The sequence below is a fragment of the Urtica dioica genome, chromosome 9, assembly GCF_054948205.1.
Source record: "Urtica dioica subsp. dioica isolate 48M chromosome 9, U.dioica_male_clone48M_v1_H2, whole genome shotgun sequence".
Classification (NCBI taxonomy): domain Eukaryota; kingdom Viridiplantae; phylum Streptophyta; class Magnoliopsida; order Rosales; family Urticaceae; genus Urtica; species Urtica dioica.
In genome coordinates this window covers 11,430,624-11,502,712 of record NC_142764.1, presented here as the reverse complement: position 1 = coordinate 11,502,712, position 72,089 = coordinate 11,430,624, and the positions used below count along the sequence as shown (strand labels likewise).

At 40.6% G+C, this 72,089-nt stretch overlaps 4 protein-coding genes and 1 non-coding gene across 5 annotated transcripts; 2 read left to right on the top strand and 3 right to left on the bottom strand.

Moving 5' to 3' along the window:
- Positions 1-3,543: 3,543 nt before the first annotated feature.
- Positions 3,544-4,290, bottom strand: LOC149384931 (uncharacterized). Its single transcript, XM_089626206.1, has one exon. It carries the CDS (start codon positions 4,288-4,290, stop codon positions 3,544-3,546), a length of 747 nt encoding a protein of 248 aa, XP_089482332.1.
- Positions 4,291-31,328: 27,038 nt separating this feature from the next.
- Positions 31,329-35,670, bottom strand: LOC149384930 (uncharacterized). The gene is made up of 2 exons (XM_089626205.1): positions 34,600-35,670; positions 31,329-33,245 (listed from the first exon to the last, which is right to left on the bottom strand). The coding sequence occupies exons 1-2, from the start codon at positions 35,668-35,670 to the stop codon at positions 31,329-31,331; spliced, it is 2,988 nt and encodes a 995-aa protein (XP_089482331.1).
- Positions 35,671-36,247: 577 nt separating this feature from the next.
- On the top strand, positions 36,248-36,339 carry LOC149384929 (small nucleolar RNA SNORD96 family). Its single transcript, XR_016301526.1, has one exon. It is a non-coding gene; the product is annotated as a small nucleolar RNA SNORD96 family (small nucleolar RNA).
- Positions 36,340-42,637: 6,298 nt separating this feature from the next.
- LOC149384928 (uncharacterized) lies at positions 42,638-43,987 on the top strand. The gene has a single exon (XM_089626204.1). It carries the CDS (start codon positions 42,638-42,640, stop codon positions 43,985-43,987), a length of 1,350 nt encoding a protein of 449 aa, XP_089482330.1.
- Positions 43,988-58,031: 14,044 nt separating this feature from the next.
- On the bottom strand, positions 58,032-59,596 carry LOC149384927 (uncharacterized). Its single transcript, XM_089626203.1, has 2 exons — positions 58,987-59,596; positions 58,032-58,891 (listed from the first exon to the last, which is right to left on the bottom strand). Exons 1-2 carry the CDS (start codon positions 59,594-59,596, stop codon positions 58,032-58,034), a joined length of 1,470 nt encoding a protein of 489 aa, XP_089482329.1.
- Positions 59,597-72,089: the final 12,493 nt, after the last annotated feature.

Here is a 72,089-nt window from a genome sequence, read left to right as displayed (position 1 = left end):
TGTATATATGAGATCTGGTTAGAGAAATGTAGGCTAAGATTTCCTATCCACCCTCTCCTAATCGACTTCGCCCAGACTCTAGGGCTGACCTTTCCCCAGATGTGTTCGAATCCCCGAGAGGGCCGAGGTCGCTGGCGCGGCCAAAAAAAAGGAAGACGCCGGCGAACCGAGTCCCCGAGGGGGGTGCTCTCGGAGAAATGAAGAAGAAGAGGAAAGAGCCGGCTCCTGAACTCGTCGGCCGGGATGGGGAAGAACCCACCCCTGAGGCTCCCGTGTCCGTAGCGACTAGGGCAGACAAAGGCAAAGCCGCCGCTGAAGGAAGCAAGTCTTCCTCGAAGTCGAAGTCTGGGGGCCGAGGTGACTCCGCCCCATCCGCGACCCGGAAGAAGAAACATGTCGTCAACTTCCACTACGCTCGGGATCACCTGCTGTGTGACGATATTTACTCCTCGGCAGGACTTCTTCGTCAGGTGACGTGTTCTGGGATGGACCTGCCAAAGGTTCCTGATCTCGCTGAAGCGGACTGGTACATGATGATGGCATCGGCCATAACCGAGGTGAGTTTTTTTATTTTTTTTATTTTTTTTATTTTTTATATTTGTGTGTAACCGATCTGTCATACTTGTAAAAATAATTGTTCTGTTATGGTCGGACTAACGATAGAGGTTAATTTCAGCTATCCACCCAACTGAACCGGGATGTTTTTCGTTATGAAAAACGCCTTCACGACGCCAAGGTCGAGCACGAGAAGCGTGCCGAGGTTCGGAAGGGGACGGAGTCTCTTCAAACCGAGCTGCAGGGGATGAATGACAAGATCTCCACCCTCCAGGACGACCTCCAGGCCAAAGATGCCTTACTGGAGAAGTCGTATCGCAAGATCGAGCGCCTCAATGGTAAATGCCAATACTTGTCCGTCGACCTCGACGACAAGAAGGAGAAGATCAAATGGTGGGCAGCTCGTTCCAACGGCTTTGAGAGTGAAAGGAACAGGCTGGCGGCCGATCTTGAGGCGCGGGGTAAAGAGCTGAAGGATGCTCTGGAGGAGATCGCTCGGATGAAAAGGACGGAGAGGGCGGAGCGAGATCGAGCGGTGCGCGCGGCGAGGAGGGCGACTTCGCTGAAGTATCAGGAGCAGATACTTAAGCATCGTGCGCAGAAAGAGAAGATGGACGAAGCCGTCCTTATTCTCAAGAAGCTCGAGCAGTGCCGGGGGAACAAGGAGTTGATCTCTGAGGCCTTAAAGGGCGAGATCTCGGACTGGGCGGCCGAGATGAAGGATACTGAGGACGATATCGCTCAGTACGAGGCCAATTATGAGGCCGTCGTCATTCCTGAGGTCGAGGACATCCCGTTCACTCCGTACTCGGACCGATCTCTCGTCGATGCATCAGCAGCCGATGGAGAGGCCTCTACCATCAACGAGCACGACTCAATGCTTGGCCGTGTCGATGAGGTCCTTAACTCCATCCCTGAGGGGAACGAAGAGGCGGCGGTGCTCACGCCTGCTCCGGAGCATCGAGATGCCGAGGTCGAGGCCCGCGACCAAGCCTGAGTCTTCTCGGCACGTCTCTATTATTATTACTTTTTTTAATTCAATAAAGTGCGTTTTTTGTTTTATTTTTATTTTTATCTTTGGGGGCCCGTGTGTTTTGGGCGAAGTTTTTATTGCTTTTGATACAATTATAGGGGGCTTCGGTACCCCTATTTTATTTGAATTTGCGTTACTATTTTATGCAATTAATTTTGCCAAGTTTTTTAGCTCGCCAAAATCTATTATGAATGCATGGATGTTTATTCTTTTATTCAGTCCGTCCTGCCGATCTGAATATCATTATTTTGTTTGCTCCTGAGGCGGCTCAGGTCAGTATAATATGTTCAAGTCTTTTAGGTCGCTTGTATTCGGCCTAAAATATTTCCCTTAAAATTTCAAATGATTCGCTAAGTCTTTTAGATCGCTAAAGAACTAAAAAGTTTCCCTTAGGCTGAGGTTATGAATTGGTTCGTGGTTCAAAATCTGTTAAGTTGTTCGGACTATCGCATGTCCGAAGCATTTCCCTTTAGATTTGAAGCCGAAGTCCGCAAATAAATTTGATGAAAATTTAAGTCTTTTAGATCGTCGGGGACCTAAAAAGTTTCCCTTAATATTTTCGGACGAGGTCGACCCTTGTGGGTGCGATCTCTGATGGCGCTGCGAGATGTCGGCTCTCGTTAGAGTTCGTGAGGCGTTTGCACTGCTAGCCTGGCCCGAGGTCGGGGTCATTGGCTGAGGTGCGAGCTCCATGGCTCGAGAAAGGTAGGGGGGCTGCGCCTTTGTGGTATGAGGCTGCCTACGTACCCTTATGCAGGGATCAAGTTGGACGTAGTTCAATTTTTACTGGTTTTAACAGTAGTATTTTTTGAGATTCGAGACGTTCCATGATCTTAAAATCGGGATCTCGTTGAGTGTTTCAAGTTCATAAACGCCGGGATAAGTTACTCTGGTGACCCTATAGGGGCCTTCCCATTTTGCCCCGAGTTTTCCGGCGTTTGCCTCAGCAGTGTTTTGGAAGATTTTTCGGAGAACCAAGTCCCCTACATCGAATCTTTTTGTATTAACATCTTTGTTGTAGTATCTAGCGATGGATTGCCTATAACGGGATAACCGTGATAGGGCTGAGTCTCGCTTTTCCTCCACTAGGTCTAAGGCATCGCATAGAGCCTCGTCATTTTTTGGCTCATCCTCAGGTGCATTTTTTACCCTAAGGGTTTGCACCTGATGCTCGATTGGGATGACAGATTCGACTCCATGGACGAGGGAAAACGAAGTTTCCCCTGTCGGCCTCCGCGGGCTGGTTCGGTATGCCCGTAGCACGCCTGGCAGCTCTTCTGCCCACCGCCCTTTCTTGGCATCGAGTGTTTTCCTTATGGAGTCAACTATGGTCTTATTTGTTGCTTCCGCATGCCCATTTCCTTGAGGATATCGTGGTGTTGACATTCTTACCTCAATGTTGTTATGGAAGCAAAACTTTCTAAACTTTTTCGATATGAATTGTGATCCGTTGTCTGTTATGATTTCGTGGGGAGTTCCATGTCGACAGATTATATTTTTCCAGATGAATGCTGTGATGTTGACGTCCTTTATCAAGACGAAGGCGCCAGCTTCCACCCATTTAGAAAAATAGTCTGTTAAGATTAACAGAAATCTTAACCCGCCAGGGGCTACCGACATTGGTCCCACAATGTCCATAGACCATGTCCTGAATGGGTATGGCGCCGAGATAGATGACAATTCTTCTGCGGGTCTTATTATGTTGGGGGCGTGGCGTTGACATTGATCGCAGCGGCGCGAGTGTGCCTCGCAGTCTGCCAGCATGGTCGGCTAAAAGTAGCCTTGCCTCTTTATTTTGATGGCAAGCGCTCGTCTGCCTGCGTGATTTCCGCATTCCCCTTCGTGTACATCTTCCAGGATTCGTCTAGACTCCTCCGTCCCGACGCACTTTAGGTAGGGTCCTGCAAAGCTTCTTTTAAACAGGCTTCCATCTATGATGCAAAATCTCGCGCATCTCAGCACGAGCTTGCGTTTTTCCATCTTATCGGATGGGACCGTACCAGTCGTGATGTAATGTAGTATTTCCTCTCTCCAATCCCCCCTTCTATTGTTATGACCGCGGCGACGGTCGTGGAAATAGAAGGTTGTTTGATTGTTTCGACTGGTATAACCCTCCTGAGGCCCGGATCCGAGGTAGATGCCAGGGCAGCCAATGCGTCAGCCGAAGTATTCTCGCCTCGAGGGATCCTTGTCAGGGAGAATTCTTCGAAGTTTTTTGTTAGTTCTTTTACGACTTTTAGGTAAGCTTCCATTCGCTCATCTCTAGTCTCGTATTCCCCGGAGTATTGGTTTGCTACGAGTTGGGAGTCGCAGAAAGCTTCCACTTTCTTTGATCCAACTGCAGTGGCCAACCTAAGTCCGGCGACTAGTGCTTCGTACTCGGCTTCGTTGTTTGATGCGACGAAGTCAAGCCTAAATGACTGTTCTATAGTCTCACCGTGAGGGGAGGTTAGGTGTATACCTACTCCAGCCCCTTGCTTTGATGATGTCCCGTCCACTTTAAGTGTCCAGGTGCCTTCGACTTCGGTCACGGTGGGACTTTCCCTCGGGAGTTCGATGATGAAATCCGCTAAAACTTGCGATTTTGCGGATGTCTTCACTCGGTACTCGATATCGTATTCGCTCAGCTCCACGGCCCACTTGGTTAATCTTCCTGATTGATTAGGGCTATGTAGGAAACTTCTGAGCGGATGTGATGTCATTACTATTATGGTGTGAGATTGGAAGTATGGTCGAAGTTTTCGTGCGGCGGAAACGACGGCCAAGGCCAGTTTCTCCATAATAGGATATCGAGTTTCAGCATCGACTAACGACTTGCTTGTATAAAAGATTGCTCGTTGGTCCCCTTGCTCTTCTCTGACGAGTACTCCACTAACTGCCGCTTGAGACACTGCGACATATAGATAGAGTGGCTCCCCCGCGACGGGTTTTGCCAGGATTGGGGGTGTCGATAGATACTCTTTCAATTTTTTGAACGCCTCTTCGCATTTGTCGTCCCATTCGAGCTTCTTGTTTCCTTTAAGGAGCCGATAGAAAGGAAGACATTTATCTGTTGACCGAGAGATGAAGCGGTTGAGGGCAGCGATGCGTCCCGTCAACCTTTGAACTTCTCGCCTATTACGAGGCGAAGGCATCTCTCGTAAGGCGTGTAATTGATCCGGGTTGGCCTCAATTCCTCGTTGGGTAACTAAATACCCCAGGAACTTGCCGGATGATACTCCGAACGAACATTTGGTGGGATTGAGTTTCATTTTATATTTATTCAGTACCTCGAAAAATTCCTCCAAATGCCCTATGTGGTCGTTCTCCCTTAGGGATTTTACTAGCATATCGTCGATATACACTCTTCCCTATCTTTTCCTTGAACATTTCGTTGACTAACCTTTGATAGGTGGCGCCAGCGTTCTTTAGTCCAAAGGGCATGACCTTATAACAATACGTGCCTCGGTCGGTGATGAAAGCTGTTTTTTTCTTGGTCATCCGGATGCATCAGGATTTGGTTATATCCTGAGAATGCGTCCATGAATGATAGTATTTTATGCCCCGCGGTCGCTTTGACTAGCTGGTCGATATGAGGCAATGGGAAGCTGTCTTTGGGGCATGCTTTATTTAGATCGGTGAAATCCGGGTATTTCACTTCGCGGATTGAATCTGCACTGAGCAGTCTTTCGACTTCGTCGTTGACTACCCGTGCCCTGTCGGGACCGAACTTTCGTCTTTTTTGTTTTATCGGTTTAAAACTGGGATCGACGTTAAGTTGGTGAGACGTGACGTCGATGCTTATTCCTGGCATATCTTTGGTTGACCAGGCGAAGGTGGATTTGTTTCGTTTTAAGAAACAGATCAGTTCTCGCCTGATGCCACCTTTAAGCTTAGTTCCGATTCCTACGCACTTGGAAGGATCGGAGCCATCGAGTTGTACTTGGACCGTTAACTCAGTGCTTGGCGCATCAAGGGAGTCGGGGTCCTCTAGAGTGGAAACGCTCTCGGCCGACTCCACATTCATTAATTGCTACTGCTCTTCTTTAATTGTCTTGGCACAATGTTTGTGGCTAGTGAGATAGCAACTGCGGGAGGTTGCCTGATTACCTCGGATCTCTCCTATTCCCTCAGGCGTAGGGAAACGAATACATTGATGAAAGGTTGAAGACACAACCCTCATCATATGTATCCATGGTCTTCCCAAGATAATGTTGTAGGGGGAGAGACAGTCTAGTACTTGAAACTCTACTATTTTGTTGATTCCATGTGTTTTTACGGGCAACCTGATTATTCCCAATGATGGAGTAGTGGACCCATTGAAACCTGTTAAATGGGTTCATTCTCTTTCAATCTCGTCTTCATCGATACCCATCCTTGCCAGGGTATCCTTGAAAATAAGATCTACAGAGCTGCCACCATCGATTAGAACTTTCGCAACCTCACAGTTAGACACGTCGATCGTGATCACGAGTGCGTCGTCGTGTGGTTCGGTTGTCCCAATTGCTTCTTTTTCGGAGAACGAGATTTGAACATCTTGTGCTAATCTGATTTTGGTTGTTTGGTTACTCAATCGTCGTTGATGTGTTTTGATGGAGTTAACCGTTTCGTTGCAAAATTTTGAGCCGCCCATTATGAAGTCAACTCTGTGTTTTGCGACAGTCGGCGGGGAGTTTGGTTCCCCTTGTTGGAATTGATCTAGGGTTTAAGAAAAAGTTTAACGCTTCGGTAAGCGGCAGAATATTAAAAATTTTCTTTTTCAAGTAAAATAGTTTTTACTAACCTAGACAAAGAGCAAGCACATGTAAATAAAAACTAATATGAGCATAAAAGATTACTAACCTTTTTAGAAGCTTGAACGTTGAGAAGCTTTTGGAAAAGGTTTAGGATTTAAGTTTTATTTAAGACTTGATAAAATCCAAAGGTGTTATAAACTAAACGATAATTTACTCCTTCGAGGGAAGGCCGCAAAAAATCTCCATTTATAAGTAAATGACACATCATTAATGCTTAGCCAAGATGTCAATACACCAATTTTGACCAGCCACCTTTTAAATTGGTTTGATCACTCACATCCTTTCGCAGAGCCTCGAGGGAGGATTACTAGGGATTGAGCCTAAGTGTGGAACCAATCACTTAGTCCAAAAGGTCAACTTTGAAAAACAATCCCCCAAGGGGAGGCCTTGTCATCATCGTCTCACTCTCGAACGTAGCTCATTGAGCAATGATCGAAGCAAAAACGCCTTGGAGTACTCCCATTTAAGAGAGGGTCGCAAGAACGGCTCTTAGTCCCACGTTAATTGCTTCTTTCATTAGTGTTCGGGATCGTGGGTTACAAACAACGAATATAACCCTCCCACTTAGTTTTTGGAGTTGGTACATCGACTCTTATAAGTTCGGAAACGGATTTCCTAGTTAGAGAGCGACATAGCGGACAACTAGAAGATAATCCTAGATTTTCATGTTCAGAGCAGTATTAGTGCATAAAGGCACAAGGTACATACTCGATCTTTTCCTATTTTCTATTCGGGAAAGTGCATGAGGGAAGTGTGAACTTTAACTCACTCGAACACTTGAAAGTTTGAGATTACACATCTTTTTATTTTTCGACTTGTCTACAAGGAGACCTCTCACTCAAATTTTCAAGAGCAAATAGATTTTGAACATATGTGATATAGATATAGTTTTGAAAACATTTTAAAAACTTATTTGATTTGGATGACAAAATATTTTCAAGTTTGAAAACGAAAACGGTTTTTCAAGATTCAAACTAGTTTTGTAAAATACAATTTCAATTAAACTTTCAAAAATCAAAACATTTTAATCTTACACATCATGTTTATAATCATATGAAAAACATTTTGCTCAAGAAAATTTTCTCATTAGAGTTCTATAACTCATGGTAGTGGGGTTTGAAAATCCGGATTTCTAAAAAATTGGAGTTTCAGCACAGCTGCGCACCTCGGAGTAAAATCGTCATAACTGGCGGCTCCGATGTCCTTTTGACTGAAACCGGTGACATTGGACAGAGGATAGAAAGAGCTTTAATTTTATTCAAGAATCATTAAATTTCGATTTCTGAGCAGAGAGTTATGCCACTTTTACTGCGGGTTTTACTCCGGCTCAAAGAAAAAGAAATAATTAAAGTTCGGTCTTTTTAAGGTGCGAAAAAGAATCGAGTGTAACGGAACGTTTTAGGAGGTTGTTAAAGCTTTTATTTGTGTTTTATTAGCAAGGTAATAACATGGTATAAAAGAAATAACAACATGCATAAAACGATTCAAGTAAATAAAAGAAACTAGTAAGACAAGAAAACTAGTCACAAAATTTACTCAAAATTTCTCAAACCATTAAAACACGTTTTTCAATATAAAAAATTAAAAAATTTTAGAACAGATTCTAATTTGTTTTAATATCATCCCAAACTCATAGAAAAACAACATGATTTTTAATTTAAAGGCAAGAGCAATAAATTAAAAAAAACTAAGATAACAATTCTAACTTGTCACAAAATTAGTAAACTTTCGAAAACGATTTTCAAGCTCATAATTTTAAATACATGTACATGCATATCTTTGACGATAGCTCTGATACCATTTGTTGGAATTGATCTAGGGTTTAAGAAAAAGTTTAACGCTTCGGTAAGCGGCGGAATATTAAAAATTTTCTTTTTCAAGTAAAACAGTTTTTACTAACCTAGACAAAGATCAAGCACATGTAAATAAAAACTAATATGAGCATAAAAGATTACTAACCTTTTTAGAAGCTTGAACGTTGAGAAGCTTTTGGAAAAGGTTGCAACGTTCGTCTCCCTCGCAGCACGTCTCTCTTCCTTTCCTCGTTAACTCGAGCAACCACGAAAGTTTCTATCACTAAATCACTCAAGATAAAAAGGAATTAGTGTGTGTGCACTTTTAAACACTACGACTTAAGAACGAGTCTTGAAGTCGCAGAGCTAAACACTAGGTCAAATGAGGACCTAGGTGCCAAAACTAAAAAACGAAATTGAATAGAGAGAGAGAGAGGGGAGAGGGGCGGCCAAGCTAGAGAGAGAAGCTCTCAAATCTCTAGAACTTGGATGAATGAAATGTGAAGAATGAGGCTCCTATTTATAGGAGAGGTCTCACCTTCAATAAGGTAGTTTCCTCTTCTATAGAATATCACATATTCATGAGCCAATTTCCTCTTTTCCCCTATGAGATACTCGGCCAAGGCAGCCTTCTAGAAGGCTTGGATTTGTTTCCTTTTTTGTTCCTTGCCTTGCCTTGACTCTCTCTTGGGCGCCCACTTGATTTCCTCTTAGGGGAAATTTGTTTCCTCTTTTGCTTTTGGCAAGTATCTTGATACATTCATGAACAAAATATTCTCTCTTTCTTTGGGTATTATGGGTGCCTATTTCAATCTAGAAGGGGCTTCTAGAACTCCTTCATTTGTTCATGACAACATGAAAAAGGCCCATTAAGAATTTTCAATAAAATTCTTATGAAATGAAATTAATCCACAAGGCCCAATTATTCTAATTTGGCCGAGTGACATTAAGTCATCAAATGACCTTGTCAAAAAATTTATTGACATTCATTTCATCCTATGTCTCAAAAGACAAAAATACCCTTTTGACAATTTTCGTTCTTGTTTTGACTTAGCTTCCAGTTTAACTATTCCTACTCGATGTGATTCGTGACAGTGACCTCATGGATCCAAATGAACAAAGCTTGAGCTAAATACTTGGACTCAAAAGTTCACAAACTTTTTCCAAGTTTAGCTTAATGTCAACTGACTCCACTAAAGAGTTGACACTAAAAATCTCTCGGTTCAAATGAATTTATTTTCTACTCAAGAATTCAACCTAATTGTAATGAGTGGATCAACAGAATATTATCATGTTTACCCTTCATGAATATCATCAGCTAGTCGGGATTTACAAAATTACCATTTTACCCTTCTAGCTGTTATTTCCTCAACTCCTTTGTCGCTTCTGAATAAGTTAGAAACAATGTATTGACGAGGAGCTAACAAGTCACATTGTTTCATCCAATAGAGTCAGGAATCATTTTGGACGCTGGCCAGTTCATTTATTCACACTCCAAGGAACAAAGCATGAGGTGATATACATTGCATTTCAGCAATCTTGTACATGAATTCCATATCTATGAGATCTTCACAAAGTTACTCATGACATTCTCACAACTTAGTACTTCAGCAATAGGCCTTGTTCGGAATCACATAGTGAGTCCAAACTCTGACTTTCTCAAATGAGAATACTAAGGTGTGAAATGACATGTCTCATTTCAGGATTTAGGTAAGCACGATGCAATTCATACGTAGTGACTTCGAGACATAAGAGGTTAAATGGTTTGTTTTTATCTTGTCTCTAGAAGTGCACTGGTCAATTCAGTACCTTCGGAAGATACCTAGAAGAACTATAAAGTCTCCAACTCTCAATGCCTCATAACCAGACATCATAGATTCTTCTAACAATCATACTGAGGTCAATAGTCCTTTGACCCTTAGATTGCGAATATATCGTTTTAAGAAAACTACGAAGAGTTTGTTCATGCTAATCTACATTTGTCTCTTCGTAAGTTGTTTAGTTTGTTTATGGACTAAAGACTCGTGCCTTAATCCGTTCCTCAGAGAGGTTATGGCAGACTCGTGGCATACGTTAGAGATTTTCGAGAGTACGTCCTTGTAACGGATCACGAAATCCTTTAAAGATTCGCTCTCTCTCTGTTGGATTCCCCATAAGTCTGCTATGGTCAGGTCGTCCTCCACGAACATTGAATAATGTTTCAGGAATGCAGCTGATAGCTTATCGAAACCATCAATGGAGTTTGGTTCGAGTTTGGAGAACCATTCCAAGGCGGGTCCGGACAACCTTTCTGCGAATAGTTGGCAGTATCCCGCCTCTAATTCTCTCTCAGAGAGCATAACCCGTCCCATTGCGACTCTGAATGACAATATGAAAGCTTTCGGACTTGAGGTGTCATTGTACCGTGGAAGGCGAACCTTTCCGGTATCTCCCAGTTGCACTTCAGTGATGTTTCTGGCGAAAGGAGTTCGCCTCGTTTCTTCTACGAGACGATCTATCTCGGGAGCCGAACTGGTCGCAGAATGAAATTCTGAACGAACAGCTCTCAGCTCGGCTGTTATAGATTCCTTGAACCTGTCTAGTTCGGTCATACTGGGTTCGCCACCACGAAACAGGCGAGGTCCCGATTGTGCCGGACTGACCGCGGTTGCACTTACCGGGTCCTGACGGGTCTGATTCATCCCGCCAAAACGCTGGGGGGTGAATGTTTGGTAGATCACAGGAGGGCGAGGTCCCGAATCAGTCGGGAAAGGTCCGGACGGTGCTCCCCCGAGCGGAGGCGGATGGAGTCCGGAAGGATCGATCGTGACTTCTGTCGCGACCTTGCCAGCAGCCCCCCCAAGCTGAAAGCTTGTGATGGGAGACTGGTCTGTTCCTCGGGCGACCTGTATCCCAGAGAAATTCAGACGGACTCCGGGAGGGATGGCTCGACTTGTTTGCGCAACCGAGGTTGCTTGGCGAGCTGACTCAGAGGCGGTCATATCTCCGGATCCCTCTTGAGGATCCGGGGTGTTTTGAGGAGTTGAGAGAGTATTCAACCGGTCATTAAGAGCACGGTTGGTCTCGGCTTGCTCATCTATCTTTTTGGTCAGCATATCCAGGATTGCCCTGATCCCCGGAGGGATCTCCTCTCCGAATTCGTAATGAGTCGGAGTGGAAGACATGATAAAAATTTTCTTTTTACGAACTGCTTCTACCGAGATTGATCTTTCTGAATTTTCCCACAGACGGCGCCAAATTGTTGATGTCGATTTTTGGATCGATCAACAATCACAAATAAAGAATGAAATGATAAGTATTTTAAAGGGGTTTAGAAAGACGTCGTATAAGAAACAATTTAATAATAAAGAACTATAATAATATATGAATATTAATTAATTTTATTAATTAAGAAGGTTACAGATGGATGAGGTGACGAACTCAACAGGTCGAGCTTAAGGCCGTAAATGTAAGAATACAATATAGAATTAGTTGGAAACTGAGAATGAGAGATTGCCTGTGGCGAAATCGTCATCTCCCCTTCTATTTATAGACGAGATGGAACCTTCTGGCCGAAGACACGTGTTCCTCGATCCACATTCCTCGCCGAGGTCGTAGTCGTCCGAGATCCGGCCTTTGCGGCGTGGTCTACTCTGACTGACCGATCCTTCTGATCGAGAAGACGTGGTCGAACTGGAGTCCATCGAGACGAGAAGTGTCATTGGGCTTGGGCCGATCTGCCGAGAGCGAATTAGGCCCGTAATTGATTTCGTGGGCCGGTCTTCAAATTGACTATGGGCTTTAGCTGGGTCAAAGCCCATCCGAAATAATATTTAAATATTTGAATTTTTATACCCCCACAACGAGCGAGAAAATTTTCGGTTTAATCATACAATTAAAATCCGATTGGTCACGGATTTAATTAACTAGTTATGTGATGAAGGATATAATTGTAACAAAATTCAGGACCCATTTGAAGTGAATTTTGAAGGTGGGGTCAGTTTGAGATTGAGAAAGGAAAGAAGGATATAATGAATAAATTAGGAAACTTATTCATATAAATAAGTTTCTTTTTTTTTTCTCTCTTCTCCTAGTTTCCTTCTTCTTCTTCACGTTTCTTCCTCCCCTTTCTTCTTCTCCACCGTGACCTGCAAAGAAGAACAAGTCAATTCTCAAGTTTCGTTGTGCTCGGACGGAGATTTTGTGACATGTTGTGTTTTGGGAATTTGAGAGTTGATTTGTTTGGTTGTTCGATTTTGGATTCGGAAATCTTCTTGAAGTATGGCTTGTGTTTCTGTTTTGGCCGGTGGTTATATGGTCATTGTGGATGGATTTGGTTTTGGAGTCGTTATGTTCGATTTCGGATTTGATTGGTTTGATTTGAGAATTGATTTGGAAAGTGGGTTGCATTGTTTGAGAATTGACTTGGTGTCTTTGTTAGTTCAATGTCGGATTGGAATTTCTTGGTTAATTAGGTTATGGTTCGTTGTTTAGGTCGGGAATTTCTCGGTCTCAATGAAAGACCGATAATCTGGTTTCTAGGTTTGGGTCGGGAATAAGGATTATGAAATTTACTCGATGCTCGTTTTCTGAATTTCACAGCTTGTTCAAGGATCGGATCAAGACGAGCTAGAGCCGGCGGAATCGAGCGTATCGAAGCCGAGACTTAGAGAATTCAGAAAAGAGTGAAGCTCGATCTCATTTGTGAGTCGTTTATCGCTTTATAGCGTTAGACTTTAGTTACACTTTGATGATTTGGATTTGTATTAAATAATTGTTAATTATTTAATTAAAAGATGTTCGAGAATTTAGTTTCAATGTTTAATTTCGGAATTCTCGGTTGTATGATTCGGATTATTTATTTATTTAAGACTCGTTAAAAATAACTCGTTGAACTTTTATGTAAATTAAATTCTCAAACCATAGAACCAACTTGCAACGAACCTTAAACTCTTCAACATCTTTCAAATCGAATAACTAACAAAGTTTCAACTCTGGGTTCTAGTTCTCTCGACGCTTCAGGACGTGTAGAATCACGAGAAGCGTGTAAAGCAAGGAAACTCCGGAAGTCAACAAGTTTTTTAGACGATCTATTCCGGGTAAGTGGAGACTTAAGTCAACTACATACCAAGGGAATAACTCTGTTTACGTGCATTGTTACGTGTTAGTAAACAAGAGTAGGATAAGCCATAAAAACGAAAAAATCTCAAAGATTTAAGGCTTCGGCCGCTTTTCTTGAAAACTTAGCTCGGGTTCGCCCGATAAGTTCGAACATAGACTTGTAAAACCCAGCCTCTGCTACGTGATATAATCATCCCTTAAGTTATGTGCTTGACCCGTTAGAATGGAAGAGACAGGAGAGCTACGTTTAACTCATGAATTCAAATCGAGGGTAGAAGTATCGGGAGTCACGTCCCTAGTCTTCGAGTTAAAACACTAACGAGCTTAAAAAGGGAAATCAAATCTCTTTCAGGGTTTATCCCGAGTCGCTCTCCTGTAAGTAGCATAGGTGTGTACTCTGAGTGCTGCGAAGTACCTGAACCATAATGAACTGATGTCGACGGTACCAAAATAAAGAGAACCCTGACGGGCTATGTGGGCCTGGGGGATGGCGCTGAGTACTCATGAATCGGGGAGTCGACAGGGAGGCGCACCTGACTTTGTTGCCAGGCTATGAGCTCCTGAAGAATGTACCTTGATGGGCTATGTGGGCCTGGGGGTTGCACCGACGTCGAACAAAGCTGGTACCATTAGTGGATCTCAGACACACATAAAACTCTTAGGCCGTCGGACGACTGCTGCTCGAATTCTAAGGCTGGTCTCTTGTCGTTCCAAAGGTTATAGCGGGGGGATGTATGTAACCTTAAAGACGACAAGTACTAGTTAGAGTGTGCACACATTAGTCATGCTCTAGAACTAGTTAGATTTGCATCACGCATTCTTATGTGCTTGTTGGACGTCACATGTTATCACATGGCATTAGTCGCTTTACTTTCTAAGTTAGACTCCCACTTTACTGAGTCAATCGACTCATAGTTTTATGATCCTTGGTAATGTAGAGAAGGACAATGTGGCGATGTGAGTAAGGAAACTGAAGTGGAAGACCGGACGTGTATCTCTTGACATTTGGGCTAATGGGAACTCACCCGGGATCAACCTCTTCTATAATAGTATCTATATTTTGTTGAACTCTTTCCGTACTCTACGCTCCTAAAACTATCTCCTGTACTTATACGCAAACCCAGGAGCTGATATGTATATTTAAAGGGTCGTTGTGAGACTCAAAGTTAGAATTGAGAAAAACGAAAAATTTTCCCAGGTTTTTCATGTAACCACTTTTAATACTTATGTATTATCATATTATGTTTAATATAAGTGTTATGGTTATTATGTTTATTTAATTCTGTATCTGTTTTATATAATATATGTTGATATGTGATCTGTGACGTAATCCATCGTCGCGGCCCGTGAATCGGCGACGAGGGGTCGCGGGTCGTGACACTAGGACTAGCCGAGTTATCAAAGTCTTTAGTAAGGTTCACAATAACCTCTCTAACAAGCAGAGCACTATAATTTTTGGAAGAAGTGACAGTGGAGAACAATCTAGCTTCTTTCAGCAGAGACACAATCTGGGGAATAGAGTACTTATCCTCATCAAGCCTCTCTTCATGAACCACTGATCTCTTCAAAAAAACATCCCACTTGGCATCATGCTCAACACATCAGAACCAGATACCTTTCTTCCAAACACCATTCACAGCAGAAAAACTCACTCCGCCCCACATAGCATTCTTTCTATTCTTGATAATGGTCTCTTCAAATCCAAGCTTCGAGGCTGTAGCTTTCTTTCATTCTTTTTCTGCTTCAGCTTTCTTATTTTTCTTCTGAGGCATTTCTGACTCGGTTTCCACATTCTTCTCAGGGACACTGGACATTTCTTCAACACTCTCCTTTTCTTTTCTCTTTCTTGACTTCTTCTTGTACTCTGATCAAACATCTTCTTGCTCTTCTGGACCTACGAACTCTTATTCTGTCATTGTGACCGGACCCTTTTCATCAACATCACGTACTTCAGCGACAGAGACAAGGGAGCATCAATTCTCTCAAGACCTGTGCTCTTCTCATCACCAGTCAATTCTCTAGGTTGTTCAGCCATTTGGACAACCTTCTTCTTCTTTATCTTTCTTGTTTTATTCATTTTCTTTAATTCCTTTAACACAGTAGGCATTGTGGGATCTAAATCTCTCTCAGGGTTAGAAATTTCTGTTTCCATACCCTGATAGAAAGCGCAATAGATGATGAACCCACTATAGGTTTTTTGTTCTCAACATCAGCAGGAGAAGTAGTAAAAGGGCTAACCTGTGCTGTTTCTTAACCGTGACCCACTCCTTGGGTTGGATGATTTGAAGGGGAAGAAGACATAGAGACCTCCTAAGATGCAACTTCAGTAATGATACTTAGAGGCGTAGGAGACGATTCAGACTCATCAATGGGCTCAACAAGATCCTGAACATCACCAATCAAACGCTTAGCACAGGTAGTCACCATTGTAGGAGAGAGAGAAGTGCAGCGTAGAGAGATTCGATAGTGAGAGACGGGTTAAGGTTTTGATGGAGCGTATCTTTGATGAAATAAGCAATAGGGAGGGAAATAAAATTGAAATCCCAATTTTTCGACAAAAACTTCAACGGATTCGCAATCAACGCTTATATGAAAAAGACGTATCTCACTAATTTTTTGTCCCAAAAAAGACGTATCTCACTAAGTTTCCTTCCCGAAAAAGACAGACAAACTATTGAGGTGAATAAACAAAATTCCACACGGTAACTCCCCTCAATTACACGTCAACCAAAAAAAATATAGTCAAAGTAATAACAGTAATAACATAGTTGACAAACATGCACATGACAAAATTTATTCTCAATAACACAAAGATCCGATAAGGATCTAAGTGTTTCCATCTGAGCTTAATGACAAGGGTAGGCGATGATCTCCATCCGTGTTACCCCAATCTTCACTTCCTCTGACTATCCCCCGATGGATTGTCTCATGGATTCTTTGAGATGCCTTATTGAATGAAACAGTGAGTTCTTAAAAAAAAACCGTGATACAAGTGTTGTTGCAGTAAGGTGTCAGAACCACTCGTTGAACATTAAGCCTGTTCAGTATCTAGTCATAGCTCATCTTCGTAGTCCAGTGTTCTTTCTCAGCAGAGATGAGCATGCTCTTACAATCTTCAGTACTGAGATATCTCAAGGTAGTGCTTGCATCAATACGACAGGATTCTGATTTGCAAGTAGTGGAATCTACTTCGAACCTTTCCACCACACTTGTAGTCCATTCAAGCAGCACCATTTTAAAGTTGAAACTCAAAAGTTTGACCATGTTGGCAATGTTTTCTCCCCCTCGAACATACCGATGGTTAAAAAAACCACATTGACAGACTTGCATACCAGGTACTAGGTCTGAGCATATACTCAATGTTTGTTACAACGACTTGCTTGTGATTCATTGCCAGGTTAGATTCACCATCGTGATTCTTGATCTCAATTTCTTTATTCATGTTCATTCTCACTTACTTCATTATAGAGTTAGCAAACAAGTTGCTCTCTATTGCGATGGAAGTAGATTCGCTGCCTTCTAGGCGATAGCAGTTATTGAGCATTCTCCTCCCAATCATGACACATGAGTGTATTTTGTCAATGACTTGACACCATTCGCTGGTGAACACCACACTATGATATTGTTGTCAATGGTGCCTACAAGAAGAGTAGTAGTCTTTATTTATGTACATTTGATGTAATAAAGTCTCATGAAGACTCTTGCTTGCAACTGCTGAATTATTAATAAAAGTTGAAACGTTCATTCATTCTTCCTTGTCTGTTTGAAGCTTTATGATAAACTATAGTCTTTAGTCCTTAAACAAACCTAACAACAAATGAAGAGTCAAATATAGATTTGCATGAACAAACTCTTCATGGTTTGCTGAAAACAGTATATTCGCAATCTAAGGGTCAAACGGCTATTGATCACAGTATGATTGTTAGGAGAATCTATGAGGTCTGGTTATGGGACATTGAGAGTTGGAGACTCTATTATTCTTCTAGGTATCTTCTGAAGGTACTGAATTGACCAGTGAAGTTCTAGAGACAGAATAAGAACAAACCATTTAACCTCTTATGTCTCGAAGTCACTACGTATGAATTGCATCGTGCTTACCTCAATCCTGACATGAGACATGTCATTTCATAGCTTACGTTCTCTCATTTGAGAAAGTCGGAGCTCTAGACTCACTATGTGATATAGACAAGACCTATTGGTGAAGTACTAAGTTATGAAGATGTCATGAATAACTTTGTGAAGATCTCATAGATATGGAATTCATGTACGAGATTGCTGAAATACAATGTATATCACCTAATGCTTTGTTCCTTGGAATGTGTATAAATGAACTAGCCAGTGTCCAAATTGAGTCATGACTCTTTTGGATGAATCAATGTGACTTGTTAGCTCCTCGTCAATACATTGCTTCTAACTTATTCACAAGCGACAAAGGAGTTAAGGAAATAACAACTAGAGGGTAAAATGGTAATTTTGTAAATCCCATCTAGTTGATGATATTCATGAAGGGTAAACATAGATAATATTCAGTAGATCCACTCATTACAATTAAGTAGAATTCTTGAGTAGAAAATATATTCATTTGAACCGAGAGATTTTAGTGTCAACTTTTTAGTGGAGTCAGTTGACATTAAGCAAGAACTTGGAAAAGGTTTGTGAAATTTTGAGTCCAAGTAGCTAGCTCAAGCTTTTTTCATTTGGATCCATGAGGTCACTACCACAAGTCATTAGAGTAGGATTAGTTAAACTAGAAGCTAAGCCAAAACAAGAACTAGACAAGTTTTACGAAAATTGTCTAAAGGGTAATTTTGTCCTTTTGGACATAGGATGGTATGAATGTCAATAAATAAGTTTTTTTGACATTTTCATATGATGACAAATGAAAGATGTCACACGGCCATGTTGAGAATATTGGGCCTTGAAGATTGAATTTCATTTCATTGAATTTTACTTGAAAATTCTTAATGGGCTTTTCTTATGTTGTCATGAACAAATGAAGAAACATCTAGAAGGTCCTTCTAGAATCCTATAAACCGTCCAAACAAAGAGGAGAAAGAAAATTATTTTGTGCATTGATGTATGAAGATACTTGCCAAAATAAAAAGAGGAAACAAATTTCCGCTACAAGGCAATGAAATGGGCGGCCAAACAAAGGAGGGAACAAAAGAGGAAATAAATCCAAGGCCTTCTAGAAGCTTATTTGGACATGTGATATAAGGAAAGTGGAAGAAAATATTTGCTCATGAATATGTGATATTCTATAAAAAAGAGGAAACTATCTTTTGAAGGTAATCCTCATCCTACAAATACCCCACCTCATTCACAACTCATAACACACAATTTTAGAGATTGAGAGCTTCTCTCTCTAGATTTTTGCCACCCCTCTCTCTCTTTAACCCTTCTTGTTCTTTTCTTTTGGCACCTAGGTCCTCATTAGACCTAGCATTTGTTTTAGCTCTTTGGCTCCAAGACTTGTTCTTGAGTCATCGTATTTAAAAGTGCCTACACACTAAATCCTAACCACACTAAAAGATTCTAGTGGTAGAAACTTTCGTGGTTGCTCGACAGGTTTAAGAAGACTAGTGGGAGAGGCGTGCTACGTGGGGAGACAAAGGTTTCAACCTTCCAAAGGCTTCCCAACGTTCAAGCTCCATTCGAGATTGGTACCGAGTAAAAACTAAATGTGGTTTTTAAAAATTTTAAACTATATGTTCATGTACTTTGTCTAGGTTGTAAAAACGTTTTACATGTTTTAAAGAAAATTTTATATTCCGCCGCTTGCTAGAAGCGATAAAACTTTTCTTAACCCTAGATCTATTCCAACAGATGTTTGTCGCATAATTGACTGATACTCAACAAGTTAACTGAGAGACCATCAACATAAATAACATTTTCGATCCAGGGTATCCCTTTCAGATTAAGGATTCCCTTACCAACAACATCACCTTTTTCACCATTACCAAATCTCACAGAGAGAGTCTTGGCTTTCTTCATATCCATAAGAGAGATTTCATTACCGGTCATGTGGCCAAAGCATCCACTGTCGAAGTACCAGCTTCCCTTCTCAAATCGCATGCCATAAAACAAACATTCTTCTCCTTGATTCTCCATTCCTGACGAATAAGAACATGAGATCTTGAAGGTGGAAACCCTGGAACTATGTTTCCCTTGAGATCAACTGGATACCTGAAGCAGCGAGGTTTAATGTGGCTTTGTTTGTTGCAATAGTGATAGATCCACTTCTTCTTAAGACTGTCTTCCACTAGCTTTAATGAACTTGTTACCAAACTTTGAGGTCTCTCCATGAAATGCTATACCTCTGCTATTTTCACTTCTTCTCTGAGAGCCCATAATAGAATCTAGAGTTCTCGTTGCAGAATTCAGCATTTTCACATTCTTATTTAGTTGATTCAGCTTTGAATGTACCTTTTGCTTGTCCTTCGCTTGTTCCTTCAAAGCTTCAACCGTGCTGACGAGCTTGGCATTTTTTGATGTGATCTCACTGATCTTCTTGAGCGTATCATACTTTTTGAACTTTAAACAAGTGATCCTTTGATTAAGAATCTTGCTGTGGTCTATCACTTCCAGCTACTTATCATTCAGTAGACAGTAATTCTTCACAATCTATTTTCTTGAGATTTCTTCATCATCATCACTACTATAATCTTCAGAGTCATCATCAGCAGACTCCATGTTAGATTTGTGCTCCTTCTTCTCTTTTGTCACAACATTAAATGCTAAGAGATTTAATTCGTCTTTTGCTTTACTGAATTTTGAATCACTGTCGCTCCAACTGGCCACCAGGGACTTGTTATTCTAATTCAACATGTTTGCGCACTCAGTAGCAATATGACTAGATCCTTCACATTCATAGCACTGAACTTTCTTGGGCTTATCTCCCTTGCTGTTGTTGATGTCTTCACCAGAGTGATTCTTCTTCTGAGAGTTTCCTTCCCTTCTATTTTGGAAGTTTGGAGAGTATTGTTACCCTTGATCACTTTTTCTCTTGTTTACCTTCCTCATGAACCTTCCGAAATTCTTAGAAAGAAGAGAAACTTGTTCGTTGTATTCTAACTCCTCTCCTGAACCAGTTTCAGCCTTCAACGCAATGTTTTTAGTCTTATTATCTGAATTTTGTTCTTTATGCTTGAGGTTTATCTCACAATTCATCAAGCTTCATGGTAGTTAGATCATGAGTTTCTTCTATGGCAAGAACCTTCATGGAGAACATTTCAGGAAGAGTTCTGTGCACTTTGCTTACCTGGCATTGTCAATTGTCTCTCCAAGAGAATGAGATTCATTGGAGATATCATAAATTCTAGCTCTATATTCAGCAATAGTCTCCTTATCTTTCATAGGGATATTATCAAGCAGAGTAGTAAGTTGACGAATGCACTCATCTCTAACCTTTTTGGTACCTTGGTGAGCAATAGTGAGGATGTCCCATGCTTCCTTAGCAATCTCATAGTTAGAGATCAATTTGAATACTTTTTCATCCACAGTAGAGAAAATAGCGTTCATAGCCTTAGAGTTCCCCTATTGGCATCTCTGCGATGCACATCTTTCCACTTGTCAAGAGACAGAGCAACAACTTCGTTCTCAGTAACGATCATATAAAAAAAACCAACCAAGTATAAATCTATCTCCAACTCTCATTTTGAATCTTTAGCAAGAGAGTAGATAATTGATTACCTTGGTTAAATGTGGATGTGGGAACTACAACACCAACTTCTCCCTCTTCTTCCTCTTGATATTCTTCTTCTTTCTCTCTCTATTTTCGAGCTGCTCCTCTCTCTCTCTCTCACTCAAAAGTTCAAACCATAAGTGAAGTGAGGGAAGAGAGAGAAATTCTAGGTTTTATCTAACAATTTGGGGATTTTTTAATTTTAGTCCTTCAACTTTTTTAAATTCTCTTGAGACCCCATTTTTGTGTTGACACTACACCAACTAACTATATTAAGTTGACAGCTCAGCCATCCTTCCTGATGACTCACGACTTTTGCAGATAAGTCCCTCCAAAATTTGACATTTTCGCCCACTCTCCTTATAAATTGTGCAAGACAATGATTTAAAATAATTTTCTTCCTTTTCTAGATACCTTAACACATAATATAAGATTCTGAAAAATTTCATAATTATCCGAGATCGTTTGCTAATCATTTGGGATTTTCCGAATCTTGTGCTCGAAAAAATTTATTTTCTCTTAAAATGACCGCACCTTCTCGGACTTTTCTCAAACTTTCCAGTCCAACTCAAATACATGTTTATCTTAGATGAAAATTATATTCCATAATTTTTCATCCCTTTTACTCGGTTTTTTCTATCACGAGGGCAAAAAAAATGTGATTTATATTTAACTTTTTGAGCAATTTTTGCAAACTCTAATATTTAACTCCAAAAATTATTATTATAACTTGATAGAAAAATTACAAACCATATAAAACTCAAATACAAACTCTTATATATTATAACTATTGAGTTTTTCATACAGCCCGGCGAGACCAGATAACCCGGTGGGTTACAGAATTAAATAATGAGTATTTTTGTTTCTGAAAGAGATCGACAAGGTGGAAAACTTTCGAGTTGTACACTTTTTCGAATTCCGAACGGTAGTTTTTCAAATAAATTATTCAAAGAATTATTTATATTCATCCTTGCGAATGAAGTATATATATATATATATATATATATATATATATATATATATATATATATATATATTATATTATATTTTGTGAAATCTTCAAGAATAGATAATATTGAGCTTTAAATATAAAATTAGTTTCTTTTTGCTATTTTCCAAGATTATGAATACGGAAATAAATATTTGTTCTTAGAAGCTTTAATTGACCGTTTTATGTATACGAATTTTTATGAAATAGTTAAAGCCTTTATCGACAAAGTTACTTCCGGAAAAAAGTGTTTTAAATGTTATTTTCTTTATTATGAAATTTTACAGGTTTGTCTCTGAAATTTTGTTTTTCCCGAGCTCGAAGGGTATTTTAGTAATTTTTGCCATCGGCCAAAATTCAAACGATTTTCAAAACTTAAAGCATGTTTTGAATCTTTTTCTTAGCTGATCCCAGATAGTCTTTTATATTTAATTGGTTTCAAATCAAGTACAACTTACAGTTTCATCTTCGATTAAAGAGTTTTATTCCCGATTTGTCAAAGTGAGAAGAATCTCACTACAACACAGATTAGTTCAAAATAAAATGTGATGATTGTGTAATTCATGACATGGTTTGTTTATAACTTTATATGTTTGAGTATGTGTTTCGTTATTTGATTGCGTGATTGATTTTAGTAGTTTTTTATTTATGTTTTGTAAGCTTTGTCATGATGTACGTTAACGTAGATTTGAGAATACATGTTTTATTCTTTAGTCATGTTTTTTTATATTAAAATATGTCTAATAGTTTTTATGTACATGTCATATATGTATGTAACGTCAAAGTGAAAAGATAAAGAATAGCAATGGAGTCGTACCGCCTCGAGAAGTTTTTAGGAGAAGTTTCCCGGGCCAAGACTCAAATCGGGAAATTTCTCTGGCCAAGGCCCTAATATATTTATTAGATAGAGCGAACTGTGGGACCTTGCAACCCCATATCTTCGTCTCTAAAGTTCGCTTTCAGGTACGACTACCATAGGGTCACCCTGAGATAAAAGTTGGTAGAATCAAGAAAAGAATGATCAAGCCACTGATTAATTTTAAAATATTAATAACCGGTCATGCATTTCATTACTCTTTTATTTTTTGAGCTTTAATTTATTCTCGCTGAGTGTAAGCTCATTCCTTCAAAAAAAAAATATACGTTTGTGTTGTAGGTAAACAACCTATGACGAACGGAACATGGTGGACTAGCGGCGTCGATAGCGGGAGGGTTGGGTTATGGTTGCCATTCACGAAATAATTCTTCCGCTGCGAGTCTTTAAGAAATAAGTTCTAAGGTTTTTATTTTCATTTATTTTGAAGTTATAGAGTTTCAAAGAGTTCTCTGATTTGGTTGAGATTTAAATTATGAATTATGTTTTATTATATTGCTACTATGTTTGGTTTAAAATTAGTATTTCATATTTTCATTTTTGGTTAAGTACTTCTTATGAAATGTTTGAAATGCAGTCTTCATATTTTTCTTTAATGATTTTGTTTCTTTTAAAAATTTTGAAATTTTGGTTCGCCTTTGTGCGATGTGTTTTAAAAAAAAAATTCCTTCAATTTTTCTAAAGAGTTTTCTAAAGTCTAAAAAGTAAGATAAGTAAAACGGTCTGAAAAGTCGGGTCGTCACAAGAGAGATGGCAGAGTTGCACATCTTGACCAATTGTACTGAAATCGATCCCTTATATGACGTGAGTTCTATTTTTTTTAATAAGCTCATCAATTTTTCTTAATTTCAATATATAATGATTAATGTTATGAAAAACATTGAACATTCGAATCTCATGTTATCCGAAAGTTGGCCTGATGTTGAGGAGGCGCATAGGAAAGAATTCAAAGTCTAATTTGTGAAACGAGTATATATACGTAACAAATTTGATATCTTAACAGTCAAACTAGATCCTATGATACTCATCATTCAATCTTCTCTTAATCGCAGATATACGATCTAAAAGTCGGGGGATCTAATGTGTCTGAAGAGCTATATGCTTTGTCAGTTGGATCATTTCAGAACGTTCACATGTGTCATCGGAGACTACCGCGGCAGATAGATCTGAAACAACGGGACAACGAGACATGGGGAGGACTTGTCGGCATCTTCAACTCCGTCTTCAGGACTCGTGAGAGGCATGTAGAGGGTGGTGTAAAGAATCAGACAATGAACGAATTTTAGGAATCAAAATCTACACATCTGTATTTCAAACCGTAGGACCCTCTAGCACTGAGAGTCTGCCATCCTCGACGAAGAAGAAGCCTGAGCGCGGTTGTTGCAAAAGACTCCGGCGAGGTCTAGGTCGTCCGGCGAGGCGCAAGGTATACGAAGGAAATCTATGGAGGCAAAAAAGAGAAAAGCAGAGAGAGTTTTTTTTTTTTTTTTTTTTTTTTTTTTTTTTTTTTTTTTTTTTTTTTTTTTTCGAAAAATCCTTTGTTTTTTGCCTTTGAATTTAGCCATCCATTGGTCTTCTATGTGTATGTGGCTCATATGCCCAAAACAACGCTATTTCTTGTTGTTTGTATGAATGTGCGCTGTGGGACATTCTTGTTGTTGTTTGTATAAATGTGTGTTGTGATTCCAGTATTCCAGTAGTAAAATTGCATGTACTAATGTTTTTTCAACTAATACAAAAATAGTGTCTAAATTTTTTTAACACGAATATATTGTTTCCAAGTTATAAACAATCACTTATATTGATGCTTACACATTTTATTTTACTTTGTTTACGGTTTATAGTTTCATTTGTAAGAAGAAAAAAAATCCTAAAAAACTGTTTACAATTTGAAAAAAAAAAACATTACTATTTTTTAAACAAACCCTGTTTTAAAATTGTTGTACTCTAAAAACATTATTCATGTTTAACTTTCTCCATTCAGTATGATGCGTTGTGGCCAATTAATCTTGTGGCTCTGGGCCCTACTCCAATCTTGTGGCTCTATAGGCTTTTCATACTTCTTTTTTTTTTTAAAATAGGCTTTTCATACTTGAGCCCATTTAAAAAAGAAAAACAGTAACGCTAGGGTATATCGAATCGATCTTTTCCTTTTTTCAACCTTCGTCTTTCTTCGTCTCTGGTTCTTTTTTTTCCGTCTTTAGAATTCGACCTAATAAAAAGTGTCGGGAAACTCTTCCAAGATGTCGGCAATTTGAATATGTTTTCTTCATTCTTCGTATCTGTTTTTCTTTTCTTTTCGCTGTCATGCTGTTTTTTAGATCTTTCTTTTGTGTTTGTCGTTCTTCTTGCTGTTTTTTTCCCTTTTCGTTCTCGTGCTTTTTCCGATCTTCATTGTTATTCTTTGCTGTTTTTTCTCCTCTGTTGTTTTAGATCTTAATATTTGTTTTCGTCGTTCTTCGTTGCTGTTTTTTTCTTTCCTTTTACGAATCAAATCACAATGCCCAGGGCTATAAATACGCATATAAGCCCGTCATCTTAGATCATCCAGTGCCCACTAGGGTTTATACGGATCGATTAACATTTTCCCCAATTTCACACTTCGTCTCTCTTCGGATCTCTCTTCGGATCTGTTTTTGTTTTTTTTTTTCATTTCGTTCTCATGCTTTGTTTTAAATCTGCCGATATATCAATGAAAACGACGGTCGAGGTCTCCGATTTTTGTAGATCTCTTAACATATTTCATCTTCTACCTGTGCAATGAAACTTTAAAAGTCTTTCTTGCTGAAGATGTGATGTTTGATCCGATTGACCCGCAATAGACCCACGAAGGGATCCGATTGACCCGAAAAAGGCTCACGAATGAGACCAGATTGACCCGTATAGACCCACGAACGAGACCCGATTGACCCGCAAAAGGCTCGCGAACGAGACCTGATTGACTCGAAATAGACCCACGAACGAGACCCGAGTGACCCATAAAAGGCTCACGAACGAGACCTGATTGACCCGCGTAAGACCCGTGATTGTAGCTGATTAACTTGCGAAAGAACTACGAGTGAGACCCGATTGATATGTGAAAGAATTCACACCCATTATTGAGATCCAATTCAGAATTGACCCAAGCGCGAGACCTGATTGTTTCGACAAATTGACCCGATTGTCGCGCAAAAGATCCATGATTATAGCCTATTGACTCGTACGTGAATCAGTTATGGAGGTAGACTAGATATATTTAAAGAGATATGCGATCTAGTCTCGAGGATTGGGGATCAGACTCGAAAGGTGTGGAAATGCCTAGTGTCTTAAGCATGGCTAAAATTCAGCGTTATATTGTTGATTGCAAGGCAGGCAGGCTTGCTTGTTCAGACTCAGTGTTCCGTGCTTTAAGGTTTTAGATGACTTAATTAAACAAGGAGATTGATGAAGAAAAGATGTATGTGCTAGGGATTGAACTCTATCCAAACACGAATCAGAATGTAGTAGCTAATTGCTTATGACGCGCTCTCTCCATCAAAGTTTTTTCTTTACAAAATGTCATTAGATTTTGTGAACTAATAACTACTTCTGCAGTTAAAATAACACTCTAGCTGTAATGACCTTGACCATGATGGCTTTCGAATCCGCTGCTGATTGGATTAGGATCTAGGAGAAAGTTCTGCCTTGACCTTGAAACCGAAGCACAAATTGAACAATTACGAGTCTTATGACAGTGCGGAGAATGACTAAATGACTAAAACTCAGCATTGTGTTGCTGATTTCAAGGTATTTTCGCTTGCTTATATGTTCGGTTCTTCGTCTCCTCGGAAAATTGCAGCCTTTGTTTTTTTTTTTTTTTATCTTTTTTTTTTTAAAATCTGATTTGGCTTACTGCAAAAGACCCACAAACGAGACCGGATTGACTCGTGAAAGACTAACGAACGAGACCCGATTGACCCGTGAAAGACCCATGATTGAGACTGATTGACCCGCGAAAGAATTACGATCGAGATCCGATTGATATGTGAAAGACCAATTATCGAGACCCAATTGACCCACGAACGAGACCCAGTTGTTCCAACGAAGTGACCCGATTATTTCGCGAAAGACCCATGATCATGACCCGATTGACCGAATATATGCCCTTTAGTATCGAGGATTGGTCATCAGAGTCGAAAGGTGTGGAAATGACCTCAAGTCCATGATGGGCTATGAATCCGCTGCCTATTGGATTAAGCTCTTGGAGATGTTGCTCAGCAAGGTTCCTGATGCCTTACATTCGCACCGAAGCACAAATCTAACAGTTATGACAGCACAAAGAATGGCTAAACCCAGCATTATGTTGTTGATTGCAAAGCCTTTTTTTCTCGCTTATATGCTCCGTTCTTCGTCTCCCCTTGGTTTTTTTATCTTTTTTTTTTCAATCTGGTTTGGCTTGTGGCTAGTGATGAACAATGAGCAACATTGTAATAAAACAAAAGAAAGAGTGTCAAAAGGATTAGTCTCCAACTCCATGAAAGGGATCCTAATGTCCCTAATCATCAACCAGAATGGATAAATAAAAAGTGCAATCAGAGTTTCTTAAAAACTGGGTATTTAAGAGATAACAAAATTTCATTTGGAAAACCAGCTAGCATAACGCCCAAGATGCCATATTGAATACCATGGAAATCCTAAATGGCCCGCAGCAGCTTGTTCGAAGGTGAGGAATGTAAATTCTCGAAAAACAAAGTCAACCACTGATATAGGACTTTGGCTGTTAGCAGGGACTGGTATCGTGCCCTGAGTCTTTGCGTCATTATTAGTAAGATGTAGTCTTGGCTCCAATTGATACTCAGTCAAGAAAGTTTCTGTTACTTTTTTTCATTATCAATAGATGAACCACTTTGGGGCATCTGATTATTACCAGATAATAAAAAAAACAGTTGAAGTTGTAAACCACTTATTATCATATCTATGTGTGACAAGATTTACGAAGTGCAACGAAACTTAATTGTTGAAGTCGTAAAGTTTTACCCCATAAACCCACGAAAGGCCTATAACGAGTACCCAATTGACCCGCGAAAGACCCACGATGTGATCCGATTGACCCGCGAAAGACCCAAGACTAAGACCCGATTGACTCGCTAAAGACCCAAGACTGAGACCCGATTGACCCGCGAAAGACCCACGATGTGATCCGATTGATATGCGAAAGATCCACGATGTGATCCGATTGACCTGCGAAAGAGCCAAGACTGAGACCCAATTGACCCGCGAAAGACCCACGATGGAGCTCCGATTGCACCGTAATGGATCTGAACAAAAATCGGACGAAGTGGAGTGAAGTTGAGATTCCAAGGCAGCTCTTGTGGCCTCGATCACAGCTTGGCCTGTGACATAGTGGGATGTAAACTCCGGCCCCCAAATCGAACTTTGCTTTTGTCATTGAATCCGCAAGAGAATTTTGTCCAGCCCCCAAAACAAGGAAAATGGAGTTTTTTTTTTAGTTATAGCAGATAGATAACAGAGATTATCATGCATAAATAGACCCTAAAGATCAACATATTCACCTTAAGATAAATGCAGAAGAGATTTTTCGTTCCAGTTACTACAAAGACAAAGGGAACGGCAAATTATATCCCATGATCTAAAGGTAGCTGTGATCTAGAAAATCCTTATGGCCCATCGATCAATCTGAAAATAGAACAGCAAATTATTTCCTATTATTTTTTAGTTTCCACTCAAATAAGGAACATATCTCATATCCTTCAAATTCAGCAGTGCGTTGTTGATTGCAGGGCCTTTTTGCTTGCTTATATAGTTTTTAGAAAATTGACTGATTTGAGATACTCAAATGACTCGCATCGGCGTCGTTGTTTTTACCACTTTGGATAGCCATGGATCAGCATTCATTGTGTTGTCGTGCGTGTAATACCGATTCTTTCAGGACTGAATGGCTTTTCTAAGCCTTGTTGACATATTTTGCAATTCTGAGATGTTACCACTCTTCATAAAATTTTTATGCTAAAGAGGACCAATCTATTGTTTTATAATATATTTTATAAATACCAATTTCAAAGGAAGCGAAACCGGTTATCGATCACGTGACCATATGTTTATGCGATAAACCGCCTATAGTTTGCACAAAAATGTTTCTTAATCAATATCTTCTGGCGAGCCATGCAACACCCTGAAAAGATCCATGATGGAGGCTCGATTGACCCGAGAAAGACCCACGACCGAGACCCGATTGATCCGATAAAGACCCATGACCGAGACCCAATTAACCCGTGAAAGACCCACGGTCGAGCCACAGTTGACCTATGAAAGACCCACGACTGAGACCCGATTGACCTATGAAAGACCCACTACCGAGCCTCAATTGACCTGCGATGGACCCCCGAACAAAATCCACGACTGCTACGCCCCAGGGGTGGCCGAGGAATTTACCATCTAAAAACACAACTTTCGGGTAAGAATTGCTTTTTAAGCTTTGTTGACATATTCTACAATTTTGGGGTATTAACTCTCAAGGACAGTTTATTGATCAACTTAGTTATTTTCGGCCTGAATTGTAAGAAGTTCAGTATGTGACACAACATAAACAAAAAAAAGGATATTCATGTGTCGTCGGTATCAGGGTCAGGTGACAATCTGAGGTGAACTACGAGAAAATGGAGATAGTTCATGCGATTGCGGAGATATGCAAATTCAACAACGATGTAGAGGCTTTCAATGATCACAGTGCCCACTGGGTTGGTCAGTGAGAAGGATGGTGACGTGGAAGAGTCAGTTAAAACTTTAGAAAGAGATGATGTTGACGACAAACCTGAATCAAATGAGCCACCACCTCCAAAGGAACCGAAAATAAAGATGCAACTAAGAAGCATAAAATACCGTAGATTTGGTGTCCAAAATCTTGCATTCAAAAGAGTTTGAAAAGGTTTACGAACGGACATGAAGTTGTTTATCATAATCCCGGTAAACCCGAAGAACAAGTTGCAGATCATGAAAATTGTCTGACAGAATGACCTAACCAAGTATGTGTCAGAGGTAAGGTACGAATTCAGAGCTCTCAGCACTCTCTTTAGGGCTGCAAGTGTAGCCTCGAAACTAAAATATGTTAAAAAGGCAAAGGTTGAAGATACGATAACTTACTGAGGAAGTTATGGAGCTCACCCAACTCACGAGGTTGGCTTCGATTTCCAGTGAAGAAAAGTCAATCCACTGCCCTGGCGAAATAAGAGGAAAAGAGAAAAGTCTAAACCAGGAACAGGTAACATGACGAAAAGAAAGACTGAACTCTATTAACATAAACCCTTTATCCAATCAAACAAAAGAAAGGAGGACGGGATAAGAAGTTTACATAATCAATGGCATAACCACAGAGACCGCTATCAGGCTTCAAGTGGGATGACATCATCTTTGACATCTCCCTCGCGGTGTCAAAATCAACTGATTGCGAAGGACCAGCTTCTTTTAGTTTCTCAACATCGGCGCTGCACAACTACGATTATAATAATAAATAAAAACAATATATATTTTATATATCAACACGCTTAGCTTCACGCAATACCCTGCGAGAAAACATTCTACAAATTAATACAAGTAGATTTGGGAAAAGTACAGGAATATTTGTTCAAAAGAGGTAATCGATATTTTGAAAGAATACGTGTGCTTTGGTCTCAAGCATTGACGTTTGCTTAATCAGATTCAAGAGATGTGGAAACTACCTCGAGACCATGATGGCTTCTGATACCACTGCCGATTGGATTAAGATCTCAGAGAAAGTTTCTGATGCCTTAAAGCTCGCACGGAAGCAAAAACGAATAGTTATGATTGCAAGGCTTGCTTGCTTATTTGTTCCGATCTTTCGGCTCCTCGGAAAACTGCACTGTTTTTTTTTCAATCTGGTTTAGCTTGTGGCTACTATAATCCCATTACTTTAATGGACGGCGCTGTACCTTAAAAAAAGTGTCTCCATCTCCATGAAAGGGATCCCAATATCCCTTTTATTCAGCAACCAGAACGGAGACCAAAAAAAAGAAAGAGAGAAGAAGTTCCAACTGTTTTTTTTTTTTCCCAGTGAACTGTAAGGGAAATAAAATTAGGGAAATGTGAGTCCATTTAACCAACAGAGTTATAGAAAAGGTTTCAGTCATGCAAAAGCTGGTATATTGATTTAGGCCATCTTTAACACAAAATGGCGTATATTTTGAACTGAATCTCCAACTCAACAAGATGGGTTTAGCCAATGTAAGTTTAGGAAGATGAAATTTTTGTATATTATTCCATACGGCTGAATAGCCTATTTATACACAAACTAAATACAATCAGATCCTCTATTCTAGGAAAGGATAAAACCGAATAAACAACTAATTCCTATTTTATCTCTACCTAATTACAGCAGATATACAAGATGATTTCCGAGTATCTAAATCCTGATAATACTGGAAACAAATTAAATCAGTAATTTCTACACTCCCCCTCAAGTTGGTGCATAAATATCAAACATGCCCAACTTGTTTACAAAAAAATCGAATGTTGGCCTAAATAACCCTTTCGTCAAGATGTCTGCTGTTTGCTCCTTTGTGCTGATGTACATAGTGTACATATTATCCCGGCATCCATCTTCTCCTTTATGAAGTGTCGGTCGATCTCTATGTGCTTCGTGCGGTCGTGTTGAACTGGATTTTGCGCAATGCTTATGGCGGCCTTGTTGTCGCAGAATAGTCGTAGAGGTAGTTCGGCTGTTTCTCGGAGATCTTCAAGAACCCGCTTTATCCATATGAGTTCGCAAATACCATTCGCCATTGATCGAAATTCTGCCTCTGCACTACTTCTCGACACCACGTTCTGTTTTTTACTCCTCCAAGTGACTAGATTTCCCCACACGTAGGTACAATAACCTGAAGTAGACCTCCGATTTCCCGCTCCAGCCCAATCCGCGTCAGTAAATGCCTCCACAGCTCTTGTTTCGTTCTTCTTAAACAGCAGCCCCTTTCCTGGACAGCTCTTTAGATACCTTAGAATCCGGTTTGTGGCTTCGAGATGCTCTTCATAAGGACTATGCATGAATTGACTTACTAAACTCACAGCAAAGGCTATATCGGGCCTTGTGTGAGACAAGTAAATCAACCTTCCCACTAGTCTTTGATATCGTTGAACATTCACCGGAACTCCATCTTCTATACTTCCGAGCTTTTGGTTCGGATCTATTGGGGTTTCAGCCGGCCGACACCCACTCATTCCTGTATCCTTCAAGAGGTCTAGGATATATTTTCTTTGAGAGACAACGATGCCCTTCTTCGATCTTGCCACTTCCATACCTAGGAAGTATTTCATTCCTCCCAAATCTTTTACCTCAAACTCCTTCGCAAGCTTTTCCTTCAAGCGTTCCAATTCTCCGTAGTCATCTCCCGTGAGAATTATGTCGTCCACGTATACAATCAGCACCGAAATCCTTTTTTCCTCCGAGTATCTTGTGAACATTGTATGATCTGCCTGCGCTTGAGTGTATCCTTGCCCTTTCACAAACTGAGTGATTCGGTCGAACCACGCACGTGGTGATTGTTTGAGCCCGTATAGCGCCTTTTCCAATCTGCAAACGTTGGAGTTGAAGCTGTCTTCAAATCCGGGTGGTGGGCTCATGTAAACTTCTTCCTCAAGCTTCCCGTTGAGGAATGCGTTCTTCACATCAAACTGTCTCAATGGCCAGTCACGGTTTGCTGCAATAGATAACAGAATTCTCACCGTATTTAGCTTCGCGACTGGTGAGAACGTTTCAGTATAGTCTATTCCGTATGTTTGAGTAAACCCTTTTGCCACCAATCGCGCTTTGAGACGTTCAAGAGTTCCATCAGCTTTGAACTTGGGCGTGAACACCCATTTGCAGCCGACTATAGGCTTCCCTCTCGGTAGTTTCTCCACAGACCAGGTCCGATTCTTCTCAAGAGCTTCTATCTCCTCAAAAACAGCCTTCTTCCACTCCGGTTGAGCCAAAGCTTCCTGAATACTACTAGGAATGACAATATCGGATATGTTTGTGGTGAAGGTAGAAAAGGTAGAGGATAGGTTAGAATATGAGACATATGAAGAGGTAGGATACAGATGGGTTTTTGTGCAGGCACGTCTCTCTTTTCTTATGGCAATAGGTAAATCAAGATCAAGGATCGGCTCACTTACCTCAGGTTCTTTCTCCGGTTCAGATTCTTGACTTGTCGGAGATGTGACAGCGTCTATATCTTGAGCTAGAGCCTTTCTCACATATGTTTTTTCAAACAGACTGCTTGCCCGATTATTGTACCTGTCCTCTTGAGATTTATTTTCTGTGATACTTGGTTCATTTTCTTTTAAAAGATTCATCGACTCAATATCACTTATTTTTTGAACATCAATACTTTCAGCGTTTTCTATTTCCTGAATATTTATTCCAGAATTATCTAACCTGTAGTCTTCGGAATCTTCACCTTCAAACTCCCCCTGAAGATGAGTTGTAAAAAAAGGTGTATTTTCAAAAAAGGTTGTATCCATTGTGATTATGGTTTTCCGTGTAGACGGATCAAAACACTTATATCCTCTTTGAGTCGGGGCTATCCCCACAAAACACATTTTTTTTCCTCTAGGATCGAGTTTACTTGCATTTCGGTCAGGATTTTTGATAAACACCGTGCACCCAAAAATCTTTAATGGCATAGAATTAAAAACTCTTGATTTTGGAAATTCTCTTTGAAAAAAACTCATAGGTGTTTGAAAAGATAAAACTTTTGAAGGCATTCGATTAATTAAATATGTAGCATGAAGAACACTGTCTCCCCAAAGATAATTAGGGATTTTTGCTGAAAACATTAATGCACGAGTGACCTCTAAGATATGTCTATTTTTTCTTTCCGCTATGCCATTTTGTGGTGGTGTGTCAACACAAGAACTTTGGTGAATTATCCCTTTTTCTTCAAAAAAATTGATTTAAATTTTTCGCAAAGTATTCTCGTCCATTATCACTCCTAACCATTTGTATCCGAGTATTAAACTGAGTTTGAACCATACTATAGAAATTTTTGAAAACATTTTCTACTTCTGATTTTTCTTTAAGTAGGAAAACCCAAGTTACTCGTGTATGATCGTCAATTAAGGTAATAAACCATCTTTTTCCATTGCATGTTGGTACTCTAGAAGCTCCCCATATATCACTATGAATTAGTGAAAATGGTTTAGATGATTTATATTCCCTAGGTGGATATGTGTTTTTATGATGCTTTGCTAATGCACATATTTCACAATGAAAGCTGGAAAGATCTTTATTAATAAACAATTCAGGAAACAATTTTTTAAGATAATAAAAGCTAGGATGTCCTAAGCGAAAATGCAGTAAATAAATCTCATTATTATTCGGACTTGAGACAATATTCAGGCAAGAACTCTCTTGACTTCCCTTATTTGAGTCCGGTTCTGGGTCTAGGATATAGAGTCCGTCACATTCTCTAGCATTGCCAATCGTCTTCCCCGAGTCCAGTTCCTGAAATATGCAATAAGATGGGTAAAAGATTGCACGACAATTTAGGGCTTTTGTTATCTTGCAAATAGAGAACAGATTACAAGATAAATTTGGGACATGTAGCACTTTAGATAATGGTAGAGAGGTTGAAACATTGATATTTCCTAGACCTGCTATGGCTGAAAGGGTTCCATTAGCAATTCTAACTTTTCTATTGCCAGCACACGGTTTATAGGTTGAAAAGCTATTTGGATTTCCTGTCATATGATCACTCGCACCTGAATCAACGATCCAAGTGTCTGTGTTTTTTGAACATGAGTAGGAAGAAGGAATAGAAGATACTGGTTTACCATTTTGTGCGAAAGAACATGAGGGACTATCGAGGCTGGATTTTTTGGATAGGTTTAGTAGTTTCAGGAGCTGCTCGATCTGATCCTTCGTGAGATTGGGCTGTTCTGAGTTGACTTGTTCTTCATGAGAAGTCTCGGCACTGGTTTGGAAGGCCTTCTCCTTCTTCTTGTCTCCGGTCGGTTTCCCGTGAAGTTTCCAGCAAGTCTCTCTCGTGTGCCACAGCTTCTTGCAGTAGTCGCACCACGGCTTCTTCTTCTCTCCCTCGTTTCCATTCCCGCGTGAGAATAAGGTTGATGACTCAATCTTGCTCGCAGAGTCTTCGCTGGTGTTACTCATGACCTTCCTCCTGTTTTCCTCGAGTTGAATCTCGGAGAAGACTTCTCTCATTGACGGCAGCGGACGTCTTCCGAGAATTCTTCCCTTCACTTCGTCAAGATCCTTGTTTACACCAGCCAGAAACATGTATACGCGATCATTCTCTTCGCGCTTTTGTTGTCGAGCATAGTCAGCCGCGCTTTCCCACTTATCATCATCATGACACTGATCTAACTCCTGCCACAACGACACCATCTCGTTGTAGTAGGTCGTCACTTCTCTTTCTCCTTGTCTGGACTTCCACAGCTTTGTCTTCAATTCGAAGATCTGCGATGAATTGCCCAGATCCGAGTATGTCTCCCGGATTGACACCCAGATTTCATTCGCCGTCTTCATGAATAGGTGAGGCTTTGCAATGGCAGCATCCATCGCATTGAGTAGCCACGCCATTACCTGCGAGTTTTCGGATCTCCAGGTGTTGTAGCCCTTTTCTCCTTCCTTCACGGTCTTCACTTCGCCAGTTAGGTATCCTAATTTTCCCCTCCCATCAATCGCAAGTTTCACCGATTGGGACCATTCCAGAAAATTCCTTCCATTCAATCTATGCCCTGTGATGAGCATAGAAGAATGAACGGCCGACTGGGATGTTTCCATGGTGTTTGTTTGAGTGATCGAAGAAGAGGAATTTTGGCTGGTCGGTGTGTCTTCCATCGGGTGGGTTGGTTTAGAGCGTGGCTCTGATACCATGTAAGTTTTAGGAAGATGAAATTTTTGTATATTATTCCATACGGCTGAATAGCCTATTTATACACAAACTAAATACAATCAGATCCTCTATTCTAGGAAAGGATAAAACCGAATAAACAACTAATTCCTATTTTATCTCTACCTAATTACAGCAGATATACAGGATGATTTCCGAGTATCTAAATCCTGATAATACTGGAAACAAATTAAATCAGTAATTTCTACAGCCAATAAAAAAATGTTCTATATAAACTTTTGGATTAAATCACAGCTTCGTAAGGTTCGAAATTATGCCAAAAACTAGTGGATTTCTACTTCCAGACCATGTGTGTGTGTGTGTGTGTGTGTGCACGGATGACGCGAAAAACATAAGATTTCCAATTTTTGCTTACTTCTTAAAAGACAATGAAAGAGATCCTAAAGCTCCTTGGCTAAAGTCAACAAACAAATTGGAAAAAGATAAAGATTCTGACAAACTCAAGTTCTTTCACAGATCATTAGATTGGGTTGAATCATCTACGTATAATCTAAGTATAAAATTAGAACTTCTATAGTGATTGAAGAATATCATTGTATAATATCGTGAGGATAACACTCTAAAAACACCATCTTTCGGGACTGAATAGCTTTTTAAGCTTTGTTGACATCTATTATGCAATTTTGAGGTATTAGCACTCTTGGTTGGGACAGAGTTTTGATTATTGATCAGTATCAAATGAAAACTGATCAACCATATTTGTTATGTTTGTCTCCTTCAGCCACCTCAGAATTGGAAACATAAACGTATCCTAAAAAGTGCAATACGATTCAGATTAAGCGATAATCTGAATGTCATATGCAACAAGAGTTACAAATAATCAAAGGACATGACAGATTCTAATATCCTTTCATTAAAGTCGTTTACCAGAATGGAAGAAGAAAAAAAAAAGCTGTTTTTCCATTACCATCTTAACAAACTCAAGTAGTTTTGCAAGGTTTGAATGGTGTTAAGTTTAATACCGGACCGAAAAAAGCCTGCCCGCATTGCAAGGAACGATCAATCTGACTATCATTACTATGTGTAACAATATGTACAAAATGCAACAAAGCTGTAAATTTTGCTAAAATGTTCAACGTAGTAATTGATATGTACAAAAAATGCAATGAAAGATATCCTTAACCTTTCAACCTTCCCGGCCCTGCAGAGGCCGTTGAGCAGCAAGTTGAACGCCACGTTGACTCCTCCGTCATGTCAACGAATAGCCCCGTCACACGGTCGATCGTACGTGATCTTGTCCAAAGGACATCCGCGGAACACCATGTCGTTCACGAGCCTCACGGCCTCTTTGATCTCGCCTCTCTTCAAGAGATCGGTTATCAGCGTATTCGCGAGAACGACCTCCGAGAGCATATCGCGCAAGAGTCCCAAGGCCTCGTCGATCCTGTCAGTGCTGCAGAGCCCAAATATGAGAATTGTGAACGTGTATACGTTGGAGCGCACCCCGAAAGCCCTATTCATGTTCCCGGCCCTGCACATCGTGGAGACGAGGCTGTTGACTCAGGCTTCCATTTCTTTCAAGAGATGAGGCAGTTACAGAGAGTGTCGATCAGCATGGTGTACGTCACCACGTTCGGCTTCGTTCCTTCCATATGGCTCACTAAAGAACAAGCCGAGTGAATCAGACCCTTCTCTCAGAGTCCGTGGATCAGCGTGTTGTACGTGAAGATGTCGGGTCGAGACTCGACTTGAGCCATCTCGCCGTGGAGAATCTCCTCCGCTTCTTCGAGCCGGCCCTTGGTCACGTACCCGTGGATCACCGTGTTGAAGAGGATCTCGTGTTGTACGACGTCTCGGAAATTCCAAATCTCCGGCCAACAGCCCATCAATAGCATCTCCTCGAAGAGCCTCACGGCCTCGTTGACGTCGCTCTTCGACTGAGCGTGGATGATAGTTTGGTAGATCTCTGAGCTCGGGACACAAGCGTGGATGGGAATGTAGACAAGCCCTCGCTCAGCATTTCGTCGAACACGCGGCGAGCGACCATCGGACAGTCGCCGGAAACTCAGAGCGCAAGAGTAAACGGTCTTCATGTCAGAGAGAATTCGAGTCGCTTTCCCGGGAAACCCAGCTCGGCCGTAATATTTGATGATGGAGATGAATGTGCCTTCCCTGAAGATCACACCTTAATCTTTCATCCGGGCCAGCATAGCTTCGATGGCTTTGAATAGCTCCTCTGCGAACCAGCCCACTCGAAAATGTTGATCGAGGTCAGAATGTCCAATGGGAGCATGAGAACCTCGCAGAGCTGAATTGGAGACATTTGGACCCCCTTCTACGAAGCTCTATTAGATCGAAAGGCTTGATCAGTCTTTCCCATTCATTCTCGGATTTTGACTCGCGTGCTTTGTTTTCAAGGCCATCGTTACCCGACGAATCATTGGCTGAGAAAATCCCCGAACTCGGATTTCGAAACAGGTCTTTCAAGCTTTTGCTCGCGTTGATACAAAGTTGTGATCTTTTTAGCATTACCAAAAATGTGTAGCTAAGGATTTTTGTATTACATTAAGAGGACTGAGCAAAATGAATTGTTTTCGGTTCGAAAAGACTTACAAAGATTTGGCTGGAAAGTTCAGTATGGCTCGTTTCTTTCAGGTATATCCTTAGAGTCAGTATGGCTGGAAAGAGTACACTTACGTTTTATTGCTTTTAAACGTGAAAAAGCTATGAAATCCGAGGGAAAACCTGTGCAGACTTTTGCTGACTCTTCTGTGAGAGACATGAGAGTAAGGTTCGCCTGACAGCGACGTGATAAAAAAATATACGAGAACTTGAGAGATATTCAGATAAATATTTTGTAAAAAAACATATTTTTTATAATTCATCATACTTCGAACTCAAACCAAGACAAAGTTCAACATAAAGTTAAAAGTTCAAACTTAGGTAAAGTTAACATGAAGAGAAAATGGCGGCATAAATACCATATATTTACGGGTTTTTGTGGATATATACCCAAAATTTAAAAGTTGCGGTAAAAATACCTAATGTCAAATATTTGTCTTTCCGTCACTACGAGAGGCTGTTAAGATGGATGTATTATAATGAACGCTGATGATACATAAATGGGTAACAAAACGACAATCGTATGAAAAATAAACAACAAACTTTGCTTTGGTTGTTCTTCTAAAATCCCTAATCCCAAATCCAATTTCAAACCCCTAAATTCGCAAGCGATGGAAACAGAAATTGAAACAGGAGAGCAGATGTGTGAACAAGAAGAAGAAGAAGCGGAGGTGGCTGGATTTGAGCTTCGTGAAGAGGAATACGCAGAGGACGGAGAGAACGTAGAGAAAACTCTTCCACAACAATGGTGGTCTTTCGTGAATGGCGTCTGCGATCAGGTCGGCGATGGCAGCTCTGATGGGGTTAGGTCTGAAAGTTCTCAGACGAAGAAGATGAGCAATGGAGATTTTAGGGCTTTCGAATTGGAGTTTTTTTTTTCTCCGCACGAATAAGAGTAAAATGTCGTTTTGTTACCCATTTATGTATCATCAGCGTTCATTATAATACATCCAACTTAACAGCCTCTGGTAGTGACGGAAAGATAAATATTTGACATTAGGTATTTTTACCGCAACTTTTAAACTTTGGGTATATATCCACAAAAACCCGTAAACATATAGTATTTATGCCGCCATTTTCTCTAACATGAAATACCATAAGTAGAATATAAATTTATTACAACACGTACGATAAAATATAAAACAAACTAATTAGTAATTATAGGTGGAGTGTTTGGAGTATCTCGTTAGTCGTGAATGTCTTTCATGTTCAAGAATTGATGGTAAGGCGACTTGACTTGTTCATAAATGAAGAATCGGTCGATGGTTTTGGCCAACCTCTTCTTGACCCCGGGGTAAGATCTTCTTGGATCGGAGGACCCCAAAGATACACCAAGACTTTCGTTTATTTTTTCATCAGAGTCCCCTAGACTTTTCCGGATGTCGGCTCACATCGACTCACCCAAACTTTCACGTTGCTTCTTCTTTTGCGAGTTATCGTAGAGTAACTCTCGCATTTCCTCATGTACTTCATGAGGAATCTTGTCGCACATCTTCACAGTTTTTTACTTGTCCATGTTCGCCAAGTAGTTCTTTACAAGAGTGATTCCACCACCGCCTATGATGTACCCGCAAAATTTGCATTTGCTTGCATTCGGTCGTTCGTCCTTCGACGAGCTCGCAATAATTACGTGCTGGTTCGGATGTCATACTTCATCATCATAATCATCAATTCATCAACATATTCATCATCATAATCATCTATTCATCATCATTTTAATCTCAAATCAACATCAATTCATCGTCATACTCAACTAAAATCAACATATTCATCATCATAATCATCAATTCATCATTATATTCATGGATTAAAACACAAAATTAAGAAAAAAAGAAAAAAATCCTAAAATCCAAGTGAATTACTTCGCAGGTACCATGAAAGTTGATTACTTGTGCTTGGGACGACTGGAATCCAACGGGAAGAATGACGAATGTTAAGGAAATCAAGAAATATGAACGGAAAACTAAGCAGATGTGCTCTTGGAGAAATGAAAGCTGTGAGACTACAGTTTCGTCAAAATGGGTGTCAGAAAGTTTTCACAAAAACTAGACCAAATTACGCTTTTATTTAACGGAATCCAGTCCAAAGGAATCCGGTCCGGTTCGACCAGGTTCCCACGGTTTCTTGAACGAAAACTATTTTGGTCTCTACCCTTCTGGTCCGCTCCAGTTCGTCATATTAACAATATAAACTAGCAATATTAATGAAATTAACGATTATTTACAACAATTTACACTTATTAACACCATATTTATGTTAGAAATTCTTGCCCATGAGAAGATTTATTTGTAATCTTCGCTGAAAGTATCAATAAAATTAAGTTATGACATTTTATCTATATGAATCGAAAGCGTTATTTTTGTTTAAAGACTTATGAAACATTCATCAACTCCTTAGTCTTCGTTGTTGGAGAAACAGAGATGGTATCAGATATGAACAATCGCTTTGATACCAATTGTTGGGAATATATGGGTGGTATCAGACACGAACAGTTGCTCTGATAACACATGTTGGGAACTAACGAGTCGTATTGGACACGAACAATCGCTCCAATACCACTTGTTGATGACACACGTGTGGGAGTAAATATCTCTCCCTCTATCTAGCGAACTAGATCGACCAGGCCCACAGCGAGCTCGGCCCAAAAGGAAAGATAATCGTCAAATCGGCCCAAAGCCCAGTTCGGCCTAATAAACCCAGAATGGTCCAAGACACCATTTCGAATGGAAATCAGACTCGACCCGGGCCCATAGACGTTCCTAGACGGTCCCGCCAATGAATTTGAAGTTCGAAGTCATCAAAGAAACGGTCAAATCGCCTAGAAGAGTGGAGATGTGCGCAAGAATAAAGGATCGAAGACCAGTTCTGCACGTACACGTGCGTCGATCTGAAGACGAAGGAAAATCAGTGAAATGGCTATAAAAGCTCATTCCATCCTCGTTCAGAGATAGGATTTTGAAGAGGGAGAGAGATTACGATATTGTCTTATGAAGCTTATTTTCTGTTCATTTCCATTCGAATTTTTCTTGTTCTGATAGAGCTTTATTTGATTATCAATAAAAAAAGGAACATCCTTTCGCCCTATTTATTTTGCTATTTATATCGTTTATTATTTTCTTTCGGATTCTAGTTCATTCTTCATAAACGGATTCTGAGACCCTCTATTCATATAAATAAATATACTAGATAAATCGAAATAATCCAGTGTAGATTGTTGGGTCGAGAAATCGGTTCAACAATTTGGCGCCGTCTGTGGGAAGCTTATCAGAAACCTAACGCCGAAGAACACAGATCGGATCTGAAAGGATGTCTTCTAACAGCGAGCACGAGATCCCAATCTCTGGAGCTGATCCAGAGACACGGGCTCTTCTGCAAAAACTCGTTGAAACCACCGCCGAATTCCAGAGATCAACCCGATCCCAGCTCGATAGCTTAACAGCTGCACAATCTTCGCTTCAAGAGCAGCTCGACGCTGAGCGAGCTATCCTGCTGAGTTCGACCGATCCGCCTACCGTAAACGGACGAAGGTTCGCCCCGCCCGGGAGGCGGTTAAGCTTCTCTGGGATCCACATGTCGCCCGACACGGCCGGCCCTAGCAATACGGCCGGGATGGGTCAGTTTGATGGACAGGTTGAAGCCAGTGTTTGGCGAGCTCGACCGACTCAAGGCGACCTACCACCCCCACCTCCAGGAGGCCCTCCTCCTGGATATGTTCCCCAGGTCATCAACTTCCCCCGCGAAGGAGGAGTTCCTGAGGAACCGAATCATTTCGAGCCGATAGCTCGCCCGAACGAAGGAAACCCTCGGAGAGGGGAAATCCGAACTGGGGGAGAACAGTTCGCCGGTGGAAACCCTCAGAGAGGAGAAATCCGAACTGGGGGAGAACAGCTCGCCGGTGGAAACCCTCAGAGAGGAGAAATCCGAACTGGGGGAGAACAGTTCGCCGAAGGAACCCCGAGGGACGATCACCCCGCGTTCAATGCCTTCCGCCAGTTGGTGGAGGAGAAGTTCCGGGCTGTCGATTCCCGAATGCACTATGCTACGAGTTCGGTCCCTGAGATCGACCGGTTAGTGGCAGACACCGGTCGAACTTCTTTTGCTCCATGCATCACCCAGGTCAGGATTGGGGACACCGGGAAAGTCAGGCTGCCCAAGTACTCCGGTACTTCTAACCCAAAAACCTACGTAACAGCCTTTCGCATCGCGATGGGGCGAGCATGTCTGCGGGACAACGAGCGAGAAGCAGGGTTTTGCCAGTTGTTTGCCGAAAACCTGTCCGGAAGCGCCTTGGACTGGTTCTCACGTCTCGAAGAAGGGTCCATAAGTTCTTTTCAACAGCTGTCGGCCGCGTTCATCAAACACTACTAAATGCTGGTGGAAGATGAGGCGACCATGGCGGATCTATGGAACACTCAGCAAGCCAGAGACGAAACCCTGAAAAACTTCATGACAAGGTTCAAAACTGTCATGTCAAAAATCCCTTCCGTAGAGGGAGAATCGGCTCTGTACGCCCTAAAAAATGGACTGTGGCACGAGTCAAGATTCCGAGAAGAAATGACCGTAAACAGACCACCCACCATCGAAGATGCAATTCACCGCGCTTCGAACTACGCCAAAGCTGAGGAAGAAAGGGCCCTCCTATCGAAGAAGCATAACCCAAGGAAAATCCCCTCTATGACACCTGTTCCGGCCATGACTAGGTCACCCGGGATGAGACCTTACCAAAACAATGAATGGAGGAAGCCTCCGAGTATCCCGGAGCACGCCTTTAACGTAAACGATGAAGGAGTTCCCGAAGGAAGCACCCCGAAATGGCCATGTGACAAGAAAAAATACTGCGACTTCCACAAAAACTACGGGCGCGACACTCTGGACTGCGTCGTAGCCCGAAAGGTACTTATTGAGAAGTATAAAAATGGAGAGTTAAAGAACGTCGACCTGGGGCCACCACCCCAGAAGAAAGAATTTAACAACAACAGAACCCGAGGAAATCCTTCCCTAAAAAGAGGAAGAGCAAAGGAGGACGACAACGACGTCTCCCAAGCAAAACCCCGGATCGACTACATCATGGGAGCTTCAAAATTTTGCAGGGATAGCATAAATTCGATTAAGGCACACCAGCGTCGACTTAAAGGTGCGCCGAGGTCACCTGGGTGCCAAGAGGAAGAAGGTGCCACGATCTCATTTAGCGAAAACGATACCAAAGGGCTGTACGGGCCACATGACGACGCTTTAATTATCGAACTCGAAGTGGGTAACTGCGTAGTAGCCAAAATCTTGGTCGACGGAGGAAGCTCCGTGGATGTTATATTCAAAACCACTTTGGATAGAATGAACATCGAAGAGGCTGAAATCGAACACAAACCCAACCAGCTATCAGGATTTAATGGAGAAGTGACACCTTCTCTAGGAATCATTGAACTCTCTGTACGGGCTGGAGACGTAAACCAGATGGTCGAATTTACCGTTCTCGATTGCCCGTCCCCGTTCAATGCTATCCTAGGGAGACCTTGGATACATGGGATGAGGGCAGTACCATCAACTTACCACCTGTGCGTGCGATTTCCGACCCCCAACGGGATACAAGAAATCAGAGGGAGCCAAGAGGCGTCTCAAATTTGTTATATGAATAATCACAAAAGGATCGTCGAAAAGCACCGGCCAGAAGAAAACGATTCGGAAGATCCAACTAGCAAAGAAGCCAACGAGGGCCAATAGCAATTAATGACCATCGGGGTCGAAATCACCTTCTCGCCTCCGAAAGAAAGTTCAGAGGAAAAAGATGAGCCTAGTACGGAGTCAGTAACACAGATTCAAATAGACGGAACCGACCCCGAAAGATGTGTAGGCATCAGAGCCAAGTTGAAAAGAAGCGTCCGCCGAGAACTAATAGCGTTCCTGAAGAAGAACAAGGGAACATTTGCGTGGACGACAGAGGACATGCCAGGCATAGACCTCGAAATCGCCGCACATCAACTCAACGTCGACCCCAGTTACAAACCTGTGAAACAGAAGCGTAGGAAACTCGGCCCAGAAAGAGCTAAAGTGGTCAACGAAGAAGTAGACCGCCTCTTAAAATCCGGTTTAATACGCGAAGTAAAATATCCCGATTGGCTCGCCAATACTGTCGTTGTCAAGAAAAAGAACGGTAAATGGCGCGTATGCGTCGATTATACCGATCTTAATAAAGCTTGTCCTAAAGACAGCTTTCCTCTACCACACATAGAGCGCTTGGTGGAAGCCACCGCCGGTCATAAAGTCCTGTCATTCATGGATGCATTTTCAGGATACAACCAAATCCTGATGCATCCCAACGACCAGGAAAAAACCGCTTTCACAACCGACAAAGGTATCTATTGCTATAAGGTGATGCCATTCGGGTTGAAAAACGCAGGAGCCACGTATCAACGCCTAGTGAATAAAATGTTCGCCGACAAGATAGGAACAACAATGGAAGTTTATATCGACGACATGTTAGTAAAATCACTACGAGAAACGGACCACGTCTCACATTTAGAGGAGTGTTTCAAAGTCCTAAACAATTACCAAATGAAGTTGAACCCGTCCAAATGTACCTTCGGGGTATCTTCTGGAAAATTCCTCGGATACATGATAACTCAGAGGGGAATTGAAGCCAACCCGGACCAAATACAAGCGCTCCGAAATTTACCTTCCCCCCGAAACAAAAGAGAAATCCAGAGGCTAACCGGGCGAGTGGCAGTCCTTAGCCGATTCATCTCTCGGTCAACCGATAAATGTCTTCCTTTCTATAAACTCCTGAGAGGAAATAAGAAGTTCGAATGGACAGAAAAATGCGAAGAAGCGTTCGAACAACTAAAACAATACCTAGCCAAACCCCCAATCCTAGCCAAACCATAAGTAGGGGAACCACTCTACTTGTATGTCGCCGTATTGCACACCGCGGTCAGCGGAGTACTCGTCAGAGAAGAGCGAGGAGACCAAAAACCTGTATTTTACATCAGTAGATCACTCGTTGACGCAGAAACACGATATCCGGCAATGGAAAAATTAGCCTTGGTCATCGTCACAGCAGCCCGAAAGTTACGACCATACTTCCAATCCCACTCAATAGTCGTAATGACCACTCAACCTTTACGATCATTCCTACACAGCCCCAATCAATCAGGAAGATTAACAAAATGGGCCGTCGAATTAAGCGAATACGACATCGAATATCGCATTAGGACATGCGCAAAATCACAAGTTCTAGCCGACTTCCTCATCGAGCTCCCCGCAAACGAAAGCGAAACCACGGCAAGCACCGGATGATGGACCCTTAAAGTCGACGGTTCCTCCACAAAACAAGGGGCCGGAATCGGGATACATTTGGCATCGCCACATGGAGAAGTAATCGAACAATCATTCTGACTGGATTTCACCGCCTCAAACAACGAGACTACGCCTGGCAAAAGCTGTAGGAGCAAAATCTGTGTCCGCCTTCTGCGACTCGCAACTCGTCGCGAACCAAATCAGCGGAGAATTCGAAACAAGAGATGAACGTATGGAGGCATATGCACAATTAGTAAAAGAAATGACACGTAGGATATCAGACATGAACACTCACTCTAATATCACTTGTTGGAATTAAAGAGGTGGTATCACACACAAACAGTCATTTCGATACCACTTGTAAGGAAATGAGGGGAGTATCGGACACGAACATTCGCTCTGATACAACTCGTCGGGATTATATGCTCACCTTGATAACCATATAAGTTGCGGAATAAATTAATTACACTAACAAGAGCTAATTAAAAAGATGGTTATCTAACAAGATCTAGATTTACTTTATTAATTAATATTGAAAGCATTCAAACATGTCAAGCAACCAATAAGATCAAAGATCACAGCTTATAGAGAACTTACAGATTGGGCTCACGAACAGAATCTTCTAGCTTTCATAATCCGTCTTCAAACACCTTGAGCTCTTTCTTCAAGCTTTCAGTTCCTCGTACTTGAACGTCTTGATCTCATTCTTCAAGCTTTCAGATCCTCGTACTTGAACGCCTTGATCTCATTCTTCAAGCTTTCAGATCCTCGTACTTGAACGCCTTGATCTCATTCTTCAAGCTTTCAGATACTCGTACTCCTCTTGATGACACAGTAGTCTTCCGAAACGTAATCTCCAGACGAATAAAGAAATACGGCGTTGGACCACACTCTTTATTAAAGAAAAAGATCGTGTATATATATATATATATGTATATATAAATATTATGTGTATACTATGTAAATGAGTTATTAAAGCAAACTATATGATAATGGTATAGATATCTTACGGTGTATATTATTATGAAATATACTTTTATATTTATTGTTTGAATATTATTCTTTTGTTTTTTTTTTTATTTCTTTAGTCGGTTAAGTGGATCAATATATGGCATGATATATATATATATATATATATATATATATATATATAGAGAGAGAGAGAGAGAGAGAGAGAGAGAGAAAAAGATTATATACAACCTACTCCAACTTTTATATGCGGCTATTTACGACGAGAGAGAGAGAGAGAGAGAGAGAGAGAGAGAGAGAGAGAGTCTGTTAAGGTTTTTTTTAGAAGTCTATAAATATCTTAAATTGCGTTAGAATTTTTTTTTCTTATCACGCTCAATTCTCTCTATCTCTCTCCCCTTTCCTCTCTATCCATTTCTTTTTCTTCATAAAATCCTAGCCACCAAATAAATAAATATTTTCTATCTTTGTTCTCGAGATTAATGTGCGTTAAACACTAATTTTTTTACAATCGACTAAAAAATTAAGTATGTAATTCGTGTTCCTTCTCAAATTAATTTCTTTTTTGTTTGTGGTTTTATTTTTAAAAGAGTTTATAGATCAAAAGAAGGTTTTTGGTTCGGATTTAATCAAAATCAATTTTAATACGCTTACCGTGGCTTCAAAGATATTTCTTTTTCGTCGATTCGTTTTGGAAAAGTTACATTTAGAGGTTTTCTGTTTAAATGTTAGATCGAATGAAATCTTTATCAAATACAAAATATTTTCCGATTATTCTCTAATCACTGCGCAGACCAGTTTCACAGTTTTGACACAACTTCAAAACCGATTTTGAAACGCTTAGTATGGAATTTTCATTTATTAGTTTGATTCGAAAGTTTTTCCAATGTTCAGAATTATGTATTTCCTTTTCAATCATGTAATTTATTTTTGGTTTAAATAAAAATTTTACGCTTTAGCTATTTTGAAAACGATGCGCATAGAATTTTTGGCAAATGTTTTTAAAGTCAGATTTTATACTTGTTATATTTTTAAGAAATAGTTAAAGGATGTTGTTAGCCGTGATGCCTTTACAAAAATGCTCAAAATTATTATTTATATTTACTGGAATTTTTTCCCCTGAAACCCTAATAGCCAAAGGTTTTTAGTTATTTCACGTTGAATGTCGCTTCTGAAAATTTCCAGAACCTGAAGCATGTCTTGAATCCTTTTCTTAGCTGATCCCTGATAGTCTTTTATCTCGATTAGGTTTCAAGTCAAGTAGAGCGTTCAATTCTGTCTTGGATAATAGAGCCTTATTTACTCATGAATCGTCAAGGTGAGAATAATCTCACTACAACACAGATTAGTTCAAAATTAAATATGATGATTATGTAATTCATGATGTGGTTTGTTTATATCGTTATATGTTTGAGTATGTGTTTTGTTATTTGATTGCATGATTGATTCTATTATTTTATTATTTATGTTTTGTAAGCTATGTGATGTTAATGTTAAGTTAAAGTAGATTTGAGAGTACATGTTTTATTCTTTAGTCATGTTTTTTTATATGAGCATTTGTATGAAAGTTTTTATGTACATTTCATATCTATATCTAACGTAATTCTCAAAGTGAAAAGATAAAGATAAGCAAGGGAGTCGTAACGCCTCGAAAGGTTTTAAGAGTTTCTTGAGCCGAGGCTCAAATGGGGAAATTTCTCGAGCCGAGGCTCTGATATGTTTATTAGATAGAGCGAAGTATGAGATCTTGCAACCTCATATCTTCGTATCTAAAGTGCGCACTGAAATAGGTACGGCTATCCTAGGGGCACCCCGAACTAAAAGTTGATAGAATAAAGAAAAGAAAGATCAAGTCACCAATTAGTTTTAAAATGCTAATAATCAGTTCATGCATTGCATTACTCTTTTTATTTTGTGAGCTTTATATTATTCTCGTTGAGCGTAAACTCATTCCGTCGGAAAAAAATATATGTGAATGTTGTAGATAAACGACTTGCAAGGAACTGAGCAGGACGGATTAACGGCGTCAATAGCGAGAGGGTTGAGTTATGGTTTTCATTTACAAAAGATGTCTTCATCTACAAGACTTTAAGAAATTTATTTTAAATGTTTTATTTTCAATGTTTTATTTTCAATTATTTCAAAGTTATGAAGTTTCAAAGAGTTTTCTACTTTGGTTGGTATTTAGATAATGAATTATGTTTTAGTATTTTTGCCGCTATGTTTGGTTTTAAATTTGTATTCAATTTTGGTTAAGTACTTCTCATGAAATGTTTGAAATGAAATTTTCATATTTTTCTTTAATGCTTTTGTTTCTTTTTAAAATCTTTAAAATTTTGATTCGCCTTCGTATGATGTTTTAAAAAAGAATTCATCCAATTTTTCTAAAGTTTAAAAAGCAAGTAGAGTAAGACAGTCCGAAAAGTCGGGTCGTTACAAATTGGGCACCTATCTCTCTTTTTCGTCTGGGATCCACTGATGGTTACCGCAACTTTACTTTCTTTAGTAAGGCGCCAGGCGGAGGGTGGGCCAATCCCACTGCAAGATACCCTCGGGCAAAAAGCTATATCGACCATTGGGTCACAAGTTCGGGGAACCTTGAGCGGTACCATCGACGTCGTTCCTATCTCACTTTGCTATCGTTGTCGATCCCTTCTCTCTTGGCTAACCGATCTTTATTTCTTAATATAGAGTGCAAAGTTGATGGGGTGAAATCCCGATCCTATAGACCCCTTACAACAATCCATTTCAAATCTCCATGGGTCCCGCACCATGGCTATTAGGTCTGTTATACATGGATCGATCACTCGGGTCTCTCTCTGTTTTGCATCACTAAGTCTGGAAGTTGAATCTGAGACACCCGTCGCAAGCACCATGCTCGCTTTTAAATAACGACGTATATGTACCTCTATTTTCTGACACTCTATCTCTTCGAGTCCTAAGACTCAAGACGCTTCCTCACTTCAGGAAAAACAAATAACACATAATGTCTGGGTTCTAACTTCTTTAACCATATTAAAGAGACATAGATCTAAACACAGTTTAATAGGTTGAGTCGTCGCTCGATTATCTTCTTGGTTATTTAGATGAGAGGCTTGGTCTATCCTTTAATTACTAACTCGATTTAATCTAGAGCACAAATAGTAAACACACCAAACCTGATCCCTGATATTGTAGTGCATGTTCCACTCACAGTTATTTTCCAAGAAAATATGTCCATTTTGATCTTCGTATGCCCAAACACCTTAGTGACGTCCACCTTCGCTTTGCCAAGTGTTTTCGATGGTCGGTGGCTTTAATTCCTCGACGTTGGAGTGTGTACTCGTTGACTTAAATCCTTGAAGACCACCGCGAGAAGGTTAGATACTAATCAACACTCCTTGTATATCCTTTAAGTTGTTTGGCTAGGATAAGATTTCTACTATTATTTTGAAGGGACGGGTTTAATTATTTTCCACAATATAAACTACCCCGAAAGAATGTACGATTATATACATATACACACACACATATATATATATATATACATGCACATATATAATTAAAACTTGAGAAAAGGCTTCAATGAGAGTAGTTATACTTTGAGAGAAATACGTACAAATAGTATCAAAATACACTAATTGCACAAAAGGTGCTAGGTGTACTGGCGGCGTACTGGAGGGATCGAATCTCATATGAAGTGGAATCATAGTTTTTTTTCTTTACTTGCTAGTGCGCAATATACTAATAAAAATCACAATATATACTTGAATGAGCCCTTAGGCGTGGTGGTAGGTGTTACTTCTTGAGACTAGTGTTTGGGGTCCAAAACCTATTAAAACCCAATTTTTATTTATTCATTTATTTTTATAAGAAAAAAAGCTTATAATAATTAATTTATTTAATTATTTAAAAACAAGTATACTTTTATTCAAAAGACATGCACAGAGACTGAGCACTAAATTATCTTTTTGTTTCAGCTGTCGTCGCATGGTGGCCGGAAGTCACTGGCGCCGCCATGCATGGTGGTGGCCGGATTTTTTTTTTTTAAATAACTTCAAAGAACAAGACAAAAACATAAAATTTTATCTTCGTTCGAAAATAAAATGAAATAAAACAGCAGCTCTAAAACTTCAAATTTTGTACTAATTTCACAAATGCAAGTTCATCTTTGAACATGCGACTTGTTTAAATCCAAGAAGAAACTAAAAATTAGACATGCAAGTCTAAACAAACAAAACTCAAACAAGAATAACAAGGATTCAAGAAAGCATCATATACATGTAAATCCGAAATTAAAAGCATGTCTAAAAACTAATTAACAAGAACCATGTTTATCAACATATCATAAAAAAAAACCAACCAAGTATAAATCTATCTCCAACTCTCATTTTGAATCTTTAGCAAGAGAGTAGATAATAGATTATACCTTGGTTAAATGTGGATGTGGGAACTACAACACCACCTTCTCCTTCTTCTTCCTCTTGATTTTCTTCTTCTTTCTCGCTTTCTTTCTTTCTCTCTATTTTCGAGCTGCACCTCTCTCTCTCTCTCTCTCAAAAGTTCAGACCATAAGTGAAGTGAGGGAAGAGAGAGAATTTAGGTTTTATCTAAAATTCTCTTGAGACCCCATTTTTGTGTTATCACTATTAGGAATATTGCCCACTTGAAGATAATGAATAAATGATTGCTAAATTCGATAATAAGATTACTTTATTAGCATTATATGATTAGTGGGTTGAGTTCTAAACAATTAGAATCAATAACAACTATCTTCCATAGCCTCCGTATCTAACTGAGTCACGTGCTGGGCACCTGAGTTCGAGCGGTGAGCTAAAACGAGGTCGATGACTGATATACGCCTGGAAAGCTATATCTAAAGTCATATATGTGGAACACATAGTGAAGGCTGATCACTATGTGGGAGCATTCTACACTTGTGGTAAGTGTACGACCTGGACAGGTCTTGGTGTAGATGTGTCGTTTAAGGACCGTTACGACACACTAACCGAGGCCACTATGATGGTCACAGTGAGACTTGATCTAAATCCTGAAGTGATCATGGACACTGGGTTATGTTACTGGGCTCTTTGACTCATTCGCTAAAAGGCTATTCATGCTAATCACAGCTTATGTCTTGGGAGTTTTCTCAGAGCATAATTCGAGTGGGAAGTGATTTACAGATACGGAATCCAGCCTTCCTGAAAGAAGGTTAATGTTCACTCACCTAAGGGTTGATTCCAGAACCGATAGATTGCTAGCACTTTCGAAGTAAGTAACGTTCGAAAGAATCTTTCGCTGGGGAAGCAACAATGCTTAGGGCTGATATGTATCAAGAGAAGTATAACGGATAAATTGACTTCTCTTGACACGGGTTGAACCTGGAGGATCTTGATCACGAACTGACTATATCAGTGGACACTCGTCACGATGAGTAAATATAATTCTAGTATAAAGGAGAGTTCAGTCTTGGCTTACAAGGTGGAGTACTTGACCAAGATTAGACGAATCGATGGACAAAAGAGAAAGGACTATTTCGTCTTTTTCATCGGATTTGTTAAGCTCCTATTACTAGGTCCATAGTCCCCGATTCGGCTCTGATAAATGCGGATAAGAACTTTCGTATAATGATGTCTATCATTATTAATCTCACTTGCTGTAATTGTGATTGACAGCATTAATTCTGGAAAACGGGTATTCGCAGAATTAAATAAATATTTATGGTAGAATTGTTTATTTATTGTTTGATCAAGTAAATAAACAATTATTAATTATTTGTTTATTGTTGGACCAAGTAAATAAATAATTAATTGGGTTTTAAGCAATTGGGCCTTGCACACATGAAAAGTCGAATTTGGGAATTTTGGCACTAGGGTTTGCGCAAATCCCCTTGGCCGTGTGCCTAAAATTCGAATTTCATAATATTGGTATTTACCAATATTTTCTCTTTAGTTGTTTAAATAAAGGAGAGAGAATAATATAAGATATTTTCCTATATTTTCTCCTTATTTAAAGGAGAGTATTTAGGAGAATATTTAGGAGAAAATTTAGGAGAATAATATATTCTCCTTTATTATCTCACTAAATAAATTATTCTCTATTTAAATATCCCATAGATATTGATCTGATGGATGAGAGAAAAAGTAGGATTCACTTGTTGAGATCCAAGGGCCTAGATTAAATCCATTAGTGTGAACACAATAAAAGGAAATAAAATATTCTGGAAGATTCCATGAATATCTCCTTTTTACTACTATAAATAGGGGTTCATGAGAAGGCAAAAATTAAGGATTTTGACCTAGAAATTTCGTGGCCCTCCCTCTTGGCCGTGCGAAATTTGCTGCTTCTCCCCCTCGGAAATTTGTTTCCATTCTTAGTAAAATAAGAGAGAGATCTCGAAACACCTAGTTTCGTGATCTAGTGAGATAAAGACTGTGCCGGCCCACTCATCTTTCTTATTCGCCTCGGAGATTACGTTTCGGAAGACTAAGGTGTCATCCTCGAGTCCTTCATCAAGACGTTCAAGACGAAGACGGATTGTGAAAGCTTTCAGTACGTGAGCCAAAAACTGTAAGTATTCGTTTTCGCTCTATATCGGTTGCTTGACTTATATGCTCTCGTGAATTAAATTAGTTAAACATAACTAGTTCTTGTTAATTATAACCATAATTTAATTAGCTTATGATCAGCGTAATTAATTATTTTTCCGCATTAATATGGTTATATGGTGGAATCATCTCAAAAGAGGCGCGTCGGAGCGATCGTTCGTGTCCGATGCGCGCTCGATCCACCAACAGTCACCACACCAGCCAACTATATTAAGCTGATAGCTCAGCCATCCTTCCTAATGACTCACAAATTTTGCAGATAAGTCCCTCCAAAATTTGACATTTTCGCCCACTCTCCTTCTAAATTGTGCAAGAAAATGATTTAAAATAATCTTCTTCCGTTTCTAGCTACCTTAACACATAATATAAGATTCTGAAAAATTTCATAATTATCCTAGATCGTTTGCTAATCATTCGGGATTTTCCGAATCTTGTGCTGGAAAAATTTTATTTTCTCTTAAAATGGCCGAACCTTCTCGTACTTTTCTCAAACTTTCAGTCCAACTTAAGTACATGAATATCTTAGATGAAAATTCTTTTCCATAATTTTTCACCCCTTTTACTCGGTTTTTTCTATCATGATGGCAAAAAAATGTCATTTATTTGTAACGTTTTGAGCAATTTTTGCAAACTCTAATCATTAACTCTAAAATTTATTATTATAACTTGATAGAAAAATTAAAAACCCTATAAAACTCAAATACAAATCCTTATATATTATAACTTTTGAGTTTTTCATATAGTCGTGGCGAGACCAGATCATAACCCGGTGGGTTACAGAATTAAATACTGAGTACTTTTGTTTCTGAAAGAGATCGACGAGGTGGAAAATTTTTGAGTTGTACGCTTTTCCAAATTCCGAACGGTAGTTTTTCAAATAAATTATTCAATGAATTGTTTATATTCATCCTCGTGAATGAAGTATATTTTCTTTTTTTATATTTTGTGAAATCTTCAAGAATAGATAATGTTGAGCTTTAAATATAAAATTAGTTTCTTTTTTCGCTATTTTCCAAGATTATGAATACGGAAATAAATATTTTGTTAAAGCATGTTTTGAATCCTTTTCTTAGCTTATCCCAGATAGTCTTTTATACTTAATTGGTTTCGAATCAAGTAGAGCTTTCAATTCCATCTTCGACTAAAGAGTTTTATTCCTGATTTGTCAAAGTGAGAATAATCTCACTACAACACAGATTAGTTCAAAATAAAATATGATGATTGTGGTGTTCATGATATGGTTTGTTTATAACTTTATATGTTTGAGTATGTGTTTCGTTATTTGATTGCGTGATTGATTCTATTAGTTTATGATTTATGTTTTGTAAGCTATGTGATGTTACGTTAAAGTAGATTTGAGAATACATGTTTTATTCTTTAGTCATGTTTTTTTATATGAGCACATGTCTGAGAGTTTTTATGTACATGTCATATATGTATGTAACGTCAAAGTGAAAAGATAAAGAATATCAATGGAGTCGTACCACCTCGAGAAGTTTTTAGGAGAAGTTTCCCGAGCCAAGACTCAAATCGAGAAATTTCTCGGGCCTAGGCCGCAATATATTTATTAGATAGAGCGAAGTGTGAGACCTTGCAACTCCATATCTTCGTCTCTAAAGTTCGCACTGAAATAGGTACGACTACCCTAGAGTCACCTGAGCTAAAAGTTGGTAGAATCAAGAAAAGAAGGATCAAGCCACCGATTAGTTTTAAAATACTAATAACCGGTCATGCATTTCATTACTCTTTTATTTTTTTAGCCTTATATTATTCTCGCTGAGCGTAAGCTCATTCCTTCGAAAAAAAATATACGTTTGTGTTGTAGGTAAACAACCTATGACGAACTGAGCATGGTGGACTAGCGGCGTCGATAGCGGGAGGGTTGGATTGTGGTTGCCATTCACTAAATAATTATTCCGCTACGAGTCTTAAAGAAATAAGTTTTAAGGTTTTTATTTTAATTTATTTTGAAGTTATGAAGTTTCAAAGAGTTTTCTAATTTGGTTGAGATTTAAATTATGGATTATATTTTATTATATTGCTACTATGTTTGGTTTAAAATTGGTATTTTAGTTTTGGTTAAGTACTTCTCATGAAATGTTTGAAATGCAATCTTCATATTTTTCTTTAATGCTTTTGTTTCTTTTAAAAATTTTGAAATTCTGGTTCGCCTTTGTACGATGTGTTTTTAAAAAAAATTCCTCCAATTTTTTTTAAAGAGTTTTCTAAAGTCTAAAAAGTAAGATAAGTAAAACGGTCTGAAAAGTCGGGTCGTCACAAGAGAGATGGCAGAGTTCCACAATCTTGACCAACGTTACCGAAATCGATCCCTTATATGACGTGAGTTCTATTTTTTTCAATAAGCTCATCAATTTTTCTTAATTTCAATATATAATGATTAATGTTATGAAAAACATTGAACATTGGAATCTCATGTTATCCGAAAATTGGCCTGATGTTGAGGAGGCGCATAGGAAAGAATTCAGAGTCTGATTTGTGAAACGAGTATATATACGTAACAATTTTGATATCTTAACAGTCAAACTAGATCCTACGATACTCATCATTCAATCTTCTTCTTAATCGCATATATACGATCTAAAAGCCGGGAGATCTAATGTGTCTGAAGAGCTATACGATTTGTCAGTCGGACCATTTCAGAACGTTCACATGTATCCGAGCTCATTGGAGACTACCGCGGCGGATCAGATCTGAAACAACGGGACAACGAGATATGGGGAGGACTTGCCGGCATCTTCAACTCTGTCTTCGGGACTCGTGAGAGGCATGGAGAGGGTGGTGTAAAGAACCAGACAATGAACGAAATTTAGGAATCGAAATCTACACATCTGTATTTCAAACCGTAGGACCCTCTGGCGCTGAGAGTCTGCCATCCTCGACAAAGAAGAAGCCTGAGTGCGGTTGTTGCAGAAGACTCCGGCGAGGTCTAGGTCGTCCGGCGAGGCGCGAGGTCTACGAAGGAAATCTATGGAGGCAAGAAAGAGAAAACTCTTTGAGAGGTTGAAAAGTCCTTTGTTTTTTGCCTTTGAATTTAGCCGCCCATTGGCCTTCTATGTGTATGTGGCTCATATGCCCAAAAAAACGATCTTTCTTGTTGTTTGAATGAATGTGCGCTGTGGGTCGTTCTTGTTGTTGTTTGTATAAATGTGTTATGTGGTTCTAATATTCCAATAATAAAATTGCATGTACTAATGTTTTTTTTAACTAACATATAAATAGTGTCTAAAATTTTTAGCACGAATATAATGTTTCCAAGTTATAAACAATCGCTTATATTGATGCTTACATGTTTAAAAAAAAAAATAGGGTTTTGAGATTTATTTAACTCGTTGGTTTATAGTTTCATTTGTAAGAAGAAAAAATTCCTAGATAACTATTTACAATTTGAAAAAAAAAATTACTATTTTTAAAACAATTTTTAAAAGCTACTGTTTTAAAATTGTTGTACTCTAAAAACATTATTCATGTTTAACTTTCCCCATACCAAGTCATATAATGAGCATATGCACTAAAGTACCTGTTCAAGTGATAGTCGTACACATACTGAGATGAACCAACAGACATGGAGTGGATGGGATAACCTGGAACTGGTTGCACCGTTTCGGGAGCGTAACTTGATGCATAGGAGTCCTGGTAGTTGTAACTGGAAGATCCGTCATCATAAGATGACTCTGTGCCTTGAGGACCAATTGATACCGATCTGAAGTTGTAGGACAAGTCATCAACGTCATTGCTAGACGTAAATGACATGGCATCATTCATACCTCCGCCCTGACCTCCGCGCCCGTATCCAGAATAAAAAAAGGCAGGGTGATGAAGACGATCAAAATCTTCTTGCGATGGTGTGTATCCAAGTTGAGCACCGCCGACATCACCAAATGAGGTGCCTCCAGCAGTAAAGGAACCCCCAGACCGATAGGAACCTCCATCACCTCCCCCTGATCCACCGTCACCTGCACCTGCACCTGCTCCGCTTGATCTATGGCTTGAACCTCCGCCATCTGAATCCGAACTGTCTCCGGATCCGCGTTGAGGTTGGACGTCCTCGTTCACCACTCGCTCCGGATCAACTCCATGCTCTCGAGCCGCTTCAGCTACTGTCGGATCCGGGTTCTGGTTGACGTCGTCCATGTGAACTTCGTCAATCCAGCGGAGCATTTCGTCGTCTCCCTCATTGTCATTCCCCGAGCGTTCGAAAGATCGTTCGATGATATCCAAAGGATCCAGGGGGTTGAGGTTGTTGTCGTGAATCCGAGTTGCTTCACGGAGCTGCAACTTCATGTTGTACGAGCAGAAAACAAGCTTCTCGAGTCTGCTGTACGCTAGACGGTTCCTTTGTTTTGTGTGGACGAGGGCAAATGTACTCCAATTCCTCTCACAAGCGGAGGCGGATGAAGTTTGTGACAAAATTCGAATGGCCAACGTCTGTAAAGTCGGGGTCCAATTTCCGTAAAGCTCCCACCACTCACCTGCAATCATGTGATATAAATCATATCATGTCATTTCTTACCATTCCATGAAATAGTTAATGCATACAATTCATCTCACAAGCTTACTTGCACAAAGGGTGCCTCGTGCCGAAACAGCACTTCGTTGTGAGAAGTCCCCTCGAGCGTCTCGAAATGCGATAAACTGTAATTAGAAAATCAAATAAGACTCGTATATTCATAATGTGATATAGCTTGTAACCATTTATAGTTTTATACCTCTCTCCCAAGAGTTGACCCATCAAGATCCGGATGCAAGAAGTCGAACACCCTTGTGACAGCGGCCATGTGGGTATTGTCCATGTGGATATCCGAGTTAAACAGCAACTTTGGATTTAGGAAAAAAGCTGCAATGTGTAGTGGATGTTCCATTTGAGTACTCCATCTGTGGTTCACGATGTCGACAACTCATTTCTTCCCACTCATCGCTTCCAACTTCTTTTTCATCTCGTGGAAGACGTAGTATAGTAATCCCATTGTAGGATGCACCTCAGTGTCCACTAATCGAAGAGTGGTGTACATCGGCTCGAATATGGCACACACTTCGTCCACCGAATGCCAGAATCTGGGATTTAAACATGTCTCGGATATGGATGTACCTGTAGGAGTTGCACTCAATGTGGAATCATCCCACCATTGACTACTGAACATCGTCCTCAACGCAGCTCTCTTATCTCGGAGACTTCTAAGAGCTAGATAGTTCGTGGCAAATCTTGTTGCGCCGGGACGGATGATTTCACCTGGGGATGTCTCCCGTAACTTGGACAACACAGTGCCGTGGTTGTAGATGAACTTAGTCTCATCCCTCGTAGCTTTGATAGTTTGCTTAACACTATCTCTCTTCCCAATATCTTCGAACATCAGATCTAGACAATGTGCGGCGCAAGGTGTCCAGTACACATGGTACTTGCGTTGTAATTTCAACCCGGCACTCCTGTAGTTCGAACCGTTGTCGGTCACAACTTGAACAACATTCTGTTTTCCGATTTCTTTGAGCGCTGACCTCAGTATTCCGTAGATGTACTCCCATGTTTTCGTATGCTTTGATGCATCAACGGACTTTAAGAACACCGTTGCACCAGCACAATAAATCATAATGTTTATGATGCTCAGTCTGGTCGGCCCCGTCCAACCATCAGTGAGTATGGTGCAGCCGTATTTTACCCACCGCTTCTTTTGTTCGTCAAGGTAGTTCTCCGCGTCTGCAACCTCCATATCGAGGTATTTGTTATGAATTTCATACGGAGTTGGTATAGGAACGCCTGGACCTGCAATATGCCAATATACATCATGTTAACGTTTCAAGAACACATGCGTTTCGACAATATGAAAATAAAATTACTTATCACGAATTGAGGATTACCCAGGTCTTGAGCGGACGCTATCATGTTTTTGAACTTATGCGAGGCGGCCTTACTCGTCGGCACATGTTGGTGAACAAAGAATTTTGTTATGTGTCTTCCGAGCCACGTTCTCTTCTTCGGATCCACGATCTCATCAATTTTTGTTTGCTTCGCACTCGCTGACTTATATAATGACGGAGCAGCTGGTGGAGATTTTGCCGTAGAACCACTGCCGGGCCCCGACATCATACGAGCCTCCCATTCCTTCTGCGCCACCTCTTGTCTTGACCTCTTCATAACTTCTCGTAATTGCGCTTCGTATGCTTCTTCGTTTGATTCTTCCCCGCCAACATTTTTAGTCAATGTCGTGCGAAGCGTAGATTCCAACGACTTTTTGTTCTTCTTTTTTTCGACATTGCCTTGAAGTAAAGCTTGCATCTCTTCTCTCACTTCAGGAGGGACTTTCTCACAGAATTTGACACTCCTCGTTGGGTCTACATGGGCTAGGTGGTTTTTCACTCTCGTGATGCCGCCACCTCCCATAATGTGCTCGCAAAATATGCACTGGTGGCCGCTACTTTTTCCGGGAATAGGTGTGCAATACTTCCTAGCTGGGTCGGGGGCCGACATTCTTGCAACTTGTAATCTACAAATGAACAAATAACATTTACAAAGTATCACTAACTAATTATCAACTTGTAATATACACAAACTCTAAAATTAAAATTATCAAATAATTCGGATTAAATCCAAAAAAATTACAAACATCAACACAGAATTTCTAAAATTAAAAACAAGTCACAAAATTTCTTCATAAATCAATAAACAAGTTCATCATAACCTTAATCATCACTAACTAATCACAAAATTATCAAATAATTCGGATTAAATCCAAAAAAATTACAAACATCAACACAAAATTTCTAAAATTAAAATTAAGTCACAAAATTTCTTCATAAATCAATAAACAAGTTCATCATAACCTTAATCATCACTAACTAATCACAAAACTATCAAATAATTCGGATTAAATCCAAAAAAATTACAAACATCAACACAAAATTTCTAAAATTAAAAACAAGTCACAAAATTTCTTCATAAATCAATAAACAAGTTCATCATAACCTTAATCATCACTAACTAATCACAAAATTACCAAATAATTCGGATTAAATCCAAAAAAATTACAAACATCAACACAAAATTAAATCAACACTACATCAATGCTCACAACTATCAATTTATACTTAATCTTAAAAAATTATCAAGAAATTTCAAGATTTAAACTCAAAATAAAAAAAAAAAAAAAAATGGCCGGGAAGCTTACCGGGAAAGCGTTTACCGGGGGAATCTGGGAAGCTTCGGCCTTCGGCGCGTCGGGAAATGGGCGAGACGGCGGGATCCGGTCGGGATTCTGGAAATTTTGGTCAGGGTCGCGCCGGGATTCCCTCTCGAGCTTACCGTCCCAAATGAGTTTTTTTTAGGTTAACCGGGTATTTATACCCGTTTTTTTTTAAGCTGGACCGGATCGGGAAGTGGGAACCGGGTTCCCACCCGGATCCCGGTCCGGTTCCCCCGGAACCACCGGAAAATTCCGGTTTTGGTGGTTCCGGTGCCGGGTAGCTCCAAAAAGGCTCGTCCGGTTCCCCCGGTTTTTAAATCCTTGGGATCTAGGCCCTACTCCAATTTTATTATTTATTTATTACCTCAACTTTGGAGCCTTCTTCTTCGTAAGTCAAAAGACTAGCAAGTTGGCTAGTAGGTCAGAATTATGTCTGTTTGCTGGATATCCAAAGGAAACCAAAGGTTTCACATTCTATAGTCCCGAGGACGACAAAACATTCGTTAGCACGAACACTCGTTTCCTTGAAGAGGACTTTATGCAAAATGTAAAACCTAGAAGCAAAATTGTGCTTGAAAAAAAGTTGGGTGAGGATGCTTCTACCTCATCTGTAAGAACTATTCTCACCCCAACTGAAACACAACCTAACTCATCAAAATCTAGTCATGTAGTACTTCGACGTAGTGGGAGGGCTTCTCAAAACCCTGACACGTACATGTCTTACGGAGATACTCTCGTAGCCGTCTCTGACATGGATGACCCTGTTTCCTACAGCCAAGCAATGACTGGTTCTGAATCAAACATTTGGCTTGACACCATGAAATTTGAAACGCACTCGATGTATGTCAACAAAGTCTGGAAACTTATACACCTTCCCGAAGGGATTAAACCCGTAGGGTGTAAGTGGATATACAAGAAGAAAAAGGGTCCGGATGAGAACGCTGAGACGTTCAAAGCACGACTAATGGCTAAATCCATCCACATACTTCTATCCATTGATGCAGCTCTCGACTATGAGATCTAGCAAATGGATGTTAAGACTGCATTTCTGAATGGCAATCTTGACGAGCGCATTTATATGGCTCAACCAGACGGTTTTTTGGAAGAAGGTCAAGAGACCAAGGTTTGTGAGTTGCTTAAGTCCATTTATGGATTAAAGCAAGCATCTAGGTCATGGAATATTAGATTCGATGAAACCGTAAAAAACTTAGGTTTTGAACAGTCGATAGATGAGTCTTGTGTTTACAAGTTAATGCACGAAGGCAAAGTTGTGTTTCTGGTATTGTATGTCGATGATATATTACTCATAGGCAATGACGTGGGTAAGTTATCTGAGGTTAAAATCTGGCTTGCAAAGCAATTCGATATGAAGGATCTAGGAGAAGGGTTTTTCATACTTTATTTTTTATTTTTTATTTTTTTTGAAAATAGGCTTTTCATACTTGAGCCCATTTAAAAAAGAAAAACAGTAACGCCAGAGTTTATCGAATCGATCTTTTCCCATTTTCAACCTTCGTCTTTCTTCGTTTCTGGTTTTTTTCCGTCTTTAGAATTCGACCTAATGAAAAGTGTCGGGAAATTCTTCCAAGATGTCGGCGAATTGAATATGTTTTCGTCATTCTTCGTATCTGGTTTTCTTTTTCTTTTCGCTGCCATGCTGTTTTTTAGATCTTTCTTTTGTGTTTGTCGTTCTTCATTGCTGTTTTTTTCCCTTTTCGTTTTCGTACTTTTTCCGATCTTTATTGTTATTCTTTGCCGTTTTTTTTTCCTATGTTGTTTTAGATCTTAATATTTTTTTTCGTCGTTCTTCGTTGCTGTTTTTTTCTTTCCTTTTACGCATCAAATCACAATGCCCAGGGCTATAAATACGCATATAAGCCTGTCATCTTAGATCATCCAGTGCCCACTAGGGTTTATAAGGATCGATTAACATCTTCCCCAATTTCACACTTCGTCTATCTTCGGATCTGTTTTTTCCTTTACGTTCACATGCTTTGTTTTAAATCTGTCGATGATCAGTGACGGGAAAATCTTCTGGCAAACAGAATGTGTGTTTGTATATCACCAATGAAAACGACCGTCGAGGCCTCCGATTTTTGCAGATCTCTAACATATTTCATCTTCTACCTGTGCAATGAAACTTTAAAAGTCTTCCTTGCTGAAGATGTGATGTTTGATCCGATTGACCTGCAATAGACCCACGAACGAGACCCGATTGACCAGCAAAAAGCTCACGAACGAGACCCGATTGACCCGTATAGACCCACGAACGAGACCCGATTGACCCGTATAGACCCACGAACGCGACCCGATTGATCCGCAAAAGGCTCACAAACGAGACCCGATTGACCCGCAAAAGGCTCACGAACGAGACCTGATTGACCCGTGAAAGACCCATGATTGTAGCCGATTAACTTGCGAAAGAACTACGAGTGAGACCCGATTGATATGTGAAAGAATTCACACCCATTATTGAGACCCGATTGATATGTGAAAGAATTCACACCCGAGGCTCGATTGTTTCGACAAATTGACCCGATTGTCCCGCAAAAGACCCATGATTATAGCCCGATTGACCCGTACATGAATCAGTTATGGAGGTAGACTAGATATATTTTAAAAGATATGCGATCTAGTCTCGAGGATTGGGGATCAGACTCGAAAGGTGTGGAAATGCCCACTGGATTAAGCTCCCAGAGATGTTGCTCGGCAAGGTTCCTGATGCCTTAACATTCACAGCGAAGCACAAATCACAGATTTGATAATGCAAAGAATGGCTAAAATTCAGCGTTATATTGTTGATTGCAAGACAGGCAGGCTTGCTTGTTCACACTCAGTGTACACGGCTGTAATGACACACTTTGGCTGTAATGACCTTGACCATGATGGCTTTACCTTATAATCGCAGCACAAATTGAACAATTACGTGTCTTATGACGGTTCTTCGTCTCCTCGGAAAACTGCAGCCTTTGTTTTTTTTTTTTTGACTTTTTTTAGATCTGATTTGGTTTGCTGCAAAATACCTACAAACGAGACTGGATTGACTCGTGAAAGACTAACGAACGAGACCCGGTTGACCCGACCCATGATTGTGACTGATTGACCCGTGAAAGAATTACGATCGAGATCCGATTGATATGTGAAAGACCCATTATCGAGACCCAATTGACCCACAAACGAGACCTAATTGTTCCGACGAAGTGACCCTATTATTTCGCGAAAGACCCATGATCGTGACCCGATTGACCCATATATGCCCTTTAATATCGAGGATTGGTGGGCTATGATGGGCTATGAAGGATTAAGCTGTTAGAGATGTTGCTCAGCAAGGTTCCTGATACCTAAACATTCGCACCGAAGCACAAATCGAACAGTTATGACAGCACAAAGAATGGCTAAAACCCAACATTATGTTGTTGATTGCAAAGCCCTTTTTCTCGCTTATGTGCTCCGTTCTTCGTCTCCTCGGAAAGCTGCACCCTTAGTTTTTTATCTTTTTTTTTTTTTCAATCTGGTTTGGCTTGTGGCTAGTGATGAATAATGAGCAACATTATAACTAAACAAAAGAAAGAGTGTCAAAAGGATTAGTCTCCAACTCCATGAAAGGGATCCTAATGTCCCTAATCATCAACCAGAATGGATAAATAAAAAGTGCAATCAGAGTTTCTTAAAAACTGGGTATTTAAGAGATGACAAAATTTCATTTGGAAATCCAGCTAGCATAACGCCCAAGATGCCATATTGAATACCATGGAAATCCTAAATGGCCCGCAGCAGCTTGTTCGAAGGTGAGGAATGTAAATTCTGGAAAAACAAAGTCAACCACTGATGTATTACTTTGGCTGTTAGCAGGGACTGGTATCGTGCCCTGAGTCTTTGCGTCATTATTAGTAAGATGTAGTCTAGGCTCCAATTGATACTCACTCAATAAAGTTTCTGTTACTTTCTTTCATTATCAATACATAAACCACTTTTGAGGCATCTGATTATTACCAGACAATAAAAAAAAAACAGTTTTCCCTGTAACAATCCGTGTATCATATCTATGAGTGACAAGATTTACGAAGTGCAACGAAACTTAATTGTCGAAGTTGTAAAGTTTTACCCCATAAACCCGCGAAAGGCCTATAACGAGTGCCCAATTGACCCGCGAAAGACCCATGATGTGATCCGATTGACATGCGAAAGACCCACGACGTGATCCGATTGACCTGCGAAAGACCCAAGACTGAGACCCAATTGACCCACGAAAGACCCACAATGGAGCTCCGATTGCACCGTAATGGATCTGAACAAAAATCGGACGAAGTGGAGTGAAGTTGAGATTCCAAGGCAGCTCTTGTGGCCTCGATCACAGCTTGGCCTGTGACATAGTGGGATGTAAACTCTGGCCCGGCCTATGAACTCCGGCCCCCAAATCGAACTTTGCTTTTGTCATTGAATCCGCAAGAGAAAGACCCAAGACTAAGACCCAATTGACCCACGAAAGACCCACGATGGAGCTCCGATTGCACCGTAATGAATCTGAACAAAAATCGGACGAAGTGGAGTGAAGTTGAGATTCCAAGGCAGCTCTTGTGGCCTCGATTACAGCTTGGCCTGTGACATAGTGGGATGTAAACTCCGGCCCCCAAATCGAACTTTGCTTTTGTCATTGAATCCGCAAGAGAATTTTGTCCAGCACCACAAATCTTATGCTACGAGAATTACTTTATAATGTTATGTCCATACCTGGGAATAAACGGAACCAACTTTCTGTCTGAATGATGAAAAATCTTCCACCTCCAACCACGAGAATCACGATTTAAACCACTCCGTACCATGTCCTTGTTGGATTTTATAATTGCCATATTTCTGTAAAAAAAAAAAAAAAAAAAACAAGGAAAATGGAGTTTTTTTTAGTTATAGCAGATAGATAACAGAGATTATAATGCAGAAATAGACTCTAAAGATCAACATATTCACCTTAAGATAATCGTAGAACGGATTTTTAGTTCCACTTACTACAAAGACAAAGGGAACGGAAAATTATATCCCATGATCTAAAGGTAGCTGTGATCTAGAAAATCCTTATGGCCCATCGATCAATCTGAAAATAGAACAGCAAGTAATTTCTTATTATTTTTAGTTTCCACTCGAACAAGAAAAATATCTCATATCCTTCAAATTCAGCAGTACGTTGTTGATTGCAGGGCCTTTTTGCTTGCTTATATAGTTTTTACAAAATCGACCTATTTGAGATGCTCAAATGACACGCATCGGCGCCGTTGCTTTTACCACTTTGGATAGCCATGGATCAGCATTCATTGTGTTGTCGTGTGTGTAATACTGATTCTTTCAGGACTGAATGGCTTTTTAAGCCTTGTTGACATATTCTGCAATTCTGAGATGTTACCACTCTTCGTAGATTTTTATGATAAAGATGACCAATCTATTGGTTTGAAAAATAATTTATAGATACCAATTTCAAAGAAAGCGAAACCGGTTATCGATCGCATGACCGTATGTTTATGCGATAAACCGCCTATTGTTTGCACAAAAATGTTTCTTAATCAATATCTTCTGGCGAGCCATGCAACACCCGTAAAAGATCCATGATTGAGGCTCGATTGACCCGGGAAAGATCCACGACTGAGACCCGATTGATCCGATAAAGACCCACGACCGAGACCCAATTAACCCGTGAAAGACCCACTACCGAGCCTCAATTGACCTGCGATGGACCCCCGAACAAAATCCACGACTGCTACGCCGCAGGGGTGGCTGAGGAATTTACCGTCTAAAAACACAACTTTCGGGTAAGAATAGCTTTTTAAGCTTTGTTGACATATTCTGCAACTTTGGGGTATTAACTCTCGAGGACAGTTGTTTATTGATCAACTTAGTTATTTTCGGCCTGAATTAGAAGAAGTTCAGTATGTGACACAACATAACAAAAAAAAGGATATTCATGTGTCCTCGGTCAAATGGGGCCCCGGTCCGTTCCGTTTCGACAATGCTTGGCTGGCCAACTCAGAGTTCAAGCTTTTTTGTGAAAAAGGTTTGGGCAGAGACTTTTGTTCAAGGCAAAGAGGGATATTCTTTTATGCTTAAACTCAAGATGACTAAGGAAAAAATCCGAGAGTGGGCTTTGGTGGAAAAAAAAAGAGAATGGGAAAAAAGCCGTATTTTCCTCGAAATTGGTAGGCTCGATAGGATGGAAGGGAGTTTGAATTGGAATGATGAGGCTCGTATGCAGAGGACAACTCTTAAGAGTCGTTTTAACATGATTCTTGAAGAGGACGAGCGTTCGACTAGGCTCAAGTCCAAGATGAGTTGGGCAAAGGATGGTGATGGTAATTCCAAGCTCTTTCACTCACTTATGTCGGCACGTAAAGCTAAAAATGGCATTCGGAAAATCGAAAGGGACGATGGTTCGGTGACCATTAGAGAAAATGAGATTGTGAGTGAGATCAATGGCTTTTTCAAGAATTTGTATTCGTCCACGCCTCTTGAGGAAACCAGCTGGGACGATATTGGATGGGATCCTATTTCTTTAGAAAGTGCTGCGGGGTTGTCCAGAGAGTTTGAAGAACTAGAAATTAAAACAGCGATTTTTTCTTGTGTGCGTGACAAGTCTCCGGGACCGGACGGATTTTCCATGGGCTTCTTCCAGGATTTTTGGGAGATGATTAGAGAAGATTTGATGCTGATTTTTCGGGACTTTTGGAATAATGGGATTATTAACAATATTTCAAACGAGACCTACATATGTCTCATCCCCAAAAAAGTCAATTCCACAAAGGTTTCAGATTTTAGACCTATTAGCTTGGTCACTAGTTTGTACAAGATAATTGCCAAAGTTCTCACGGAACGTTTGAAATCCGTCATAGAAGAGACCATCTCCCAAGCTCAAGGCGCGTTCGTGCAAGACCGTCAAATCACGGATCTAATTCTGATTGCTAATGAGGTGGTAGAAGACTATAGCCGTTCTGGAAAAACAGGAGCTCTTCTCAAACTTGACTTCGAGAAGGCAAACGACCGTATCGAATGGAATTTTCTAGACTTTGTCTTGGAAAAAAAAAAGGGTTTGACGCTAGGTGGAGAAAATGGATTCGTGGCTGTCTCTCTTCAGTTTCATTTTCGATTCTCATCAACGGGCGTCCTCGTGAGAGATTCATCGGTACGAGAGGTATTAGACAAAGAGATCCTCTGTCTCCTTTTTTATTTGTGTTGGTAGCCGATGCCCTCTCTCGTCGTATTCAGCGCGCTATCGATCGAGATAGGTTCAGCCCTATGGTTGTAGGGGCTACCGAGCTTAAAGTCTCTCATCTTCAGTTCGCTGACGACACCCTTATCTTCGGTGACGCGTCGGGGCAAAGTTGGCTGAAATTTTTTAAAACGGCATAGCCGAGTACCAATACAAGGAGTTCAAAACTGGAAACAGAAACCCGAAAAGAACGAAAATTTACAGAGCACTGGGCCAATCCCTTGCCAAATCGGCCAAAGAAAAAGACTTAAACTCAGAGCAGGAAGAAAAAAGCTACAAAGCTATACAATGATTCAGAGAGTCAATCAAGCTATGGAAGTGCCAGCTCTCATCCTTGAAGATAACCTTGTTCCGAGTGTTCCAAATTCCCCATAGACCTGTCAAAATCCCAGTCTTAGCGGCTTCTGCCCTTTTCAAACTAAATCCTGGGGACTCGTATAAATTTAGCAGCGACTCTACAGAGGTAGGAATGATAGCGATACCCAGCTTCGAGAAGAACCACTGCCACAAATCAGCAGCCACCACACACCTGAGAAAGAAGTGCTCGGCATCTTCGGACGCACTTCGGTAAAGAGGACAGAAACTCGGCGACAGGAACTGATGGGGATTCAATCTTTGGATACGATCCGCTGTGTTTACTCTCTTGATAGCCACCAGCCATGCAAAAAAACTGTACCTTATTTGGGGCAGCAGCTTTCCACACAGCGTCGTAGTAAGGAACAGGGGGCCGAGATGCAGCGGGTGAGAGGTCCTCAGCCAGTGATTTTACAGAAAAAACGTCTTCGTCACCCAGCCACATAAGTCTATCTTCGAGGCCTTCCCAAATCTTGAAACCTTCCAAAAGACCTGTCAAACCAGCCGCTTCGCAGGATTTTCTATTCGTCAAAAATCTAGGGAAACCGAAATTCCAATCCACCTGACCAGGAGAAGAGAGAGAGGGAGACGCGAACCTGTTTATGGGGGCGTTCTGAGAGGGGCAAAGTCTCGCCAAAAGTGGGAACCGATCTTTCAGGCGTGTATCTCCGCACCAGACATCTTTCCAGAAACGCACGATAGACCCATCAAAGACCTTCCAAGAACATCGGCTGTAAAACAACTCGCGGACGGTCGAGACCGAGCGCCAAGGGCTGCGAAAGGAACGATCCTTAGGACCCCCCGGTTCCCATCCGTTAGGAGAAACACCGTAAACTGCAGAAATAACCTTGTGCCACAGCGCGTCTTCTTCAACCGGGAATCGCCACAGCCACTTTGCAAGAAGAGCGTTGTTCTTAACCGCGAGATTGCTGAAACCGAGCCCCCCTTTGTTTTTCGGGAGACAGCAGATGTCCCAACTCACCGCAGCGCGGCACCGTCCGTCGTTATAACCTTCCCATAAAAACCGCTTCATAACCTTTTCAATATCGGCAACAACCCCCTCCGGCATCTTGAAAATAGACATGAAATAAGAAGGCAACGCAGTGAGAACAGAAAGAATGAGCGTCATCTTTACCCCCTTTGAGAGAAATCCACGCTTCCAGCCGTCGAGTCTCTTCTCCACCTTAGACACCACCGGATCCCAGAAAGCTTTTCTTCTAGGACTGTCTCCCAAAGGCAACCCTAGGTAACAAATCGGCCACCTATCTTCTTTGCATCCAAGAGCCCCAGCAAGGGCGGCTGACTCATTGTCCGTGCAGTTAATGCCCACGATGTTACTCTTTTCGATATTTATCGAAAGCCCAGATGCATCGCAGAAATCCTTAACAATACCCAGCAAGTTTTCCCAGTTTGGTCATGCTCGCCGAAAATCAGCGTGTCGTCGGCAAATTGGAGATGAGAAATAGCTACACCTGGCGACCCGATAACGAGAGGCTTGAAAGAACCTCTACACACTATGCGGGATATACTACGCGAAAGAGCATCTGCCACCAGAACAAAGAGAAAAGGGGATAAAGGGTCACCTTGACGAATACCTCTCGACCCACCGAACCTATCGCGCGGTTTACCATTAATCATAACGGAAAAAGAGACGGACGTAGCGCAGCCCCTGACCCACTTCCTCCACCGAGAGTCGAACCCTTTCTTCTCTAGGACGAACTCGAGAAAGTCCCAGTTCACTTTATCGTAAGCCTTTTCGAAATCCAACTTAAGAACAGCTCCTTTCTTACCGGACAGCCTTACCTCTTCCACCGTTTCGTTCGCAATGAGAATCAAGCCAGTGATTTGCCGTCCCTTCACAAAAGCTCCTTGAAACTCGCTAATCGTGTCTTCCATGACTAGCTTAATTCTTTCAGCCAAAACTTTTGCAATAATCTTATACAAACTCGAGACAAGGCTTATGGGACGGAAATCCCTCACTCTACAAGAGTTAAGTTTCTTCGGGATTAAGCAAAGGTAAGTTTCGTTGGTTATGTTGTTGATGACTCCGGTATTCCAAAATTCGGAAAAAACTCTCAAGAGATCGTCCTTGAGGGTCTCCCAAAAAACCTGGTAAAAAGCGAGAGAGAAGCCATCGGGACCTGGGGACTTATCTCTTGCACACCCGAAAACACCTGCTTTAATTTCCTCCTCAAATGGTCTAGACAGCTCCAAAGCACAAGACGACGAGATAGCCTGCCAATCCACCCCTTCCCAATCAATCGTGCGAACCGGGCAAGCCGAAAAAAGCCTTGCGTAATATCCATTGATCTCCTCAACAATACGATTCTCCTCATCAATAATAGAACCATCCTCTTTTTCGAGGCTGCGAATGGCGTTTTTGGCTTTTCTGGCTGACATAATGGAGTGAAACAATTTCGAATTACCATCCCCGTCTTTGGCCCACGCAACTCGACCTTTAAGTCTGAGCGCTCGTTCCTCCTCCGCCAGAATCCCCGCTAGCTTGGCTTTCAGCTCTACCCTTTCATTCCGAAGCTCAAGAGACCAGTTCAAACCTTCCTCTACTCTATCCAAACGCTGAATATCCCGCTGTATACTAACTTTCAAGCCAGCCATTTTAACTCTTTCCTCACTAGCCCAGCCTTTGATTTTTTCCTTCAAACCTTTGAGTTTTTTCATAAAGCAAAAACCCTCCCAACCTTCTGGCTCTTCTTGACCCCACCAAACTGAAACTAGGTCCCTGAAAACCTTATTATCAAACCACGAATTGTCGAGTCTAAACGGGCTCGGGCCCCACTTTACCAGACACGTGTTGATTGTGATCGGAAAGTGATCAGAAACCCCTCTAAACCGAATTTCATGAGTACAAAAGGGAAAACGCTGCTTCCAACCTCGGTGAACAAGAAGCGATCCAACCGAGAACATAAAGAGACCCCTCTGAAGGCTGACCACATGAAACTTCCGTCGGAGAGGGGCGGGTCAGAAAGCCCGAAATCCGAAATGAGTTCGTTGAACTGACTCATCGATCTCCTGGCTCGAACCGGGGAAGAACGTTCGTGCGCGTAGCGGACAACGTTGAAGTCACCGCCAATACACCAATCCGGTCCACATAGTTCGCCCAGGCCAGCAAGCTCGTCCCAAAACTCCCCTCGCTCACCCGGGTGACAAGGGCCGTAAACCCCCGAGAACCACCAAGAATCAGCCGACACCACCTCCACTGACACCGAAAAGGAGACCACAAAATTATTCCGAACGCTGATAGTCCTTGAGTCCCACACCACCAGAACACCGCCGGAAGAGCCGGAAGCGGGTAAGTAAATCCATTCTTTAAATCTGGAACTCCACACGCCACCCACGAAACTTCTATCCACATTTGACCTCCTCACTTCCTGAAGGACTACTATATCCGGATTAACACTGCAAACCAAGGCCTTAATACCTCTCATTTTCTCGGGATCACCCGATCCCCTAACGTTCCAAGAAAGAATCATCATTGATTCTTACTCAATGACCCAGCCTCCTTTCTACCAAAGGACATTCCAAACTCGAGGTTCTGAAGCTCCCGGCGAAGACCCTTAACTCTAAGGGATTTGTTGGATCCCTCAGCCTCTTGAGCCAAGAGAGCACGAGGAGGCGAAGCTGTCGGAGACACAGGAAACTGGACTGCGAGCGGTGGAGGTGCTTCAATCGGATCCTTGTAGGCCACAAGCTCAAGAGCCGGTTCAATTATGAAAGTAAGGGCTAAACCGTCGAGGCAATCGTCAGGAACAACCTCGCCCTCCTCGTGGGAAGACACAAAAGACTCTTCGGAGGAACCGTCCTCCATGTCCGACACCCCATCATCTTCGACCAGCTCCCTCTCTTCTTCCATCACAAACTCAACTCCTCCTAGCTCGGACGCCAAGCCCAAATCTTGGAAAAAAGGAGAAGAGGCCTCCTGATCCTCTCTTCTTCTTGTAAAAAACTTGTCGTGCTTCCGATCCCTCATCAGTTCCGAGTCGCTGTCGTAATCGGTAAAAAACTTTCTTGTACGCGGGGTGATATTCTTCTCTCTAAGGAAATCATCCCATCTGGCTTTTGATGCCACACCGAAAAACTGCTTCTGTTCTGGACGCCACCTACTGGGCATGGCCTTGCCCGAGGATAGAAGAATTCCGTCCTCAGCAGATTTGGTTGGC

Excerpts from the sequence above, each read along its gene's own strand:
- LOC149384931 (XM_089626206.1), bottom strand. The coding sequence starts at position 4,290 with ATGACATCACATCCGCTCAGAAGTTTCCTACATAGCCCTAATCAATCA.
- LOC149384930 (XM_089626205.1), bottom strand. The coding sequence starts at position 35,670 with ATGGTATCAGAGCCACGCTCTAAACCAACCCACCCGATGGAAGACACA. Across the intron at positions 33,246-34,599 it reads TCGCACAAAATGGTAAACCA|GGGGAGTTTGAAGGTGAAGA; the intron begins GTATCTTCTATT and ends ACTCATCTTCAG.
- LOC149384928 (XM_089626204.1), top strand. The coding sequence starts at position 42,638 with ATGCTGGTGGAAGATGAGGCGACCATGGCGGATCTATGGAACACTCAG.
- LOC149384927 (XM_089626203.1), bottom strand. The coding sequence starts at position 59,596 with ATGTCGGCCCCCGACCCAGCTAGGAAGTATTGCACACCTATTCCCGGA. Across the intron at positions 58,892-58,986 it reads AGCGTCCGCTCAAGACCTGG|GTCCAGGCGTTCCTATACCA; the intron begins GTAATCCTCAAT and ends GGCATATTGCAG.